Genomic DNA, 72089 nt, shown 5'->3' on the forward strand with positions numbered 1-72089 from the left:
CCCATGGATGCTGTATTCTTGACTTTAGAGAGTGTGTTTTGTACCTGTGTGGCTGTTATTACTGGAATTTGGCAATCTTCCGGTATTGAGATGGGCCATTTAGGGGGTGAGAGGGGGGTGAAGTTGGCAGTGAATCGATCTGCCAGGATATTGGCAATATCCTTCAGATCAGTATATTTAATGCCATTCTGTTTTAGCTCAGAGCAGATCTGAGCATTGCCATTTAGATTCTTGACATAGTTATAGAATGCTTTGTGGTTGTCTTTGGAATCTTTGGCAATTTTATTTTCGTAACTAGCTTTGGAGGATTTTATGAGGCATCTCAGTTTCTTACTGAGGCTAGTAAGGGAGTTTTTTGCATCCTGGGATTTTCCTCTTTTCTGCAAAAGTTTCTTCCTTTTGTTATAAAGTTTGTTTATGGCAGGGGACCACCAGATTGGCTTCCTTTTTTTGGATGAGAGCATTTTGGTTCTATTTGGGATGGCACGATTCATGCATGAGTGGATGTGCTCGTACAGTGCCTTAGTGCAGCTATTAAAGCATATGATAAGGTAGCACTGTATTTGCCTGTGACACAAAAGGGAATTGTATGTTTCTACAAGAACGACACAATACAAGTGGGTTGGAGTAAGTGTAATGTGACTGTACAATATAAATGTTATACAAAAGCAAACGATCTGGGTGGATCTTGTAGTACAGATTATAACTCATTTCTTAAATCCATGCATAAGACTCTTGATCAAGTGCAACTTAATCCTGTACTTTTTAAACAGTTATCTGTAATAGATAGGAAAATGTTTCATACAGGGCAGTCATTTCGTAACAAAGTAACTACTAAAGTAGAGGATTGTTATTTTGTGTGTGGTAAAAAAGCATATAAATGGTTACCTGAGAACTGGTCCGGCAGTTGTTTTTTGGGGTACCTGGTCCCGGCCATACGACACACTGCAGTCTTGCCTCAGGGAAATATTTGAAATACCCGAGATGTGACCAAGAAGACTGTTAAAAAGCTTGAGAATCCAATGGGACAGATCGAGGCGGGCTGGAAAGACCATCATACTGTGGGTACCAAACTTACGCACATGGACTTGAGTGACGCTGTCATATCGTGGGCAGGTATATTACCTGCATGTGGCGCAGTTAAATCAGTTTGGGAGCTGCGAAAACTGTCTAAACTTCTTGAAGTGATGAGTAATGCAACTTTCTCTGCTCTTGAACTGATAACTGATGAACTGAATGCTATGAGAACTGTAGTGCTCCAGAACCAAATGGCTCTTGACTTCACCCTAGAGGCGAGGGGTGGAACGTGTACTTTAATCAAAGAAGAATGCTGTGCGTTTATACCAGATCATCAGCACGAAATTAATGACCACCTTGAGATGATTCAGCAAGTGTCGGCCATGACCAAACCAGGCCCAAACCCTCTGACAGACTTTTTCCAGAATTTGTTTGGGGGGGTGGGGTTCCATCCTTATTAACATCTTGATTGCCATTGGTGTGGGATTACTCCTGATAGGAGTTTGTATTTGTTGTGGAATCCCCTGCATGAAAAAATGAATCAAAGAGTTTATAGATATATCAGTTTCTGAGACTATGTATCAGAATACTGAATCTGAAGAGCTGCTAGAAAGTGAAACACTTTCATGAAGTTTAAACTGAATGACTTTCTTAACTGCAAATCCTGAATGGAAGAGGTTAGGAAAAGAAGCAAATTGTTTATTCTTTTTGAAAATAGAATTAAAAAGTATTAACTGGGGGGGGAAATGTCAGAAAAATATGTATTAATGTGAGTATGCTTAATGCTAATTAGAAGCTAAATGAGTTAACACGTTTTTCATTCTATTTTATATGCACTGTTTTATATATAAATTGAGTTTCATATGAGACTGAAAAGATGCTTTTTGAAACTGCAGTGTGGTTTCTGAAACTTGCAAGATGCCCTCTGACCTAGTAATTGCTAGCACAGCAATATTCATGTTTATGCCTTTTGGAAATGTACTCGAGAAGCAGGTGCTTATCTGCTAGGTCAGGAGAGAATGAATGAACAATGCTATATCCTGTAAATGTAATGATTCTAAACAATCAGCTCTGTTCGAAGTATGAGAACATGTGCAGCTGCAGTAGCTTAGAGATAATGTAGACAAAGGATTATTAGAGAAATGAACTGCTAGCTTTGTGCTTGAATTAACCATAATACCTTGAATGGTAACATTGCATGTATCTAACCGGTGGTAACCAAGGCCACATTGTTTTCCTTAGGAAGTTTCTCACAAAAATTGATAAATCAGCAGAAATTCATGAGACTAATTGTTAATAAGTGATGATGAAAAGACTTGTGATTTGTTACGTCAGCTTGGTAGGCAATGTCTTATTAGAAAGTGTATAAAAATGAAAGTATTTCCTGTTTCTAGTTAGACAAACTCTGTAATAGCACGTTTTTGTCTGCCTGCTGCAAGATTAAAGTGCCTTAACCTGAAACTACCATGTTTTGATAATTTTTAAAGTATATTTTTCCTTTGACAGATAATGACTGAAAATATTAAGGGTCAGTAGTCCCACAAAACACACACCTTAAAAACTCAAAATTGCTACTTACTGGCATAGAACCCATGCTATAGGGAACATAATATAAAAAAAGTTGTATTTACTAGTGGTTTGACCAAAAGTTATTACATTTTGATAATCTGAACTGATAAGTAGTGAATATTGATGGATCAGAATCAGTAAGTGTAGTGTAACATCATGAATGAAAATGTCTAAATCTTAACAGCCGACATCATGATCTTTGGAACACTTCAAAACATTCCAGAGAATACCAGTTTTGTTGTTACAGACACAAACAGACAAAGCCTTCCATTTGTGGCTGAATAAAGATACCTAGGTCTCACTCTTACACACAAACATTATTATAAACAAAGCACTCTCAAGGCTAAATTTGTGCTATAAAGTATCCCACATATATACCACCCTCACACCATGTTATAGCAAGGAACAGCTCCAGATGCAAAACAGCAATAGAAATATAACCAAAACTGACTCTGTTGGGTGTAAATTTTACTAATGGTCAAGCACTTTCATGCAGAACAATTAAGGACTTCATCGGAATAAAAGATTAACAATCATCCACACCTTTTATTCCAAAAATTAGTCACATAATCAGTGTTATATGACAATGAAAAAAACATATTTTAAACTTGTATTTTAAATTATATATCAAACACTTATATTAACAGTTATATAAACATATAACGATATATATATATATATATATATATATATATATATATATATATAACGATATATATATATATATATATATATATATATATATATATATATATATATATATATATACATATATATATATATATATATATATATATATATATATATATATATATATATCAACAAAGAATGGGCCCTCAGTTTAGAAGAAAATTATCTAAGGCTACATGAAGTAAAAAAAAGTTAGAAGTTTAACAAAACAAATGAACAAAGCAATTAGGACTGCCTATAGAGATTCATGCTATAGTATATAACAGAAGTAAACAGGATATATTACTGTGCAGCTAAATTAATAACAGATAAAGTCTTACCAGAAAAACACAGGGTAAGGAAGGGGAGAAACTGAATGCCATAATGAATGTATCAAACAGAGAAAATTATGAAGCAATTAAGACAAATTATAAAGCAATTAAGACAAGAGGTGTCACTGTTAGAAGAGTATAGATGAGGGAACAGATCAACAAAAAATATTTAGAAAGCTTGACGTGATAAAATCAATGTGCAGTAGCAGAACAGATCAGGATCTATCATGTACTATAGCAAATAATAAACAAAAAATATCAGCACGGGCAGAAAAAAACGTAGAAGACATGTAGATTACTATACAAAACTAGTACAAAATAAGCAGTTTATCGATAACCCAAAAAAGTGTTATAAAGAATTGGGAAACAAGGCAAAAGGAATTGAAAACCACTGAAAAAAAGAAGAAATACATTTATTGTGGAGAAATATCGATGAAGATCCTATGGAACATAACAAAGATGCTAAATGGATAGAAGATGTAAAAGAAAGAAAAAGTTCAATGGTACAGGATATGAAATGGGATGAGGTAACAGCCAGAGAGATTAAAACAAAGTTAAGAAACTCTCCTAATTGAAGTTGTATCACCACAAACCCAGTTGGAAGCAAACTCCATTTGAAAAACTCTGTTTAATGAAAAAAGCAGTCCACATTAACGTATAGCACACACAATACACGTTTTCGTCATCAACTTCATCAGATGGCTAACCCCACACTACCCGTTTAAGTACAACTTCATCCCTTCAGACATCCAATGGGAAAACAGAAGCAATTAAAAGTTACCAAATGCTCTTCTAAAAAATAAATATGTATGTGTGTATAAGACACTAAAATACATCAATTACACTGAAACATTACATTTCCCCTAAATATGCTACACATCGCATAAATATTAAAAACATTTAAAACCATTATTAAATTTAATTCAGAACGTAAAATGTTAAAAAGACCTAGAGCTCCCTGTTGTGTCAAAAGTGTGTATGTGTAAATATAATAAATAATAAACACACATGGTTAAAAAACTTTTACAGTTTGGCAGATCTTAATTTTAGTACTAGCGCTAAAGATATCATATCGTTTAGACCCGGAGGTCTATTAGCTTCCAAAATTAGCTGCCAGTACAATTCTCTGTACTCAACCAAGGTCGCCCACATCCCACCCCTCGGATCCAAGGGAACTACCTCAAGTACAAAAAACTGAAATCCTTTTGTTTTACACGTCAAACTATGTTTATACAATGCATTGTTTTCACATTTGTTTCTAACATCGTAAAGGTGTTCGTAAATTCTCTGTTTTAATTTTCTCTCAGATTTACCTACATAAAAGGACTCACATTCATTACAGGTAACTAAATATATAATCCCCTTGGAATCACAATTAACATAGGTATGTAACAATAATTTCCTTCTCCTAGCTTCCAAATAAAAGGAATCACCTATTTTAAGGTAAGCACAATAATTACACCTCCCACATTTATACAATCCTTTCTTCACCCTAGTGGACTTACCTTCCTTGAATTTATTAGAGCCCCTTTCTAAAAATTTTTTTATGGTACTCCCCTTATGGTAGGTATATGTTAAAGGTTCATCGAATATATATTTTAAATCCGAGACCCTAGAAAAATTATCCCATTCCCTGTCTATTATCCTTCTCACAACACTAGACTGACCATCACAGGTAGTGACAAACCCTGAGTTAAACTCGTTGCTTACCCCGGTACTCAGTTTACCATCTTTTCCTTTTTCAGGGGAAATTTTCCCCAAAATAGGGGCAAATCTACCCTTCCTTTCTTCCCATACTTCTTTCAATATTTTATCAAACAACTCACCAGGGTATCCTCTATTTAAAAATAACTCTTTCAGTTTCAACACTTCACCTGTAAAGGTTTCATCATCTGAGGTCATCCTACACATTCTAACAAGTTGCCCTTTTATTACCCCCTTCTTCTGATGTAGTGGGTGGGCACTAGCAAAATGCAGGTAAGAATTTGAGAAGATTTCCTTTCTATGAATTCTGGATACAAAATTTCCATTTTTCTTCTCTAAAAATTTCTATTTCTTTAAAATGTTAACATTGTTCAAGACTAACACTTTTACCTTCACATCAACAAACTTTGCTAGAGGTGCTGTTATTGACCCATTTTCAGACACTATAGCACATAAGGGAGGGTCGTTGATATCCTTGTGTACCTTAGGGATCCCAAAAATAGCAGGAACCTTAGGTTTCTCAACATTTAAATAGTGGTACCACTATTAACAATGTTAACATTTTAAAGGATTCCTGGGATTTTTTGAAGAAATTAAAACCTAATTTGTATGATGATGAACTAGCTTTTGGGACTTTAGATGTAGTTGACTTGTTTACCAGTATACCACATGATGTAGGTATGGAGTGGTTTGAGGAGATGTTGACTGTATACAAGGAAATTTCCCAAAACGAGTTTAGGACAATTTTGGTACTAATGGAGCTGGTGTTAAAAAATAACTTTATCTTTTTTCAAGGAGAATATTTCAAACAAGAAAAAGGAGTGGCCATGGGGGCACATTGTGCCCCTACTTATGCTAATATAGTTATGGCCTATTGGGAGAATGAATACTTGTTAAAGCCCCCTTTTAAATGTTATTGGACACTATATGGAAGGTTTTTAGATGACCTATGTTTTTTATGAAGAGGGAACTTAAACAACTTTGATGAATTTGTGGAATACCTTAAAGGTACAACTGAGTTTTTTGACTTTACTTATAAATTCAATGAACATGAGTTAACTTATTTAGATGTAAATATAGAGAAGAAAAATGGAAATGTTGTATCCAGGATTCATAGAAAGGAAACCTTCTCAAATTCTTACCTGCATTTTGCTAGTGCCCACCCACTACATCAGAAAAAGGGGGTAATGAAAGGGCAACTTGTTAGAATGTGTAGGATGACTTCAGATGATGAAACCTTTACAGGTGAAGTGTTGAAACTGAAAGAGTTATTTTTAAATAGAGGATACCCTGGTGAGTTGTTTGATAAAATGTTGAAAGAAGTATGGGAAGAAAGGAAGGGTAGATTTGCCCCTATTTTGGGGAAAATTTCCCCTGAAAAAGGAAAAGATGGTAAACTGAGTACCGGGGTAAGCAACAAATTTAACTCAGGGTTTGTCACTACCTATGATGGTCAGTCTAGTGTTTTGAGAAGGATAATAGACAGGGAATGGGATAACTTTTCTAAGGTCTCGGATTTAAAATATATATTCGATGAACCTTTAACATATACCTACCGTAAGGGGAGTACCATAAAAAAAATTTTTAGAAAGGGGCTCTAATAAGTTCAAGGAAGGTAAGTCCACTAGGGTGAAGAAAGGGTTGTATAAATGTGGGAGGTGTAATTATTGTGCTTACCTTAAAATAGGTGATTCCTTTTATTTGGAAGCTAGGAGAAGGAAATTATTGTTACATACCTATGTTAATTGTGATTCCAAGGGGATTATATATTTAGTTACCTGTAATGAATGTGAATCCTTTTATGTAGGTAAATCTGAGAGAAAATTAAAACAGAGAATTTACGAACACTGTTACGATGTTAGAAACAAATGTGAAAACAATGCATTGTATAAACATAGTTTGACGTGTAAAACAAAAGGATTTCAGTTTTTTGTACTTGAGGTGGTTCCCTTGGATCCGAGGGGTGGGATGTGGGAGACCTTGGTTGAGTACAGAGAATTGTACTGGCAGCTAATTTTGGAAGCTAATAGACCTCCGGGTCTAAATGATATGATATCTTTAGCGCCAGTACTAAAATTAAGATCTGCCAAACTGTAAAAGTTTTTTAACCATGTGTGTTTATTATTTATTATATTTACACATACACACTTTTGACACAAGAGGGAGCTCTAGGTCTTTTTAACATTTTACGTTTTGAATTAAATTTAATAATGGTTTTAAATGTTTTTAATATTTATGCGATGTGTAGAATATTTAGGGGAAATGTAATGTTTCAGTGTAATTGATGTATTTTAGTGTCTTATACACACTTACATATTTATTTTTTAGAAGAGCATTTGGTAACTTTTAATTGCTTCTGTTTTCCTATTGGATGTCTGAAGGGATGAAGTTGTACTTAAACGGGTAGTGTGGGGTGTTTTAGCCATCTGATGAAGTTGATGACGAAAACGTGTATTGTGTGTGCTATACGTTAATGTGGACTGCTTTTTTCATTAAACAGAGTTTTTCAAACGGAGTTTGCTTCCAACTGGGTTTGTGGTGATACAACTTTGTTTACTGGCTTCTCTAGTATCATCAACCCATTTTTTGGTTACCAAACTCTCCTAATTGGAAAACCCCAGGCCCAGATGCAGCACCTAACTTCTGACTAAAGTAATTAATATCTTTACATGAAGATTTAGTTATGAATAAGAACTATTTATATGCACACCCTAAACAGGCACCAGCCTGGTTAACAACAGGAAAAACAATACTCATACTTAAGAGCAAACCTATAAGCTATCTTAAAAACTATAGACCGATAATGTGCCTTCCAATGATGTATAAAATACACACTGGAATTGATGCTGTCAGTTTATAGTCATTTAGAGGAATACTCAGTCATGGCAATAGAACAAAAGGGTAATAAAAGAAAGTCATGTGGAACAAAGGATCATTTGTTGTTAAATAAAGTCATAATGGAGAACTGTAAAAGGAGAAGAATCTAAGTATGGCATAGATAGACTATAAAACAAGTATGTGACAGTATCCCACATTCATGGATAAAAGAGTGCTTAAAAATGTATAAGGTACACCCTACACTGATCAATTACATTACAGCGACCATGAAACAGTGACAAACTACTTTGCAGTTAAGCCATGATAAAGGACAAATTATTATTCCAGGGAAAAAAATTCAAAGAGGAATAATCCAGGGTGACTCTCTGTCACCACTGCTGTTTTGTATTGCCCTTAATCCATTAAGTTGTCTACTTAACAGATTAGGTCATGGCTACAATTTGGCTTCCAGAAAACTACAAAGTGTAAAGACTTGTCATCTTCTTTTTGTAGAAGATTTAAAAATGTATAGTTCATCAGATGAGGAACTGAAAGCACAGCTGCAAGTGGTCTAAACTTTTTCAGATTATATAAGAATGTCATTTGGTCTTGATAAATGTGCAAAGACAGCCTTTAAAGCAGGAAAGCTGTAACACCAAGAAAACATTAGTTTGGTTTACAAATATGATATTAAAGAACTTGAGCAGGAGGGAATGTACAAATATTTGGGAACTGATGAAAGATAAACAATAAAACATGAACAAATGCAAATAAAACTTAGTAAGGAATATTTTAGAAAACTTAATACTGAAAACAGCATTGATATCTAGAAACAAAGTCCAAGCTATAAACCAATTTGCTCTTCCTGTCCTAACTTATAGTTTTGGAGTGACTGACTGACCCCAAAAGGTGTTGGATAGGTTAGACAAGAAATCAGGTAGGATGCTTCATGCTCATCAAATGATTTATAAAAATAATTGCATGCCAAGATTATATATTCCTTGTTCTGAAGGAGGTATGGCCCTCCTTGAAATTGATTACATGCATAGATCTGCAATCGTGGGACTGCATACATATCTGCTGACCTCACAAGACCCAAACATAATGAAAGTTTTGAAATACAAGGCGAACAGGTCTAAGATGACTTCCCTGCTTAGTTTAGCAAAAGCATATAGGTGGCAAGCTGGAATGGAAATCAAATCAGAAGTAGATAAAAATCAGGAAGCAACTGAATGTGCCAAAAAACAAATGAAAAAATATAAGGTGAAGGATCAGATGAGAAGGCAAGAAATGTGGAAAATGTATACATATAGTTGCAGGTATAGAAAACTCTTGGAACAACCTTATGTTGATCAGGATTGAATACAGGAATGGTTAAGGACAGGTGAATTTAAAACAAAAGATGAAAGGTTAATATTGACGGCCCAAGAGTGTGGACTATGTATACGTCAGTTTACAAATTCTATTGATTATGTGGGAGAAACAGACAAATGTAGGTTTTGTAAAACAGAACTGGAAACAGTCACACATCATGTTGCTGGTTGTGATACGCTAATGGCAAAATGACTGTATACTGAAAGGCATAATAATGTGGCAAGACTGTTGCACTGGGGATTGTGCAAACATTATAATAGTGAAGTAACTGAAAAAACACTGGAAACATGATCCACAAAGCATCATAGAAAATGATGAAGTTTATATCACAAGGAATCATCCATTACCAACAGTTCAATAAATAGATGCCAGAAAAAACAGATATAGTAGTTCATCAAAAGAAGACAAAAGGAGCATTGATCACTGAAATTGCTACACCCAGTGGCTACAATTTCTTATGGACAGAGAGACACAAAGTCCTGAAATACCAGGATTTGCAGCAGAAATGAGGGCAATGTGGAATAAGGATGCCCAGACAGTTACAGTACCAGTAATTGTAACGGGCCTTATGAAAAAATAATTTACAGTCATACTTGGATATGTTACCGATACATGTAACTCCATACAAATTGTAGAAGGAATCATTAGTGGACACATTGTGGGTGCTGCAAAGAGCACTTCTGGCTAACATCAAAGATTGAAATAATACTAATTTCATGGTCTTTAATCATACTTTGACTTAGGAATGGGGTCCATTCTCGTCATGGTGTTAGAAACTCAAAAGACTTGAGAAATTAAAAATGTGACACTTTTTTATAGAGCAAACAACCCTGACTTTAATTTTATTTATTTATTACCTTTTGTTGACCAGGAATGTCCAACTGGGCCAGAGGCCCATTTTTAGCAGAGGCTCGGGGAGAAAAGCTCCACAGAAAATACAATACAAGTAGATTTTAGATACAGAGCAATTTTACAAATCAAATACAAACATCACAAAAATAGTATGGATTTTTACAATATCAAAAACATCATATATCAAGAAGAAACATTACACAAGAATTGTGTGTTTACTGGTATAGATCCCAGAGGAAGATCTACCTTGATGAACAAACACAACAGGATGTTGGGAACTAAAAACCTGCTAATAGAGCAGCTCTGTAGTGAATAAACAAGAAGCTGAAGTAAAGCATTATTTACAAGTTGAGAGAGCTAATGGCAAAGGTGGTAGAGGGAGTAGATCTAAGTTACAAAAGAAGCAGGAGGAGAGCATGTTCTGAGAGTAGCTAACGAGAGAGGAGTGTGTTTAAGCATGGGAGTGGCAGGAGCATAGCCAATGGTTGCTAAGGTGGTGTTTTAGTAGTGTTTTGAATTGATCATGTGAGGGTATGTTCCTTAGGGTTTCTGAGAGGGAGTTCCAGAGTTTGGCTATGTTGTGGGAATAGAGGGAGTTGCTGTGTTGGTTGTGGGAGTTGGACACCTTAAGTAAGAGTTTGTTGGAGGATCTCAGAGTTCGATAGTTGGAGTGTGGTTGAACTAAGGAGGATAAGGCAGGGCAGTTATTGGGATTGTAGAATAGTTTATGGGTTAAGGCTAGATGATTGAGAGACAGCAGGTTAGGTAGCTCTAGCCAGTTTAATACTGAGAGTGATGAGCAGTGGTGGGATGTGAGTGGGAGGTTGGTGGCAAAATTTAGAAATTTAATGCTAACAAGTTTCCAGTTTATTGAGGTCAGATTTCCGGAGGTTTGTGAAAACAATGGAACCATAGAGAAGAGTACTTAGGAGATGTGTGTGTGCAGTGACAAGCCTGGCATTGGGTGTTAGGAATGGCTTGGCTCTTTACAGGCTACCTAATTTGATGTGGACTTTTTTGATGGTTTGGGCAATATGTATGTCAAATTTGAGGTATTCATCTATGGTAATACCTTAGAGTTTTGTGTGGTTAGTGGGGGCAATTTTGGTACCAGTAGCAGAGGTGACGGATAGGGGAATTTGTGAAGTTTTGGATTTCTTATCCCTTTGGTTTTGTTGGGATTTGAAATGAGTTGGTGTTGTGAGAGGTAGGATTTGATGTCCTGAAAAGCAGATTGGATTCTAATTTGGAGATCTAGGGTGGAGGGAGCAAACAGATAAGGGTAGAGTCATCAACGTACTGAACTATGGAGGCATGCTGGGTTGCTTTGCAGAGGTTATTGGTGAATATGATAAAGAGGAGTGGACCAAGAATGGAACATTGGGGGACTCCGACAGAGGTGGGGAGGAGAGGGGAGAATGAGGAGTCCCATACTGTGGCCTGTTGACGGTTAGAATGATAACTGTGGAACCAGGTTAATGCGGGTGGGCTAAAGCTATAGGTAGATATTTTGTTAAGAAGGAGCTGGTGGGAGACACTGTCAAAGGCTTTAGACATGTCTAGAAATATAGAAGCAACCTATTGTCCTTTGTTCAAGTGTTGGTGGATAGAGTCAGTAAAGGCAAGGAGAGCTGTACTAGTACTGTGCTTTGGCCAGAAACCATGCTGAGAATTGGAAAGTAGGTTGTTGAGAAGGAAGTAGTTTAAGAGTTGGCTGTGGATGCATTTCTCTAGGATTTTTACGAGGGGGGGAGAGGATTGCTATGGGGCGGAAGTTTGTTATTTCTTTGGATGGGCCACCTTTATGGAGTGGAATAATATGAAATATTTTCCAAATGCGAGGGACATACTGTTCATTGATAGAGCAGTTGATGAGTATTGAGATGGGATAAGCAATTGCAGGGGCTACCAGCTTCAGTAATTCATTAGGGAGTTTGTCAGCAGCTGTGTGCCTTGGTTTGAGCTTGGATTAATGAGTTTTTATGTAGTTAGTTTGTATAGTTGAGAAGAAGAGGGGATTGTGACTGACTATAGTACTAGGGATGGTAAGTGACTGAGCTGGTTGGTTGTCCAGAAGGGAGGTTACTGCTCTGATGTATTTGGGTGTTAAATTGGGTAGCTATGGGGACAGTATTATTAGAAGAGTTTGGGAAGGGGGTGAAGTTTGACCTGGGTTTAAGAATTGGTTGATACAACGCCAGAAATTTTTTGGGTTGTTTTGTTTTTTTGCTGACAGGATAGAAAGTATGCTTATTTGTCACTTTTTAATTGTAGTTTTGTTAAGGTTCTTAGCTGTTGATAGTTGGTTAGGTTTGATTTTTCCCTAGTTGTATGATATTTTGACCAGGCATTGTCTCTGCTTCGCATTAGTAATTTGGTACTTTTGGACAACCATGGGAGAGGCTTGGTCCTAACATGAATTTTTATGGTAGAGGCCAGCTTATTGAGAGTAGTAAGGAAGGTTTCATTGAAGTACTGAACTGCATCATCTAATTGTAGGTATTTAAGAGGGGCACAGTTACACTGCTGTAGTAGTAGGTGGAAAGTAGTGAGGGAGAAATATTTTTTGGTAGTAATGTGTTTGTAAATAATGTTACTTTCTGGGTAAACATGTTTTTTTTTATAAAGAAATGTTGGGTAGTGGTCACTGAGGGTGTCTGGTAGGCATCTGGCTAAGTGACCTTGATTGGGTCTGTTGGTTAGGATCCAGTCTAAAGTAGAGTGCTTGCTAGAGTGTTTATCGATACGAGTTGGGCAGTTTATGGTCTGGGTGAAGGAGAAGAGATTAATAAAGTTGGATGGGTTGTTAGTAGTACAGGAGAACCAATCTAAGTTGAAGTCACCCAGAATAAAGGTTTCTTGGGTGAATTCAGTGGATGCCCAGGAGAGTAGGTGTTTGATACTAGGGAGGTTGTTGACAGGAGGGAGGTAGGTGGCTATAATAACTATTCCTTTATTGGGGCTGATTTCAAGGTGGGTGAGTAATAATTCTGAGTTAGGAATAGTGGGAGGTGAGTAGTTCAGTTGGGTTATTTTGAGTGTATTTTTAAACATTACTGCAACACCCCTGCCACGTTTGTTGAGCCTATACATTTATATAATCTTGTAGCCTGGTGTTAGAGTTTCTGTATCCTTAATGTGGGGCTTTAGCCAGGCTTCAGTTAACACTACTATATCTGGAGAGTAGTGGGATAGTGTAGCATGTAGGTTGTTGGTCTTGTTTAGGATGCTACGGAAGTTGAGATTCAAAAGGAGTAGGTTTGAGTTGGGGGATTTTTGGAAAGGAGTTAGGGGATGTGAGTGAGAATAGGATGGAGAGATTGTGGAGTATGTGGAAGTTAGTGTGTGCTGTGGTTCACAGCTTATGGGACCTGGGTTGGGGAGGGTGTCAGATAGCAGTTTTATGTGAGTGATGGAGTGAAGTAGATGGAAATTAAGTTTGTTTATAGTTGTGAGGTATGTTGGGAATGAGGCTTTGTCTTGGTGGTTGTCTAGGAGTTTGAAGGGTGAGAGAAGTGAGGTTAAGTGAGTGAAGAGGTGAGGGCCTATGTTACTGATGGTTAATGGTAAGGTTTCTGTCAAAGCCAGCTACCTATCCATCAAGCTACACAAGTTAATGAAGTTAATGTTGAATTGGAAGAATTTGCCAAAAATTCCAGCATGGGAAGTAGTGGTAGTGGCCTAGACAAGGTCCAGGTGGGCAGCCTGGAGTGTATGCCAACTGTCTGTGGCCTCTTAAACCCTTTCCAGGAACTCAATCAGGTCATGCAGACATGATTTGGCTCTTATAAAGCCAAACTGTTTAGCATCCAGGGATATCAGATTAATCAAATGTCAATGACCTGTAATTCTATGGGTCAGTAGAGGATAACCTTTATGTAAGGGTACCACAACACCTGTTTAACATACCTTGAGGATATAACTTCTAGAGAGCATCAAGTTGAAGAGCTGATATGAGGGGTTTGTGAGATGGAACTTAATGCTTCTCAACAGATAATGCACATTTTTTCTGTTGGGGAGTGGGGATTTCAGATGTGTGCCATCAGCTATGGCTGAAGGGAAAAGCTATATTACCTGCAACACTACATAAGCTTTTTCTTAGGCATAGTTATGCTGTTATTGTGTTATTGCAATTAGTTTTACTACTTAGTTCTTTTTTTTTTTTTTTGTGGCAAAGTACTTGCCCACAAGACAGAAATTCAGTTACCCATAGACATAAATCCCCCTCCATGGATCACGATGCACATGAGGACTACTTGACCAGACTGGAGTCAGTCCAAATACTGCCAAACACATGGTCATGGGGGATTTCAATTATCCCACCATCAACTGGGAAACCTACTCTAGCCCTAACTCACTAGTGCAAATGTTCATTAACTTTGTTAATTCAAATGCCCTGAAACAAATTGTTCAAACCCCAAAAAGAGACAAACATACTATATCTGGTCTTCACTAACATGACAGACAGGTGCACCATCGCAACTGATGAAAACTTTACTTCCTTATCCCCTCCAGACCTATCACACACTTGCCCTCAACCCCCCCCCCCCCACACACACTTTACATATCTGAAGAGCAAGTCAGTGTTAAACTCTTAGCCTAGAGGGTTTCTCTGTATTTATAAGTGTTAGTCACATATCTTTGAATTTATTACTTCTCAATATCTGAGTTGTTTGGCTTCTGCTACATACCTACAATCAACTGCATTACTAACTGAGTTAAGTACAAACTTGCAGGGTTAAAGATTGTACTGCATTTTATTTTATTTTTCTGTGTATTTAATTGTTTCATTGGTCTGTGTCTCTATAGTTATTTATTTTTCTATTCAATTGTTTCATAAAATACTGTGGTCTCTCTCTGTCTCTGCAGGTAGTTTCCCGCCCACCGTCCCTGTTCTTGTTTTGGAATTAATCTTGGTGGCTTTGGAATTGCCTGCCCCTCCTGTAAATTTGCATTTGAACACTCCTCCTGGGTATATCTCATTTGCTCACTCAACCAAGTACAGTGAGATCATATTTTGACTTCAGACACTCCTACCAGTCCCATCTGTTCAGCTCTATCCCAGTCTAATGTCACTAGCTCATTCTACCTAATACAGACAGAACATTTGTGAAGGGCAAGCCACTTAGGTCCTTAATTTTGAATTATCTTCTGTTTCTTCTTTTACCCTTTCTACTTTCCAAAAAAATGAAAAAAAAAATCTAAGCTTGTCTCCTGCCTTTCCTGTAACTAGTTTAGTCTAGATACAGATTTGCTTTAACCAGGACTGTTTATAAGCTTCTGAACCCCCAAAGCCTTTCTGTGTTGGAGGGAAGCCTTCTAGCTTATCAGTGGTTGTGGTCAGCACTAGGTAGCCCATCTACCACAAGAGTGGTTTCTGGCCCAGAAATTTTAGTTTATTGGCCGTTTGGGCAGTTTTTCTATCTCTTTCAACTTTCTGGTTTAAAAGTCTGCATCTGCACTTGTTTCCCACCTTTCCTGTAACAAGTCTAGTACAGATACAGATTTGCTGTATCCAGGACTGTTTGTCAGCTTCTGAGCCCCTCAAGCCTTTCTGTGTCGGAGGGAAGCCTTTTAGCTTATCAGTGGGAGTGGTAAGCACTAGGTAGCCTATCTACCACAAGAGTGGTTTCTGACCCAGAAATTGTAATTTATTGGCCGTTTGGCAGTTTTTCCATCTCTTTCAACTTTCTGGCTTAAAAGCCTGCGTTTGCGCTTGTTTCCCACCTTTCCTGTAACTAGTCTAATCCAGATACAGATTTGCTGTGTCCAGGACTGTTTGTAAGCTTCTGAGCTCCCCAACCCTTTCTGCATTGGAGGGAAGCCTTCTAGCTTATCAGTGGGAGTGGTAAACACTAGGTAGCCTATCTACCACAAGAGTTGATTCTGGCCCAGAAATTGTAGTTTATTGGCCGTTTGGCAATTTTTCCATCACTTTCAACTTTCTGGCTTAAAAGCCCATGTTTGCGCTCCTTTCCCACCTTTCCTGTAACTAGTCTAGTCCAAATACAGATTTGCTGTATCCAGGACTGCTTGTAAGCTTCTGAGCCACCAAGCTTTCTATGTTGGAGGGAAACATTGTACCATATCAGTGGGAGTGGTAAGTACTAGGTAGCCTGTCTACCACAAGTTCCAGGTATAGATTCTTAGTTTTAGCACTTGAATTTACTTATTCATGCTCAGCACTTGTTCAGAAGTTGTTGTTAGCACTACATAAGCTACAAATTACTACAGCACCCAACCTTCCTCTTTACCTAGAGGAAAACAGTTTTTGTACTTACTTTCCTCACTTGCTTAGAGAAAAACAGCTCTTATACTCACTTTCCTCACTTGTCTAGAGGAAAGTAGTTTTTTATTCAGGCATGTCCAGGGGTCAGCTACCAGTGTTCTCTCCTGTCTATCTGATGAATCTGGGCATCTTGAGGCAATGTAGCAATTGCCTCATGTACACAAACAACCCTCTCCTCCTACCACTCAACACCACAACCTGTGAGAGATGCACTTATCTAGCCAAACTGGAGGTAAAGCTCTCTCCAACCAAGACTGAACCTGACAGTCAAGAGGAGAAGGTAAACACTTGCACCACACCACACTCATCACATAGTCCCACTAAACCTACACCACCAAAATCCACACATAGAAACACAAAAACATTCACAGAGGCTCTCAATAATAATCTGCTCAAGCAACAGAGACCTCCAAAGCAGAAACACAAGCAACATCCACCCCCCCAACACAACCCAAATGACACATAGCCCACAGACTCAGTGCGCCAATAAACCACAACCCATAAGGCAAACCAATGTACCCAACACACTAGTCATATGTGACTATAGTCAGGCACACTGATGTCCCACTCACCAGGCTAAACAAGGAGAAGGTTACTGTCAGTTGCCTGTCGGGTGCCAGGATCTGCCACATAACCCGTGCATTCAGGTCACTCCAGAACAAGTACAAATATGATTCTGTCATTGTCCATGTTGGTGTGAATGACCTGAGACGTACCTCCCTGGACTATGTGAAAAGAGACATGGAAGAGCTCTCCGATCTTGTAGCCCAGGCATGTATGACCCTAGCCCTGAGTAGCATCCTGCCATCGCCCAGAATGATACCGCAGTACAAGGACAAAATGATTGACTTCAACAATTGGCTAAACTTCTGGTGTCATTCTAAGGGGATCCAGTATCTGTCTGCCTGGGACAACATGGTCAACAGACCATGATGATTTGCCAGAGATGGCCTGCACCTGTCACCCCTGGGATTCAGGATACTGGCTAAGGCTCTTGCCACCCCTATAGTGCCTTTTTAGGCAAGGTTCAAATGACAAATTCACCACTGTAACAGGAACAGGCAAGCAAAAACTGAGGGTAATGCTACTCAATGCTAGAAGTCTAAATCTCAAAATGCACTCACTTGAGGCACTTCCTAAAATGGAGAACATCAATATCTGTGCAGTGACTGAGACCTGGTTCAAGCACCTTTGCATTTCCAGGCTATAACTCATGCCACACTTTTTGGCCAACTAACCTGGACCAGAACAACAAAGGTGGAGGTGTGTCCATATTCATTAAGGATATCCACACCTCCAGACTAGTTGCGTAGCATAATGCATCCAAGGTTATCCAAGTGCAACTAACTCTGGGCAAAACTGCAATCCAAATTGTAGCTTGCAACAGATCCCCCACCATGCCCCAGGATTCCCACTCATCTTTCTTGATATAATGGAAAATATTAGGGTTCAACCAGACACCCTAATAATGGGCGACTTCAACTACCCCAACATTAACTGGGAAAACTACTCATGTACCAACTCGTTCACTCAACGCTTTCTGGAATTCATAAATTCCAGTGCCCTGGATCAACTTATCCACATCCCCACCAGGATCAACAATATCCTAGACCTAGTCATTACCAACATGAGTCACCGGTGTTCCACACCTGAAATCAACTCCTCATTGGTCAGATCCGACCATAAGCTAATCACCCCAGATATCTGCATACTGTCCCCACCCACCATTAAGGAAACCATGGTAAAAAATTTCTCCAAAGCCAACTTCATGCTTCTTAAGACAGAAGTGGCAAACTTCATGACACCCATGCAGATGGACAATACAGTTATGACTGCTGAATCCTGCACAAATGCACTCTATAAGCACTTACATGAGTGCATGGATCGTGCTATCCCAAACAGAACCAAGACGCTATCCTCCAAAAATAGGAAGCCAATCTGGTGGTCCCCTACCATAAATAAACTCTACAACAGAAGGAAGAAACTAATGTAAAAACAGAACAGACAGTAGGCCATACTACAAAAGTGAAGTCAAAAAGTGTACAACCCTTAAAATTATGTTTTAGCTATTCTAGGAATATAAAATATTATACGGATATGATTAACAAACATTGCAATATTCTAACTTCTGACAAACAAGTAAGTAAGTTGATAGGGATGCATCCACAATTCACTTTTAAGAATAAGAAATCATTAAAAAGACAACTTTGCACCCCTAGAGATCAAATTATGCAAAATGATAATGTGGGGACTAAGCCGTGTACTAAATGTCAATTTTATAGATTTATAGACACAAGTACAGTAAGATCTGCCAGTTGTACTGCCTTGTACTTTATTATTAGTCATAATTTATATACGCACACACAAATTATTCATTATACTTTTTTGACAGGGATATGTATATTAATTCCATCTGTTGTAGTACTAGCTAAATTATATAACTAGTATAGTACAAATAGTTACACATTTTGCGTGCATTAAGCATTTAGGTAGTAATCGTTTTTTATATTTATTTTTATTTTCCATTTTTGTATGTTTTGGAGTAGCAGATGTATTGTTCTATTTTTAAAGCTTGTTGGCCTTTAGACTAGTTATGAGGACTCAAATATGCTTTTGTACTGCTAGCAACTTTGTCAATTTGATACATATCTTTTTATGATAAACGTTAAATATTAGATGTTTTATATTTTGTATATATTTTATATTATTTACATATATACACACCTATATATAGTATGTATCATTAATTAGTATTATAATTATTATATATATATATATATATATATATATATATATATATATATATATAGATATATATGTATATTTTTATATGTCTTTAAGAATTTAATTTGATCATGTGACTTTTGGTATAAATGCAGGTGCAAGTGTGATATTTGTTACACCTAAATAAGCCTAATGGTGAAAGCGCTTGTGTTTTGCTACAATAAAACGATTTGGAGAAGCCTGGAGCCTTACCTCTGTTCTGTTTTTACATTTGAATTTAGTCTACTCTTTTTACTGAGGTACCTGGTAGCTGTTGGGACTGTTTTGTGCCTTATTCAGAAGGAAGAAACTGTTACAAAAGAGTAAAATCCCATGAGTGGAGGAGCTCCCTGGTCAGCCTCAATAAGAAGGTGAGATCCCTTATAAGATCCTCCAAAGCTAGCTATGAAAACAAAATCGCCACTGATTCTAAGGGCAACCACAAAGCATTCTAAAGCTATGTCAAGAATCTCAGTGGCAACACCCAGATCTGCTCTGAGTTACAGCACAACATCACGAAAATTACAGAACCAACTGATATTGCCAACATCCTGTCAGATAGGTTCAGTACTAACTTTGTCCCCCTATCACCCCCTAAAGGGCCCATATTTATACAAGAAGAATGCAGAGTCCCTGTAATCACATCTATGCAGGTAAAAGCTGCACTCTCTAAGACCAAAAACACAGCATCCATGGGACCGGACAACATCCCAGGCTGCGTTTTACATGAACTTCAGAATTAACTGGCTCCCCACCTAAGCATCATGTTCAATCATAGTCTCATGTCCGGCTCTGTGCCCACTGAATGGTGCACAGCAACAGTTATCCCACTCCACAAAGGAGGAGCCATCACTGATCCTGGGAGCTATTGCCCTATTAGCCTGACGAGCCTGTCTGCAAGGCCATGGAACATATCATCATGGAACTCATAAACAAAGACATTGGCAACCTCCAAACTCTGGACCCCACCCAGTTTGAGTTTGTGAAAGGCAGATCATGCCTTCTGAACCTGATTGACTTCTTTGAGGCAGTCACCAAAGCCATAGACGAGGGTACAGTGGTTCACACAGCTTATCTTGCCCTCGCCAAGGCTTTTGACACCATCCCCCATTCTGGAATTATAGCTAAACTCACTAAACTAGGTATAAATCCCTACGTCACAAGATGGGCTGCCAACTGGCTCACTGACAGAACCTACACTGTAAAAGTTGTAGACTCCTAATCTGACTTCAAACCAGTGACAAGTGGAGTACCACAGGGTTCAGTCCCAGGACCTCTACTGCTTGGTATCTACTTTTCTGAAGTACAGGCTAACACAGAAGGCCTCTGGCTAATGAAGTTCACAGATGACTGCAAACTAGGAGCCATAGTCGAGTCCCCAAATGATGTGGACATCCTACAGAAGGGCCTCACTGAGACAGATGCCTGGTGTCAGAGGCATGGCCTGAAGCTCAATGCCAAAAAGTACATTGTCATCCCCTTTGGTAAAAATTCAGTACCCATGAACTACCACATAAGTGGCAGTCTACTTAATGCCAAATGTGTGATAAAAGACCTTGGGACCCAGGTGGACAGTAATCTCTCCTTTGATAATCACATCGCCACAGTAGTCAGGAAGTCCTTCTATGTGGCACATCTCATCACAAAAGGGTTCTCATCCAGGAAAAAAGAGGTCATTGTTCCCCTCTACTCGGCACTCATTAGACCCATTATAGAGTACAACGCCCCTTTTGGAATTTACCTCACAAGACATCTGAAGCAGCTGGAAAGGCCATAGAAACACTTCACAAAGATGATTACTGGCCTCAAACAGATGCCCTACACTGACCGTCTCAAAAAACTCCAGCTTTACTCTGTAGCATATTGCCTACTCCAAGTAGATCTCTGCCTAACATATAAAGCTATGTTAAACCCAGAACTGTTGGACATGCTACACTTTAGGAAATCCCAGTCCCTCTGAGCTACATGCTCTAGGGACCTAAACCTTGTCAGCACAATAAACATGACATGCTGGAGGGATAGATTCTTGTCCCAGACACTTCCTATACTCTGGAACAAGCTACCCATCTATGTCAAGCAAAGTTCCTCATTAGCACTCTTCAAGAAAGATCTTGATGAGTGGATGGAAAATAGGAAATACACCCCGAGGATCACTTCTGTGGATCTGCTCTACAGGGACACAGGAAATTAACTTTGGCGTAAGTCAGGGAACCTTGTTGGCTAGGCTTACTTAGGCCCTTGGGCTGATAGCCTAGTACCTACATATGAACCTATGAACCTATACAATTTATACTGAAGATAGTGCCCGCAACCCTCCTGGAAATGGGTAGTCATTACTAAATAGAATCCTGGGTATTGACTAGAGTATCTATGGTATTACATTGGGATGAAACAACTAGGCTTGAAATGACCTCGAGGTTGATAGCCTACTAACCTCCTATGATCCTAAACTGCTATTCTTGTCCACATATATACTCTGTTTATGTGCATCATTGACATTTGCAGGACACTTAGTACATGTATTGGCTGGATAAGTTCATGGGTATATCCCAGGCATGCAATCCAGAAGACCAGTGAGAAGTCCAGCCAGCTAATCCTGAGAAAAGTCAAATGAGTTCCAGAAAATGATATATAAGACAGATATTTCCATGTATGTGGAACAGCACCAGCAAGTTACAAGGCAATCAAACATGGCAGAAGTCCCAGTACAACAAATGGTATTGTTGTAAAGTGCAATATTTGTCTTACAGCTAAAACCCAGTATATTGCATGATCACTGAGATGCATTTTGTTTTTGAAAATACAATATTATGTATTTCCTTTTGATAGAGAGAGGCAGGGGGTATAACAATGTAGTCATGGCCTCCTGTACTGCTTTTTTTATTTATCCAGAGAGCTTGTCTCAACTCAGATGGCCACCAGCAGAATTTATCTTACTGTCAAGACAAGCAGTGACTACTTTAGGTCACTGATGATTGCTACCAGCTCAGCTACTGAACCCTTGAACAGAATCAATTCTGAATTCCCATTCCCAGCCTCCTTGGGTATATGGGAGCTCTTCTAAAGGTGGAAGTTGAACTTATCCCATACAACTGCACCAGTTAAACATTGTCAGTACACCTTCTCTTCATGTTGTGGTTTCCTGGATCTGTCCAGCAATCACTCCTGCCAAGTGGACCAAACCAGCAGTAAATGGAGATTAAATCCACGACAAATTCACAACAAACCAAATGACCAGGTCACCAACTTTTAATAACAATTACACTCAGTATACACTCTAGAGCCTCAGCTCAAGGTACAGCAATGGGTACTCCATTTGCCCCAATGTATGGCAACCTATTTATGGGCCTGTTTGAAATGGAATATTTTTGTAAACATGAATTGTTTTGTAAATTGGTTGTAAGGTACTACAGATTTATAGATGACTTGATTTGTCTTTGTCGAGGAGTTTCTGAATATGTTCAACATTTTATAGAAGATTTTATAGAAGATATATAAAAAAAATAGGTTTGCCATTAAGTTCGATGGCCTACAATGTGAAACTAGTGTAGTTCTTTTAGATATTTTTCTACATGGTAATTGTTATGGGCATATAAAAACTAGAGTGAATAGGAAGTTTGATGAAGTCAATCATTTTTTTGAATGCAAGTAGTTGCCATCCACCCTATACAATTAAAGCACTTCCTTATGTGGAATTTGTATGTATTTCTCGCTTATGCAATGACATAGGTGTTTTGAGGGAAGAATGGGCTGAAACTACAAATATGTTTTTAGAAAGGGTTACAACAAAGATTTAATAGAAGCAGTGGAGCATGCTCAATGTAAGATGGATAAGAAATTTGAGGTAGTGGGCACTAAATTATAAAAGTCATGGAAATGAGAACAATAACAAATATTTATAGTTACTAGCTACGATATTCTGAGTGAGGAAGTTAAAAAGGTTATACTATATTATTGGGACTTTTTATCGAAATATAAGGACTTGCAGAAAGTAATAGAAAAAGTCCCAATGTTCTCTTATAAGAGAGGATGCAGCATAAAGGACATTGTAGTTCATAGTAGATTTGAACAACCTGTGTACATTTTAGTAAAGCAACCTGCCAATATGGGTACTTTTCCTTGCAATAAATGTATTAGTTGTGATTATATTGTACAATCATTTGATAAAATAAATGGAGTTCCATTTAAACCCATTGACAGATATTATTGCCAGACAGAAAGTATAATTTATGGTTTAAAATGTGGTTGTGGTTTATTTTACATTGGTGAGACTAAGAGGGCTTTTAAGCTTTGGTTGCAAGAGCACTTAAGATATATCAAGAATGGTAAACTTGAAAGCCACTTAGCAAGACATTTTAAATATCATCATGGATGTAGCCCTTATAGCCTTGAGGGGACAATTTTAGAAAAGATAAATGTTGAATTAATTAATTTTAATATAAAACAGAAATTGTTATACAAAGAGACTTTGCTTATTTTAAAATTTTCAACATTGTCCCATGGAGGGCTTAATGTTGAGTGTAATTGGCAGTATCTTGTTTGAGGTAATTGTTTTGTTTAATTGTATAGTTGGGGAGGGACTTTTTGTATATAATAAGGTTGTTTTTTCTAAAGTTTTTACTCCTGGAAGGCTTTTTGAGCCGAGGCGCTAGAGTGTATACTGAGTGTAATTGTTATTAAAAGCTGGTGACCTGGTCATTTGGTTTGTTGTGGATTTGTCATGGATTTATTCATTTGTTCTTGCCTATTTTGTTGTTACATATAAGTAGATGGAGATTACCTGACAGCTGTGTACCTCTCCTGAGGTGACCACTGATAGTATATGGTTTCACTTCTAATGGCATGAAGTGACATGAAGCTAGTCACCAGCCTTTGTACCAACGTGCTCTACCAAGTACACTTATGAGCATCCTTATGATATAACATTTTTTTTGTATTAGCTGTTTGTACCCATCACAGTCTACTAGGCATGTCGACCTCTTCATGCTAATATGTTCATGTGATTCTTGAAGTTTTACTCAAGCTATAGAAGCAGTAAGTATAAAATTATAATACACTATAGCATCTGTCTTTATGACAGAATAATGCTCTAAATAGCTTTTATGTGTCACTATTTTAACAGGCAAGAGTTTTCCTTTGTATAACTTGACAATCTATTGTGGTGATCCAGTTATAACCTCCATTCTACCAGGGAGCCAGATTCTAAATCGGTTAACCTTTCCTCCCCATCCTCATTATAGTGTAGCTTGCAGGTTATGGAGCATGAAATCACCTAACAGGAAGACACTGGGACTGCAGACCAACACTAAATACATAATCACTACACATTTTAACTACAGTAGTAAATCCATTTGTAGAAAACATGATTCAGAATATCAGTTAAGATGAACTGTTGTATTGCTCATTTTATTATTTGCTGTCTGCTACTGATGGTGACCACCATATTTCTCAACTGTCCAGATTTTCACAGAATATTTAGATTTTTGCCTTATATTTTGCTGTCTGTCATAAAAAATTTGGTTTTCTGGCAAATCCCTGAGGATTGAGGTCACTACATAACGGCAGACATTCTAGTTTAGAATTTAGAACCTTCAGAAAATGCATTCTAACACAAATCCTGTTATTCCAGCAACTTCCTAAGTTTATAAGAAGAATGTTTAAAATGTGTCTGTATTTGTGGGTCTTTGACCCTTCCAAATATTTAGGCTTTGACTAGATTTCTTGCACTAAGAGTCATAACTGACTATAGACCCCGATCTTTGCAATGTGAGGACATCGAGGAATTCCTAAATAAGCTGAATGTCTACTTCAGCAGATTTGAGGAAGGAAACAGAACAACAGCAAAGAAAATGCCCATCGGCCATAATGAGAAGATGCTCATGCTCAACCCAGCTGATGTCTAAAGGGCACTGTGCAGAGTTAACCCAAGAAATCAGCTGGGTCTGACAACATCCTAGAGCGTGTGCTCAGGGACTGCACAGTGCAATTAACAAATGTCCTCACGGATATTTTCAATAACTCTCTGAGTCAGCAAATAGTTCCGAGATGCTTCAAGGATACAACAGTCATTCCATTACCAAAGAAGTCTCCACCATCTTGCCTAAATGACTACCGCCCTGTAGTCCTCATCTCCATAGTGATGAAGTGTTTTGAAAGGCTGGTCAAGGATGCCATAACATCTGGGCTGCCTGCTGATCTTGACCCTCTGTAGTTTGCTTACCGAACAAACTACTCTATGGCAGATGCCATCTCTCTAGCACTCCATCTATTGATGTAACACCTTGAGAATAAAAACACCTATGAGAGGGTATTCATTAACATCAACTCTGCTTTTGACACAGTCATCCATCTTCATCTGGTAATGAAGCTACTCCAGCTAGGTGTCAACACTCCACTTTGTAACTGGGTTCTTGACTTTCTCACAGACAGACCTCAGATAGTGTGTGCAGGAAATAACTCCTCAGATAGCATCACTCAACACTGGAGTTCCACAAGAATGTTTACTAAGTCCCTTGCTGTTCATCCTGTTAACACATGATTGTACAGTCAGGTACAATACAAATCACATCATCAAGTTTGCTGATGACACAACAGTGGTGGGCCTCATCAGTAATGATGATGAAACAGCGTAAACAGATGAGGTGGAGCAACTGATTACCTGGTGTGGAAATAATAACTTAGTACTAAATGTGAACAAGACAAAGAGTTATTTTATCTGATGAAGTCCTTTTTGGAGGGATGAAAGCACTTATGAATATATATTAGCTGTTGTTTTTTACTTCTAATAAGAGTTGAACTGCTTTGTCGATTGTTTTATACACCTCACCATAACTTTGTGGAGCGTTAGAGTGCTTTGTGATTTTTTTTTCAGTGTGGATTCATTGCTGCCATTTTTTTTGGTAACAAGACAAACGAGATAATTGTGGACTACAGGAAAAATCGCAAGGAACATTCTCTCCTCACCATCCATGGGGAAACAGTGGAAAGAGTGAGAAGCACAAAGTTTCTGGGAGTGCAGATCGATGAGGACTTGTCTTGGAACACAAATATAAATGCCATAGTCAAGAAAGTGCACCAGAGATTGCACTTATTAAGAAGGCTGAGGAGAGCGAATCTCCCATTGACAGTTTTCACTACCTTCGACAGAGGTACTATAGAAAACATCCTGATGAACAACCACGTAGTATGGTATGAAAGCTGCTCTACCTCTGAGCGCAAATTCCTCCAGAGAGTGGTGAAAACAGTCGAGATCATTAAGACCACCTTACCACCTATCCATAATTTGTACTAATCCAGATGTCTCAGCAGGACCAGAGGAATAATTAGAGACTGCACTAACCCTGCTTACAGACTATTCCTGCATCTATCATCTGGAAAGTGCTTCCGAAGCATACGTTGCAAAACTACAAGATACAGGAACAGCTTCTTCCCTAACGACTACACTCCATGATGTTCACCTGGGTCAGTGGAAACTGTCTCAATTTGTGCAAGAACCTGGTTACCAGTCTCACCTAATACTTAGTGCAATATTCACCATGACTGTAACTTATAGGCCATCTAGGGCAGTAGCAATGCAGTAAAATATCTCTTCCTTCAGTGCAATGCATGTTGTGAATTTGTAAATTAACCATAGTGCAATACTCTAAGGTCTATAGTGCAAAACTCCAATGTTCACAGTGCAATACTCAAATGTCTCTTTCTATGTAAGGATCAATGCAATGTCTTAACCAAGTACCTGTGCAATACTAAAGTCTCATGCAAGTAAGTGTTCACATTGAAAAGTGTTAAAGTGTGTTTCTAATTATGTGCAATATTAGTCTGTCTACCTGCATGCCCGTGAAGTAATAGCTAGGTGTTATATGTGTAAATGTCTGTAAAAATAGTCTGTATGTTGTCTGCACATTGAGTCCAGAGACATGGAATTTTGTTCAGTTTTTGCACTTTTGTGATTTATGAATGATAATAATGTTTACTTTGACTTTGATAAGTACGGTCATAGCTGGCCTTAGGCATAGGCCAACTAGGCGGCCCACTAGGGCACGGCTGTAGCAGGGGTGCTTTTCCACTATTTATTTGAGTAAGTAGACCAGGATGGGGGCACTGGGTAGTGTGATGGGGGGGGGGCACCATGGAGCCCTTTTGCCTAGGGCACCAGCTGACCTAAGGCCGCTCCTGGGTATGGTGACAACTGACCATATAGTCACCTGCATGGATCACAGGGATATATGCTTGTTTGTAAATTATCTGATGAAGCTGCCTTTTACCCTGAAAATGTAGTGCTAACATCTAGTGTTATTTCAAAATCCTGATGTTATTTGTCAGCTCAGTCTTCACAAAAACATAGTTCTTACAATTTATGCCATTAACCACATTTTAACTAACATTGTGTACTTACATGTTAAGTAAAATATATATACAAATAGTGGCAGCATTTTCACAAAATGCTACAATATGTGGTAAAGTAAGCCATAATAAGAAAGTTTTAAGTGATTTACTTCAAACTTAGTTTCATCATTGTTGGTTACAAGTTAGAGTTCAATAGTTACTGGAAACCTTTTCAGTAGCAAAGAGAATTCTACAAATGGTGTGAAATGAAATCACAATATGTCCATTCATTTTGATGAGGTAGCAGAAACAGAGTTCTTTCTGTATGACTGAGAGATGCCCTTATTATCAGTGCTTCACCCGGAAAGGATTACAATTTCAACTTCCTAAAGGATTTTGGTCTCATTTGACAACTTGCAGTCAGAGGGAAATGTTGGGAGAGAGTTTAGTGTGATATTGCTTAATTCTTTTTGTCCTATATTTAGAACAAAGCTGGTTGAGTTTTGTGAAAGGAAGAATTATGAATTTACACCCCTTTTTGGAATGTATTAGTAATAATGACCAAGTTTTGTTGCACAGTTATGGGTAGGTCTTTGAGGAATCATTTCAAAAATGGATCATCACCTTTGTAGAGGAATGCTGCAACATCACAGTGTAATACAATTGAACCAGACAGCTGCTGAATATTACAGGTATGTACAACTTTTATTACTTCTGAGAGATTTTCCTTGAACTGTGATGAATTACTGGTTTTCAGCTGTTGTGTTGTGCATGCACATTGAGGAAGAAGTAAGTACAAAGTGTACTTTTGTTGCATTTTCCTTAAAGGGTGTAATGTTCTGTACTATTTGAATTTACTGGTGTACTCCAAGTTTTCTGTTTTAACTGTGGTTTTGGTGGACAATTACTTCTATGTATGGGTAGGATATTCCAACCTTTGGGCTTACTTGCACAGATTGAGTATCTACTTATTTGAGTGAGTGCATGTGTACATGTGTGTGGCTTGAGGTTACTTGTTTATGGGTAGTGGGCAGGAAAATGTATGCTCGTTGCTGCAGCTTCCTTAGATGATTAATAGCATATAAACTACACAGTGAGACACTTAAAAGACCTCCTGGCAAAATGCAAAATCACTACTGTATATTGGTAACCATTAGCCTAGTTAGGTAAATGTAACATAGTGATTGATGAGAACACTTAGGCTCTCAGGATTTCTCCAATACTTTGTTTACTTAATAAAAGACAAGATGGAGTCAGAGGCAATCAGCCTAAGCAACAGAAGACTTTCATTTCCCCAAGAATTTCTTGTTTCTAGTACCACAATGAGAATGGACCCCATTCCTAAGTCAAAGTATGATTATAGTGCATGAAGTTAGTATTGTTTCAATTTTTGATGTTAGCCAAAAGTGCTCATTGCAACACCCACAATCTGCCCAGAACTGAATGCTTTTGTAATTCATATGGAGTTATTTGTATTGGTAGCACATAATCTTTTTCAACGTCTTCTATCTGGAAATTCTGGGCTTCTTGCATAATAGTAGCAATACATAATTTCTTCTATATCCTCAATAGTCCACTCTGTCATCATTATGGCTCTTTTCGACCTGTATTTTTTGTGTCTTTTGAGGACTACTACTTCTCTGTATAACTGGGGGGGGGGGGGCATCCTCCCCCAGAGCCTGTCTTAACCCCATTGCAGGAATGTTTCCACGTCTTGAGGATTCTACGCTGCCATGTTTCCACTCCTGGCACCAATGCATCTATCAGGACGGGACGCTTTTTTATCCTGGGATTTGTGCACCCACCTGTCTTTTTTATTTTTTAACCTACATCTGTCCATGATATATGCTATACAAAACTATAGTCTATATATCAGCGTCATCTTGGTGAGATTTTGTGAAAATAGGGTCCACTATATGAAGATACTCACCAAGACTTGAGAATGAATTCAGTTCCTGCAAAACTACTCTCATTTTCTTGCTAATTTTATCATCTGTCCATTCAGACCTCAAAGAGAAGCAGGATTTTTCTTAAGTTTATACAGTTTGTATATAAAGCTTCAAATGAATGCCATTATTCATGCATTAATGCACATAAACACTTTGGGTACATCTTGCAATGATGCAAACAATTATAATTTTGTTACCTTGTTCTTTATTATTAAGCCAGTTCACAGCCATTTCCCCAGTGTTGTTTTCTTCCTGTTATTCCTTACTGTAACATTGTTTGTAGACTCTGTGTGTATTGATGTGTGGGGGGCAAACATTTGGATGTGTAGTTAAGTACTGCGTCTGAGATGTCATCTGTCATATATTTTTGCCTATCTTCTGGCAAATATGCTGTCTGCTATTATAAGGCACCACGATTGCTAATCAGTGTTATCATGAGCACATGATGCTCTATTTGTAAGCAGCAATATTATGTTGTTGGGCCTCACCAGTTGATTTGCATATGCATTTGAGAAAAGTTGCAGATAACAGATATGTGTACTGGTTATTGGACAAGGACAGATAAGTATGCTTTTGTGTAACCTTGGAGGGATGTGTTACAAGGTGGTTTGCCCATTTTTCATCTGACAATAGACATTGAACATGACTGTCATAATTTGTCTTGTGTTAAAGTACTTTGATTATTTCATTTTTACTTGACTCAATGGTATCCTTTTTTACTATTTTAACTTTCTTGAGTTATTAGAAAAAATGTTCTTGGCCTTCTACGTTTTCCTCAACAATATGCATATAAACTGCTTTTAAGAATACCTTACTTGTGATTTCTAATGCAGATTGTGTTCCATATTTCTTCCATATTCAGAGTTATACATTTCCTTTTCTTAATTAGCAGTACAGTATGGGGATGGTAACTGCAAACTGTCTGTACACATGGATAAAATAAATTACATTTCTCCTGGCAAAATCTTTTCTTCAGATATTCTATTCTGCTCACTTTTTATATTGCTTTGTTATTGTGTTTACTTGTTTATTTTTATATTAACAGACAAGTTTTACCCCAAGTCAATTTTATTTGCCATTGTTTATCAAATTACAGTTCAATATGAATGTCTTGGAATTTTACTTTGCAGATAACATTATGTTACATTTTCAAAGAAGTTTTATAGGAATACTTTCAGCTTTCATTTTTTTCTTTTTATTTGTTGTTTTTTTCTTCCCTGCTGCCTGCCAACCATCAGCCCTCCTCAGCACTGGCCAATTGTCCACTCATTTCTTTACCCCAGGGTGACAGACAGCAAAGAGGGGGTGTTATTTAGCCATCTTGTGTCTGTAAGGTAAATACCTTAACCGTTATGTCAACCTCCTATTTAATGAATATGTCTCACTACCATTTGCTTATTTGCCAGAACAGGTTTAAATCTCTGGTCCTGGTGTTTGCTGAATGGCTTGATTTGTGGGGATATAAGAGGTCTTTTAGTACCATATCACTAATAGCTTGATAATCTAGGCATATATCACCCCTATAAAGCCTACAGGACACTGAATACAGGGATAGAGCCTCCAGCCTTTCCTGGTAGCTCAGTTGACATAAAAATTTAAAACATTATGGACCATTAGTCAAGGGATAACTGCTGCTCACCATAATCCCCACTGTTTATAATATTTAGTAATATTTAGTTATATTTCGTGCTGATTATTAAGAAATGAACCACCACTTGCTCCTATAAGGCTGCAGTGCTATATGTATGCATGTGTAACTTAAAGTTACTCCCCGGTGATATATTATAAAAGATAATTAAATATTAGTAAAAATATAGTAAATGGTTGGGGTTAAGCACCCCTTACATGGTACATTAACTTAAACTACATACAAATGTCATTTTGTACAGTAAATGAAATGAAATGTATCTTTCTTTGCTCAATTATTTATTTAAATTTGTTTATCAGAGTAGTGCACTGATTGAAAATCAATTTCAAGCTCAGCCTATGTGAAATGCAAAACATTTCTCAAAACAAAATGACAGAAATGGAAGCAGTAAGAGAGTAAAACCCTAGAAATACGAATAACAGAACTCACAGCACGGGTAGAAACTCCACAAAGACTCCTACTCACAATAAAAAGCAAAACCAAATGAAGTAGTTCAAATAAGATTTAATTAAGTGCTTTCATTTTTAAGTGAAACTTCATCAGAATCACAAAAAACACAGTCAATGCAATTAAGTACAATATATCATCAATCACATGATACAGTACAATAAAAACAACATAAACAAGTTCACCTTACTAATATTGTACCTATATATATATATATATATATATATATATATATATATATATGTGTATATATATATATATATATATATATATATATACTGCGGTAGTGGTGCTGTGGTAGCGTTGTCGCCTCACAGTAAGACATTGTCCTGTTCGATTCTCAGCTAAAGCGTCTTCTGTGTGGAGACATGCGTGAATGGGCGTACCTTCGTTGAAGGTTGTGTGTCAGAGCTGGCAACTCGGTATGTAAAAATCTACTGCCAATCATTAGCAGACCGGAGTTCTGCTGTGGCAACCCCTAACAGGGAAAAGCCAAAAGATACAACACAACATATATATATATATATATATATATATATATATATATATATATATATATATATATATACCTGGGCTTACATGGTGCTGTTTTTTTGATTTAACAGGAAATTTCACAAACTTCCAAAGAGAGCTCCTCTGCACCTCCCCTAGGATTAGATCGTGAAATTTCTAACCCAAAAAATAAAAAATAATGTTCTGGAAATTCAGTAGTAATATGTTTAGCCAAAGCATTGTTATGATCTTTTCTGTCAATGCTATAAAGATGTTCCCGTATCCTATTTTTAAACTCATGTTTTGTTTTTCCAATGTAAAAAGACTTACATTGCTGACAAAGGGCTGTGTAAACAATAACCTTTGAATAACAACTGCAATAAAAATTAGGACTAATAATGATGTTTCCCACTGTTATAACTTCAGTATTCAAAATATAGTTACAAATACCACAACAACCACACTTTGAAGCCTCCCCCTCATTTATTATTGTTACATTGTTGACTACTTATATTACTCTCCATCAACGCCTTGAGGCAAAAACCTCTCCAAACCGCAAACCTAGGGGAAATCCTTATTCTTTTTTATCCAACTCATCCAAATGGTTAAAAATACCCCAGTTTCTTTTAATAATATTCATGATCCCATCCTAATCTGAACTAAAAGTTGTGATAAATGATGTCGTCCAATTCTTAAGAGGAGCATTACTATTCATATGACTATTATAAGAACAGTTCCCCAAAAATGCAACGTAAAAACCACATTCCCTCTTTGTAACAACCTTATTCATAATTTCATTAAGAAATTTGTCTGGATAACCTTGTCTTAAAAACATAACCTTAAATTTATCCCATTCACTTAAAAGCTGGAAAGTTCAGATACCATCCTAGCAGCCTTAACCAGTTGCCCTTTAACCACAGCTTTTTTCTGGTGCAATGGATGGCTGCTGGTAAAGTGCAACATACAATTCGAGTATATACGTTTTCTGAAAATTGAAGAAATGAATCTATTGTTTATTCTATCCTTAGTCATTTCAGTGTTGAGGTAGTACAAAATGATGGCTTATTTTGAACTGTTTATGGAGCAACCAGGTATATTATCAGCATCCTTGGATGATATATTTTTCATTTTGGAGAGTACCTTTAGCAAGTGGTGTTTGGTTAAGGTGGGGGAGTTGATAGTCTGTGGGATATGTGGGATTTATGCAGTTATTTTAGGTATGAAATTAGCACTGACTTTATTCCTAGTATGTCAGCTATTGCTAGTGTATCCAAGTAGGTAGAGCCATTTTTAATAAGTTCAGAGCCATGTTGGGTGTTATTCCTAACTTTCATAATGTCAATGAAGAACAATATGCAGAAGATTTATATGTTTGAAGTCTCTGAACTTTGTGATGTTTACTTCTAACTGTTGGGAGATTTTCAAGGGAATTGTTATCATTTTTTGATTGGATTAACTGGAGGAGGAAGTACCATAGGGAAACTGACATTGATATCATGTTGGTAGGAATGAAGGGAAGTATATTATGTCCTCCAGTGGGTTCTTTGAAATTTTGTTTCAGAGAATTTTGGTCTGTGTTCATGCAATTAAGGAATTTGTGGGTGTAATCTACACTTGAGGTATATGTATTCCAGTTTATAGCCATGTAGATAAAGTCTCCTAGAATAATGGAATTCATGATGATTTGGAGTTTTTCCAGTATATTTACTGAAAAACATTTTAAGAATAATAATTTTACAGTCTTTAAACATACAGTTTAAATAATTATACCAGATAATACATATGATTAAAACATTAGTTAACAATAGCTACAAGTTATATGACAATTTAATAGTTAGAGAAATTTTAGCCAATTTACCGAGAAATTAAAGTTAAGTTAGTATAATACAAACAGGAACTGCAAGAAGTGACAAAAAATATGCTTATGGTATATATAGATAGAAAGCCAGGAGAAAAACTGATAGAAGTAAGGAGGTGAATGAAGAAGGAAGAGTAAGGAGATGTTAGGTATGAATAGGTATTTGTCTACATTTAGGGATATAGTTTAACCTGGTGCTGATCAAGAAAAGAGACAGCTTTTAGCTAGGAAGTTCTTTATCACCCTGGGGAGATGTAGGTCTGGGAACTTGCAGATGTTACAGTCCCACATGCACTGGCTATTTTAGACATTAGTGGCCATTGCTTCACCTCAGTCTGTACCACAGCTGTCTCTGTAGAAAGAGAAGAGAAAGAGAAAAACAGCAGATTAACACACACATGTGGAAAACTGATAAATTAAAATATGGCAATACAGACAGCTATAGGCTGACTGCACTTAGACCATCACCTGGAGAGCCTGCCATGTTTCCTTAGACAAGCTGCTTCTTTCAGTTCTTCTTCCTCTGTCACAGTAAAACACAACGTAATCATCATCACTGTACGTGCCTGAAAACAGAAGTCATTCATAGTGACAGGTGATACTCTGAATATACAGTGCTAAACCATGCACAGAATGCTTTGCAGTAAGATTACTCTCTCTCTCCCCTTGTCCTCATCCTGTTACTGGGCAAGCAGGTCCAGGTATCACATTCACAAGTTATTATACCTGTGCCTGCATTGATCACCAGAGTGAACAATGCCAGTCCAGGTAAGCTGCTACAAGGGCTTAGTTATACAGAGAGAGTAATCATACTCAAGTCTTATCCTGACACCTGCGACTCCACCCTAATGAAGTAAAAAATAAACTAATTCTAAAAGATTTCAAATCAGCATTAAACTGAAGATCCTTGCAGCTGCCTTAGCGATTCTGGCTAATAAAATACTTAGTTGCAAACTCCAGGTGCCCTAGGTCTTCCACCTTTGCCCCGACCTTAGCCTCAGTTGTCAATTCAAAACCCCATCCCCTAGCCATCCGTCACATGTCCTAGTTCAACATGCAAACCTTCTTCTCATTGTAGACATGTCTGTAATCTTTTCATATAAAAATAACTCAGTATTCATGCTTCCTGTTGTATTTGAGGTCTTGGTTCTGCAATATGAAAGACAACAATGTTAGGCATATTTTAACAAGCTATTTTTCAGTTATCTTTCATAAGCATTGGGCTTCCATCTTCTTAATTTCTTGATGTCCTCCCATGATGCCTTTGCCCATTCTGCATGAGAAGCTGCAGCTATTCTAAATGAGTGTGGAATCTAACAGCATGGGGTACATCTTTGGAATCCATGCTGCATCACTACACTGTTTTCTTCAATGCAATCCTCACCTGAAGCTGGGTAAGCAGGATGCCCTTCTCATGGTAGAAAACTGCTCCTTCCAAAGTACCAATTTATTATGAAATTGTGTGAGTGGACTTCTGTGCTGGAGGAATAGTGTTTGGTAATGTATGTGTTGTACTATATTCCATTCTGTGGTCTGGGGGTGGAGCCACCCATTGGTTCTTCACCTATTGATCAGTCATAGGTTGTTCCTATTTATCATTAGAATGTACTTATTCTGACCAACTAAATGTTCCATACAGGCTTTTAAACAGACTATGAAAAACAAATATCTTGTATTACTGATGACATGCCTTTGGGGGTTTGTCTCATATGGCATGTGCTATGACTCTATGGCTTTGTGCAGCCAGCTGATAGCTTGCTAGGTGTAATGCTGCCTTCGATTAGCTTTAACCTGCCTCCACATTAGCAGGATGTGTGGCCTCTATTGTTGTACTGATCCAAGCCATATCACTGGCCAACCTTGCACTTTTCTAGTGTCTCTAAACTGCTGTAGTACCCTTTTGTAAACCACCTCATTAGCTGAACTGAGGGTGTTTATTAGTTGATATTCTCATATGGCCACCAATACTGTGAATTAATTTGTACCTACACTGGTACTGATGCCGTTTGCAGTGCCAATCTCTTGAATTTAGCCCACTGTAAAAATAACAGTGGAAAATGTCCCATTATTCTATGCCATATCCTTTATTTTCTGATTGCTCCCTGCCTGAACTATACATATGTTGTCTGACCTAAGTTGGGAGTACCTTGTTTGCCTTCTGTTTCTATCTCCAAGAAGAACTTACTCTTAGCCATCTGGTGCTGAGCTTGCCTCCTCTGAAGAATCCCCAAATTCTATACCCCTTACTGTATTTGTCTATTGGTATATGGCAACAGTTATCCTGAAAAAAAAAAGTTCAGAGTGTGGCAACACACAGGCAAGATTATTGTCTCTACAAATTTAGATAATTAAAGGCAAGAGAAGTCTGTTATTTGAGCCACGCTATTAACAGTCTTGTCAACTGGCATATAAGAAATGGAAAAGATTATTACTTGTTAAACTATCAATAAAGGGCCAGTCACATGGATGCTGTTAGGAGCAGTTATACTGTCACTTTAGTCAAAATATCTCCTGTATGCCAGTGTACGAGTGTGTGCATGCACGTATGTATACATCTGCCGACACACATCTGGATATGTGTGCATCTGCATACATGCACACAAACACACAGAAATGCAGAGACAGATTTATATAGACTCTCATATATATTTTGTGTATAGATAGACATACAAATATTTGTGGACCTGTAAGCACATAAAGATGTACAGCAAATAAATTATAAACCAGTGCAATATATATCATAAACACATAGTGACACACACATTTGCTTAAGTTACGTATTTCCATCTTGATAAGGGGTAAGAGACCTGGTCACCACAACCATCTCAGCCGCAACAGAGGCCCCTTAGTGCAAATGATAAAATTCCAATAGTAACAGTGAAGTACACCACTATAACTGTGCACTGCATACATAGTTTTATTAAAATACATGCATTATCACATATCCAGCATATACAAATTTGATACATTCAAGAATGCCTTGAATTTCAAGCCTGTCATTAAGACATATTAAGGCTGTGGTTTTACAACCACATAGAATATAAACACAGACTATATACTGCACACATACATATGCACATACATAGGAAAGCGTGGGGAATTATATTGACTATATTTTCTTCAATTTTCAAAAAGCAATCAGTATAACTACTGCAGTCAGATGTCTGGGAAAGGAATGAAAGCTCCAAATATTTTACCACAGTTTAGGGAAGAAAAAAAGAAAATAAATTCAACTGGATGGAATCAGTATTATATAAACAGTTACTGTGTGATTCCTGAAGGGGATCAGCTAGTGGGAAAATACTTTTAGTACAGTAATAAGATAACAAAAGGACAAACTGTAAACTCTTAGCACTTCCTCTAACAACACTCGCCACCCCCAATGACGTTTGTGAAATCTGACCTGCAGTATGCTAACAAGCTTCTCTGAAAACCCTGCCTCTGTGTGATCATGTGACTTACACAGCACTAACATTTTAACAAAGTCCTCGAGCAAGAACCTGATTTTAGAAATCCTATAGTTCCCCTATAATGGTTCTGTAGTCACTTGAGAAGCAAATAATTCTGTGATGGCTATCTCCCTTTTTCTGAATGATGGGATTGAATACCTATGCACTTGATTTACATAAGTATCCCACAGAGGTTTTCCTGCTCAGTGTGGCTTCCATGTCCTTGGTGTAGCTCACTGCCAGAAGAATCAGACCACTGTGCAATTCTCATTCCCTGAGAATTGAAAACATTCAAAAGTTGGTAAGAAGGAGATCCTCCCTGTTTGTACAAATTTTAAATAGGAGCAGTACTTTCTGGTTGCATGAGAACTTGGCCTTGTTGAAGGACTTTTAGGAAAGCCTTTACCATCAGCTAGACTATTCACATTTTATTTATATCTACAATGGTCTTACAGGCACTGGCAATGAGGTACCTAAGCACAGTTTGAGGTATCTATAGCAAAATATTGAGAAGAAAATGGAACAGGCATGGGCTTCAATGATAAAAATTTAGTGGGTCTGTTGACCATTCAAGATCTAGTGCTATGTTTTTATTAAAAGAATCTGATTGAAAGGCTTTTGTGGCTGATCCCAAATGATTCTGAGTAGCATTATGATTTTTTTTTTTAATTTCCATTCTTGCATATTAAACTGTATGTCTATAAGATACAACACACCTCAGAATCATGCAATGTTTCTTTGCATCTTCCACTTGTCTTTGCCAGACCTGTATGAAAAATCCCATATATCCATAGCACTCACCTGCGTTGTGTAGTGTCTACTGCCTCGCCAAGCAACATCTTCTAAAGAAGAGTCTTATGAGATCTACAAGGAATGTCTTCTAAGTAAAAGTAGCATGAGAGCTACACCAGATCACCTGGGAATTGTTAGGTCTGAAATAACTCTAGAACCAAAGCCCTACTGGCAAACAACTGTCAGCAGATAGTAAACCAGTAACTAGTTGTCCATATATAAAAGTGTTATTCCTTTGGTGTAATATTTGTGTCATTTTTTTAATATTACTGATGCAGTGCTGGTGGGATAAAGGAGAGGTCTGTGAGGAGGAAATGGTAGTGATCTACTCTGAATATGGGATGGCTGGAACTACGATACATAAAGATGTCTTGCATGTCAACTATTTTTATTTTTGACTTAGAATATGAAGAATAAGGCAGGAGATATAGTTTATCTGAATTTTCCTGCCTTGACAAGTTTTTTTAAATCTATACAGTGTACAGTGGGTCAGGATGAAACCTGTTATCTATTTATTTATTTTTTTTTGGGGGGGGGGTATGAAATTTGTGATGAAATGACTGCTTATGTTACTTTCTTTTGCAACAAACTGTGAATCTGATCCCAGATTGCAGAAAGACAGAATGAGGGATGTAGTGACATGTAAAGTTTGAAAGAAATTGAACTCTGAGGTACAAACTAGAAAACCTCCAGAAAGGCAGCAAACAAACAGGCAAGGGGCAGCCACAAGGAAGATACCAACGTCACTATAAGGCACTCAAGAGCAAAAAATTCCAAAGGCAAACTGCACGAAAGAAGAATTTATTAACGCCTCATACACATCCACGTTTTAGTCGCCCATGCAACTTCCTCAGATATAATTCTAACAAACATATCCTGGTTTTATATACACAATACATAATTAGATAATTACATAATTGAATGAGAACCCATTCAATATAATGAAATTTTAAAGCTATAAAACTGCCAAGACATAATATAAAATGTAAACATGAGATTGACTTTTAAAATATATATGGTATCTATTGATCTTAATAAAAGTTGTACCATAAATTGTATTTAAAAACAATATTATCCACAATTTTCCAAGATATCATTCCATCACATATTGCATAAATAAAAATATTAAACATAAATAAAAAGAAAGAAGAACACTAAAAAATATATTTTAAACATTTTACAAAAATGCAATATTAATCCAATGCAGTTTTTTATACCTTCCACAGTGTGTGTGCAAAATATAGGATGTATTACATACACCAATTCCTACATGCCCCCATATACTCAGCTACAGTAATTCTGTTCTGAGTTTTAGATAGGGCATAATAGAAGTAAGATCATTGAGGCCCGGGGCCTTATTTGAAGCTAGCAAAATCTGCCAGCATGTCTCTCTGTGGGATAGCCTAGCTTTCCAATGTCCTCCCCTAGAACATTTGGGGACTGATTCCAACACATAAAACATAAAAAAGGCCGATATGCACACCAATGTGTGCTTATAAAGGGCATTGGTAGTACTTTGTTTTTGAATTTCGTAATAGTGTTCATAAATGCGTCTCTTTAACTGTCTTTCGGTCTTGCCTACATAAAATGCTTGGCAAGACCTACAGACAGCTAAATAAACTATACCTGTGGAATTGCAATTATAATATCTCTGTGCATAAATCTTCCTGTTCCTACTTTCCAGGTATAGATTTTCCTGGTTGATAACATATTTACACTGTTTACAGTGTCCACAATGAAATGTACCCTTTCTAAGTTGGTTTGAAGTACTTGCATTAGAATTTTGTTCTAAAATATTTTTAATGTTGAATCCCCTTTTATAAACAGTTTTGCATGTCAGGTCCTTAAGATTATTCAGATCTGTAAAATCCTTAAATGTATCCAATTCCTTCTGAATAATATACCTGATATGTCCTGCATCCTCACTAAAGGCAGTAACAAATGCCAAGTTTGAACCTGTAATATTAAAAGGGGAAGGGGTACTTTCAACACATGTATCAATAGGTCCTTTTCCTAAAATGGGAAAAAATCTAGTGCCCCTAGCTGAACTAACCTCTTCCCAGACCGATTTTATCAAGGAAATAGGATATCCTCTGTCTACGAATAGCAAACTCAGTTTTTCACCTTCGATACAAAAATTATGGTCATCCGATGTCATACGTGAGACTCTAACAAATTGTCCCTTGACAATAGACCTTTTTTGAAATTTAGGGTGTGAGCTGGAATAGTGCAGATAGCTATTTGAGAATGAGGGCTTTCTGTATATACAGGAACTAAAGCAATTAGCTTGTTTGTAGAGAGTGACGTCTAAATAATTAACTTGGTCAACTGAAATTTGATGTGTAAATTTCAAAAATTCAGTAGTTGAATGTAAATAAGTGACAAATTCCTCTACACAATGCCTTGGTCCTGTCCAGAAAATACAAATGTCATCCAGAAACCGGGTATAATGGATCCAATACTTAGAGAATTCACTTTGTAATACATATTTGTTTTCCCATACCGACAAAATAATGTCAGCATAGGTCGGAGCACAATTGGCCCCCATAGAAACACCCAATGTCTGTTGGAAATATTCCCCACCAAAATACACATAGTTATAACTAAGGACCAATTCCAATAAGTGCATAACCAACACTACATCATTGTTGGTTACACCCTGACATGCCCATAGGGCCTCTTCCATCCAGGCCAACCCTGTTGTGTGCGGGATAACTGAAAAAAGATCCACCACATCTATGGTCACAAACAGTAGGTTAGGCCTGTGGAGTTCACAAGTAATCCCCCGCAAAAATTCCCATGAATCTTTGAGCAGATGCTGTTGCTTACCCCATAACTGCTTTAACTTCCAGTCCAAGAAATTAGATAAGTTATGGGTTTTGGACCCCTGGGCTGCCACTATTGGTCTCAGGGGAGGGTCCATGGCATTTTTGTAAATTTTAGGCACCCCAAAGATAGTAGGGACTTTGGGGTGTGAATTGTTCAAAAAGGTATAAAGATCTGGTTCGATGACTTCCTGATCCAAGAGATCCTTGATAACTAAATCAATCTTTTTGTATGACATATGTACCTCATTTAAGGAAACAATAGAATATTTAGTGGTGTCATTTAATAAATCATGCATCTTTGCCTCATACATCATCTGTTCCATAATGACCGTACCGCCCCCTTTGTCGGGCTCCATTACCCGGACAGATGAATCAAGGCTAAGCTCAGCTAGAAGAGTACTCTCTGCCTGAGTAAGATTGGAGTAGTTGTGAAACCTCCCTACTCTACTCCGTATCATATGGACAATCCTATTTTCCAAATTGCTGATTTGCGGATGCAATGGAGGATTATAGGTACTAGATTTTCTTAACATAAGACAAGGACCCATATGAGTGGATCCAAACAAATGCTGAAGATTAAGCTTGCGTATGAAAAGTTTAACATCAAGTATAGTGTTAACCATATTGTAACTTTTACTAGGTACAAACTTAAAACCCTTTGTAAACAAGGAAAACCAAATATTAGTGATGACTGCATCACTGAAGTTGTAAATATGATATCCATTAAGCGTATGTTTAGAATAGTTTCCAAGAGGAATAACCTCTATGGTACCATTCTTTACCATTCCTGGTTTTGGTCCCTTCTCCACCCCCTGTTTTTGGCCCCCCCCAACTGGCCGGGGAGAACGAGGTCCTGAGTAGTGTTGTTGTGCCTGCTGTTTGTAAGCCTGCTGGCGAAGGCGTTCTGATCTCCTGGGTAAAAAATCAGGGTCAGAATAAGTCTCATCTTCAAAAGGATGTAATGGTGGGGGAGAAGAATACTCCTGTCCAGGAGACTGCATATCATGTAAATTAGAAGTATCCCTAAAACCCTGCTGAAATGAAGTACCACCCCTAGAATTGGGTGGGTTGGGATACTGTCTACCTTCCTGGTATTCCTTGATATCCCTATTAAGCTTCCTATATTTACGGTTTAACACTATATTGCATTGTTGATCTACTTGTTTCCTTAATTCATAATATTTTCGTTTTTCAACATCTATAGTAAACATTAAATCAGAAGTAACAGTTTCATTCAGTTTAAAAATTTCCTGTTGCAAAGTTTTAATTTCAATATCATTTCTTTTAATGATGGCTCTGACAATCCCAAAACCACATTCATCGAATATCTTAACCAATTCAGAGTGAAATTCACTCCCACAGATGACATTATTCGGATATTTATGTACCCGCAAACCTTTAGGTACAATCTGTTTTTTAAGACATTAATTTAAATATAAATTATCTAATTCCAAAGCCTTGACAAGTTTTCTTAAATCTATACAGTGTACAGTGGGTCAGGATGAAACCTGTTATCTATTTATTTATTTTTTTGGGGGGGGTATGAAATTTGTGATGAAATGACTGCTTATGTTACTTTCTTTTGCAACAAACTGTGAATCTGATCCCAGATTGCAGAAAGACAGAATGAGGGATGTAGTGACATGTAAAGTTTGAAAGAAATTGAACTCTGAGGTACAAACTAGAAAATCCAGCTGTGTGACTCATTCTCTTATTTGGTTATTAATTAATTAATTTTGATCATTGTATAAAATGACTCATCCTAGCTCCTTTTTGCCACAACACAGGTCAGGTGCAGCTGAAACCGTACATCAAACAAAGCTACTGAAAGTAATACTTTCTGTCCTGTAATACACTGACAAGGGAAATCACGTGAATAGTAACACTGAACACTAATTGAGATAAATCAGCACCAGGGGTTCTCAGGATAAAAAGCTAATTATATGAGGGTATAGAAAGATCACAAGAAATGAATCAGCAATAATGATGCCATATTTTCCATTTATCTGGGGGGCATATATTTAATTCCTCAATACTAAAAAAATGAGGTTTAATGGAACTTTACATATGACTCAGAGAACAGTCATTATCCATAGCACTTATTATTTTATATCTTTTTACTTGCCAAACTGTCAGTCTGTCATATTCAGTGTTCTCTACTTAGGATATGTTTTAATTCTGTTTATACAGATGCTCTCCAAAGTAATAGCAGAATGATTGTAATAATCAGATATAATACACAACAACAATTGGCTTAATTTCTGGAATTTCAGTTCATAAAAATTGAATTTCATCTTAATGATAGTAAAAACTGTCAAATTACTAGTAGTAACTGAGAGACTAGTTGTAAAAGAGTTCACTAATATATCTAAAATACCTTAATATCTTTTTTTTCTGAAATAACATATGACTCCGGGGAGTATTCCAGAATGTAGTGTCACATTGGAAAAGGCTTTCTCAGTATCTTTTTTGGGTAGTCTAGGTAACTGAAAGATGAATAGCTCTCAGTCTCTGACCTGAGAGCATAAGATGAAGACAGAAGTGACTTGAATTAATAGACAAAGAGCGGTATTCTTTGAGATTATCATGACTTAAAGTGACAGTAACACATTAACAGAACTCCAAACAGTACTGCTTAATGAGACACAGTGATACACCAAGTAATAGTGAAGAGTAAATAATTTGTACATTTTACTGGTATGCATTGGACGTTCTTCTGTGTTACACATATCAGCAAGATAAGCATGTATTCAGCTTCTGGAAGTCAGAGGCTTCTTTCATAAACAAAAGTTGGTTGCATCGACTGCTACACTTAGTTGGGCTTGCATTATTACCAGCTATTGAGTTGGAAGGTTATTTTAAATTTAAAATCAGGTTCAGACACATTTCAAGATATTTAAACTTGGCAAACTAAATTATTGGCTCCATTCTAAGTTAAGAATACAACATAAGATCATGTTCAAACATTTCAGTAGTCATAAAGATGAAATGAATTGAAAATAAGTGGAAACATTTATTTATTTATTTAATTGATTGTGTTTAACATCTGTTGACCAGGAAAGTCCAACTAGGACAGAGCACATTTTCAGTGGAGGCCCAGGGAGAAACGCTCCAGATTTATGTCTTTGGAAAAAAATAAAAGTACCTATTCAGCACATTGTTGTTTATATGTGGATAAATTTATTCAAGAAATAATGTACTACATACATACTGAAAACTAAGCAAGAAAGATAAAACTAATAAAAACAAATGCAGATCATATGCTGGTAATGATTAAAAGTACAGAAAGCATGAAAGAAGTTCTGAACGAGAAAAAAAGGAACATCGCAGAGAATTAGACCTATCAGTCAGTTCTGAGGAAAATGAGGTAGAGATATAGTAAAGAAATCAAAGATATAAAAGAAATACAAAATATGTTCAGACTCCAGGAATAATATTTTTAAAAGAAGGAACATACAGAAAAATGCAAAAAATATTTTAAGGGGAAACAAAATTCTGAGGAATGGCCTAAATTTATTATGTATGCACATTTTCTTATCAGCAAAGGCAAACTGTCAAACTGTATATATTTTTTCAAAACATGTGAACCTAGCATTTTAGCTAGATTTTCAAAGTCATTCTGGGATGAAGGCATAGACCAATAAAAAAGAGAGAAATTTTATGCAAAAGAATTATGCTATAATGCATACAAAACTACAGTATAAAATATGATCAGCAGAAAACAAAGGGAATTTACAAAAAATATCACACTAAACATGAGGAACAAACAAAGTGATAAAGTAAAATAAAAGCATGCTGAGTAAAAATTTTCAGGAAATATCAATGAAATGTTAAAGTGATCCACAAGGTAACACATGTCTCAAATTACTTTGTGCCATGTGTTATATGGCACTTCACCTCACAGAAAATTCTGCTTATCAGAAACTCCCATTAGACAATTAGTGTAGCATCTGCTAACATCTAAAAACTGAATGGAAGCTGAACAGAGATGGGTCATGTTCACTTTGTGATGCACATTTACCTCCTGTATCATCCACAGTGACAGTTGTTGCCAGTGTTTCCGCCTGATCTTCCATCTGTCTGGGAAGAGGGATATAATTTAAATAGCATTGGAGTATTTTTTGGACATGATGACTTAATTTTACAAAGCTGTACAGTCTTGAACAATAACCAAACAAAATCAATAATCTATACCAGGATAGCTTATTATAGAGGTGGCTGTCTTTCAACTTAAAAACACTTCTCCCAACCTGCTGTGGCAGGGTCTAATTGGCAAAGTCCTCACTGCCCAAAGGGAGTTGTCAAAGTAAAGATGACTAGTAACAAAATTCTTAACTTTTATTTTTCTATCTAAGTATTAAATATTCCTTTGGCTTTTCTAAGCTTCATAGGTTCATAGCTGTGTACTAGGCTAATAGCTCTGGAGCCTTTACAAGCCTAGCCCACAGAAGTGCCCTGTCATTGTGCTGCCTGACATTAGTTCCTAGTGCCTCTATCAAGTAGAGCCACTGGAGTGATCCCCGGGGTGAACTTTCTATTTCCCATCCACTCATCTAGATTTCTCTTGAAGAGGGTCAGTGAGGTTCTCTGCTGACATGTATTGGAAGTCTATTCCAGAGCATGGGCAGTATCTGGGTTATGAACCTGTCCGTCCAGCATGTTCTGTTGATTGTGGTAATGAGGTTGAGGTCTCTGGAGCATGTGGTGTGGAGGGATTGGAATTTCTTTAGATACAGCATTTCTAACAGAGCTGAGTCAGACATGGCTTTGTAAGTCAAGCAGAGATTGCCTCTTAGTAAATGATATGAGACAGAGAATAGCTGGAGTTTTTGTTGAGTCTGTCCCTGTAGGATATGTGTTTAAGGCCTAGAATCCTCTTCGTTAGGTACTTTTGTGGTCTCTCCAGCTGTTGCAGGTGTCTAGTGAGGTACATGCCAAATGGGGCATTATACTCTTTGATTGGTCTAATGAGGGAAGAGTAGAGAGAAATGATGACCTCTTTCTTCCTGGATGCAAAACCCTTGGTAATGAGATGTGCCAAATAGAAGGACTTTCTGACCACAGTGGCAATGTGGTGGTTGAAGGAGAGGTTGCTGTCAACCTGTGTCCCCAGACCTCTTATAACACCTTCAGTGTTCAGTGGGCTCCCATCGATGTGGTAGTTAGTGGGAACTGAGTTTTTCCCAAAGGGGATGATGAGCATTTTTTGGCATTAAGATTAAGGCCATGGTTTCAACACCAGTCATTGGCCTCAGTGAGACCTTTCTGTAGTATGTCTGCATCACTTGGTGAGTTAATAATGGCTGCCAGCTTGCAGTCGTCTGCAAACTTGGTCAGCCAGATTCCCTCCATGTTGGCCTGGACTTCTGAGAAGTAGATGCCAAACAGGAGAGGACCCAGGACTGATCCCCGTGGGACACCACTCATGACTGGTCGGCAGTCTGACTTGAAGTCCGCTACTTTCACACTGTGAGTTCTATCTGTGAGCCAATTTGCAACCCACCTAACAATATAGGTGTTGATGTCTTGTTTGGTAAGTTTATTAATATAAAATGAAGAAATGGTATCAAAGGCCTTGGCCAGATCGAGGTAGGCTGTATGAACTGCCTTACTTTCATTCACAGCTCTTGTGACTGACTCAAAGAAGTCAACCAGGTTGTGCAGGCATGAACTACCTTTCACAAAATCAAATTGCATGGGATCTAGACTTTGGAGATTCCCTATATCCTTGTTAATTAGGTCCATGATGATGCACTCCATAGCCTTACATATCAGACTCATCAGGCTAATGGGGCAATAATTTCCATGGTCTATAGTGACTCCTCTCTTATGGAGAGGGATGACTGTAGCAGTGCACCATTCAGTAGGGCAAAGTCTGAGGTGAGGCTGTGATTGAACAGGGCACATGGATGTGGTGCCAGTTCACTTTGTAATTCATGTAGAACACAGCCAGGGATATTGCCGGGTCCCATGGAAGCTGTATTCTTGACCTTGGACAATGCAGCTTTAACGTACGCTGCAGTAATGCTGGGTGCCTGTCATTCTTCCTGTACTGAGATTGGTCCTTTGGGGAAGGAGAGGGGTAAAGTTGGCACTGAATCAGTCTGTATGTTGGCAATTTATGTTGGCTCAGTATAGGAGGTAGCATTGTGCAGTAACTCAGAGCAAATCTGGGTATTGCCATGGAGATTCTTGATATAACTATTGAAGGCTTTGTGGTTGTTTTTAGTGTCTGCTGCAATTCTGCCTTCATAGCTGGCTTTGGAGGTTTTGATGAGGGATCTCAACTTTTTGTTGAGGCTAATAAGAGAATTTTCCCAGTCTTGGGACTTCACTTTTTTCTGCAACAGTTTCTCTAATGTTGTAGAGTTTATTAATGGCAGGGGACCACCAGATTGGCTTCCTTTTTTTTGGAGGAGAGCATCTTGGTTTTGTTGGGTATGGCTAGTTCCATGCATTTATGTAGTGTTCGTACAGTGCATTGGTGTATAATTCGGCAGTCATGCAGCTATTTTCCATTGGAGATAGAAGATAATGAGATAATTCAAGGTTCAGAAGCTAAAGGGGCGGGTCTTTACTAAGTTCTCACTAAAAAGAGTAGAATGAGCTGATGTAATGTGACTGGGGGAGTGTCCAGTATCAACTTTATACCAGAGGCAGGCAACTCAAAGCCAAAAAAAAACAGTCGCACAGATTACAGAGATATGTAGTAAAACAAAAGTGCAGAAGACAATTGAAAATAAACACTTATCTGTTTCCAATATTACAGCAGGGCAAAAGGCAGAATGCCAGGCTGTCTGCAGATTTGAATATCTTGAGCAAACAAGTATTTCTGGTTTTAAAACACTGGCTATTAAAGGCAGAGAAACAGAAACCAGCCCAATTATCCAATCAAAAATAACAGTTTTGCAGGAATGCTTTTAGCTAGATTAAATCAGACTGATTTACTTCCTGCCACAAAGAAAACAGCTAGGCCTCTCTGGACAAAAGATTTCATTACAAGCTGAAAGGGTCAAAAACAGTAACAGATATTCAGCTCTATCAGACAGCGAAAAGGAGACTAAAAACAGTTGCACCGATTGCAAAAAGAGTTGCACAGATTACAGAGATATGTAGTAAATCAAAAGTGCAGAATTGAAAAAAAAACACATTTTTTTACAATAAGGAATGTTTTTCTCCTCAAGATAAATGTTCTAATGTTTGCTGGTAGTCTGTCACTTTTTCATCTAGGAAAAAAAAAATTGACATTCTTCTTTTTCTGAAGTATCCTAAAATGTTGTTATATCTCTAGTTGTAAATGCATTTTTGTTTGGTTACATTCTAACACCAAACCCTTCAATATTTGCTTTAAAATGTTTATAGAGGGGGTTAGTGATCCAAACCCTGAAAATCCCCCCTTTTAAACATGATTGTAAGAGAATACCAATGCTTCATATTAGATAAGATGTCATCATACCCTATTTCCACAGCTATAGTAACACGGTCAGAAAAGAGTCAAAAGACCTGCATCAAACACTGGGCACCTATATGTATGACCTCACAACTAGAAGCTTTATCAAGTTTTGACCAGTTCACATGCATAACTGAATAGTATAGATCTGTGAAAAATAACCTCACACCCACCAAACCAAACATTTTATAAACACGTGCAAAATGTGTTTTTCTGCTGGAATCAAGAAAACTCGACTCGGATCTGCCTGTAAATCCTTTGAATCAACTACCCTGTTTCAATCACTCATAATCAGTATTGTACCTCCTCAAAACACCATCAGTTTACGTATGGTTCTAAGCACCTGTAATTCAGTCATAGGAAGGATACATACCAAAAGCACTGTTAGATTGCTTCCAAGACAATTATCTTTAACAGCCACAGATCTTCATTCTAAATCAATTCTTTGAGCTTCCAGACAAAAAGGGAAATGCTCAAATGATCAAAATATCACTCCATTTACCTTGTCTGTCATATTTAGAAAAAAACTTTGAGCATTTTCAAATGTGTTTTTATCTAAATAGGTCTCTTGGAGTAATAGTAGTAGTGAGTGTACATTTTTTAATAAATGTGCAGATCATCTCCATCATGACTGGATTAATCAGCCATTGATTTTCCATGAAAATAACATCATTTTGCATGTTAAAATTTGTGACAGTGTAATATGTCTGTTAATTATAGAGGAAGACTAAGGCTGAATCATAAACACAAAGGGTGTTTACTCACAATTAAATAGAAAAACAAGTCGGTAAAAACCTATAAGGCCAAAAAGCCCCATCATCAATAACCAGTTAAAGGCTAATCAAAGTAGATGCCAAAGATGGAACTTGTCAAGCTCCATTTTATTCACAGCAAAGGCTGCAAAATGCTCTTTTAATGGACAAGCTGGATTAACTCAATGCAAATTTTATGCTAATGATTTTCAGCAATAGGATGTTAGGGATAAGCACAGGCTCCCCTCCTTTTTATTCTAAGATACAAGAAATATTCACTATACATAATAAGACTCTTGCTTTTTCATTGCAAGCTGCTTTAAAGAAAAAGTGTAATAAAAAAGACTGGTGATTACAGAGCTTATACTCTAAAAATTGTGCACTCTTGATGGTCTCATTTATTTACTGTTCCATTGATTAGGCCGTGCAGGGAAATAGCAGTTCATTTACTGCAGGAACAAGAAATCAGCTAATTTACTTTACCTTTAGCAGGGAAATAAAAAAAAAGTCTGCTATCAGTTGTACGGCAGGTGAAAATATCATCAATCAGTCTCTCAGTAAAGCATCACATATCTCAATTCACTAAATCTAAATGAAACTCATTTAAAGCTGTTATACAATACAAAAAAGTTACCTGGATGAAAACAATATTTATTAATTTGTCTCATAATATTTATTTATTTATTTATTCCAGTTTGATGACTGGGGAGGTCCACTGGGCCAGTGGAGACCCGGAGAGAAAAGCTCCACAATACAAAGTTTAATTACATGATTAATTACAAACAACAGGTAGCATTCTAAAGAGAAAAAGAGAAAAACAATATTTACAATTTAGTTCACTGGGCTTAGGGAACCTACTTTCAGTGGAGGCTCGGGGAGAAAAAGCTACACAATACAAAGTTTAATTACATGAATACTTTCAGTGGAGGCTCGGGGAGAAAAGCTCCACAATACAAAGTTTAATTACGTTATTAATTACAAAGGAAGTTAGGGTTGCAAGCAACAGGTAGCATTCAAAGGAGTGAGAAAAAAAAATAAACAGTTTAGTTCAGGAGTAAAAACAGGCATATAGTATTGTGGCTAGAGTTTGCTGTTTGGTAACATATATAATCAACAATTTAAAGTGAGGTTGGGAAGGTAAGAAGGTTAGCCTGGAGTAAAGGGAGAGGAGAGCTTGAGAGGAATGGGTGGAAGAGTACAGTTGCATTTCCTGTTTAGATAGAGGTAAGAATTAAGTTGAGTTTTGAAGTTATTAAGGTTGTCACAGGTCCTGAGTGTGGAGGGCAGAGCATTCAATTTTTTTAGCTAGGGAATAAGATAGAAGAAGCTGCCCAGCAGGGCACTTGGGTTTATGGATGGTGATCAAGTTTTGGTGGGTAGATCTAAGGGGTCTGAGGGGGTTATAAGGTTATAGAATATTGGATAGTGCAGGGCAGTTAGTAGGCTGGAACAATAATTTGTGGGCTGTGTTGATATGGTGAAGGTTAAGTAGATTGGAGAGTTCAAGCCAGTTTAGTGAGTGTAGGGAGGTGCAGTGATGAGAGGAGGATTTGGCATTCGTGGCGAATCTGGCTATTTTATTATAACATACTTCCAATTTGGAGGTGAGTGTGGAAGATAAATTAGTGAGCAGAGGAGCGCCATACAGTAGGGAGGGAAGTAGATAGGTTGTGGCAAGAGTTGGTCTGGTGGAAGGAGAGAGGAAGTGATTGTTTCTGTAAAGTAGGCCTAGTTTTATGTGGGTTTTCTTGATATTTAGCTGGATGTGATTGTTAAATTTTAGGTGTTCATCAATGGTTACACCAAGAAGTTTGGCAGAGGGTACAACCTTGATAATGGAGTTGTTAAGGCTGGTGATTTGGAGTAAGTTTTTGTCAATAGGGAAGGAATTTGAGGGAGAGAATAGAAGGATCTTAGTTTTGTTGGCATTTAGTGAGAGGTGATTTTGAAGCATCCAATTTTCGGTGGTAGAGAAGGCAGTTTGAGTTAGAAATTGGAGATCTTTTAGGTTCGAGGCATAACAGATCAAAGTGGAATCATCTATGTATTGCACAATTTTGGTATTAAGTATGGCTTTGTGGAAGTTGTTAATAAAAATATTGAATAGCAATGAGCCAAGAGTTGAACCTTGGGGTACTCCAGTGGGGGTTGGGAGGAAAGTGGAGGTGGCCTGGCCCCATTTCACGGCTTGGGATCTATCAGAAAGGAAGCTGAAGAACCAGGAAAGAGTTTTATGGGAGAAGTTGAGGTTAGACAAATTATTTAGTAGGTGGCTATGGGAGATGGTATCGAAGGCTTTAGATTAGTCTAGCAGAACAGGGGATACCATATTACCACAGTCACGAGCTAAATTAACAGAATGTAAGAAGGAGACAAGGGCAGACTTGGTACTGTGTCCTGGATGGAAGCCGTGTTGGGTAGAGGAGAGTAGTTGGTGTTTGGTAAGGAATGGCAGGAGCTGCAGGTGGATACATTTTTCAAGAATTTTGGAGATTTGGGAGAGGATGGCTATGGGGTGAAAATCGGAGGTGTTACAATTTTTGCCATCCTTGTGAAGTGGAAGAATAAATGCAGAATGCCAAAGTTTGGGTACATAGGATTCAAGTAATGATCTATTGATCAGGATGCTGATAGGAAGAGCAATACTGTCAGAGGCTATTTTTAGGAAGGATGAAGGAATGCTGTCAGGGGCATTGGAGCAAGGTTTTAGTTTAGCGAGACATTTCTTTATTAGGTTGGTGGAGATGGGTTTGAGTTCAAAAGTGGGGTGGGAGGAGGGAGAGGAGGATTGAGCAGTAGGAGGTGGAGGGTTATTGTTGGTAAAGGTCTTGGTTAGCTCAGCAATAGAAGAGGTAAAGAAGGTATTGAACATTATGGCAATTTCAAGGTCAGATTTGCTGGTGTCAGGACAAGGGTTGTTTTTTGTACCAGGCCTAAGGAGGGAATTAATAGAGTTCCAGAACTGTTTGGGGTTTTTTGTGTGATTTGCTTGTAGTTTGATGTAGTAAGACTTTTTGTCTTTAATAACTTGTTTTTTGGCTTGGTTTCTCAGCTGTTTATATTTAAGTAAGATTTCTGGCTGTTTATGATGGAGGTAAGCTTTCCAGGTTTTATCTCTTTATAGCATAATTTTTTTGATGTCTTTGGTGAGCCATGGGGTGGTTTTTGTTTTAACTCTTTTTGTTCTTATTGGTGCTAGGGAGTTAAGGACAGTTATGAATGTAGAATCGAAGTAGTCAATGGCTGCATCTAAAGGAAAAGTTTTTAAGGGGTTCCAGTTAGTTAGCTTAAGGGAGTCATAGAAAGTAGTAGGGTTAAAGTTAGAGAGGTTACGGGTTTGAATGAAGTGGTGGGAGTGTGGGGAAATGGGTGTAGCCCGATGGATGAAGGCAGGGAGGTGGTCTCCTAATGGGTCAGGAATGACACCAGATTTTATGACTTTGTACGGATGGGATACTAGCATCCAGTCTAGTATGGAGTCTGGGGAGTTGTTTTTGTTAGGTCTAGAAATAGAGTTCGTAAATTGAGTAAAGTTAAATAGATTGATTGATATGGTGGGATTATGGTGAATAATTTTGTTCCACTCTATATTTACATCTCCCATGATGTAGGTTTCTAGTTTAATGTTGGAGGAGGTCCAGGAGAGGATGTCTTCCAGGATATTAGTGTTATTACCAGGAGGAATATAGAGGGAAATGATACAGATGCTCTTATGGTTGTTGAGTTTTAGTAGGCCAGTTACAAGTTCAGCATTATTGAAAGAAGGAATGGGGTTAGGATATGGAGTGATGGACAAGTGGTTGGAGTAGATTAGGGCTACACCACCACCTCTTCGATTTTGGCGGTCAGAACGGAGAGATAGAAATCCAGGGGAAGGAATTCAGAGTCGCTTATGTGAGGTTTTAGCCAGGTTTCAGAGATGGCTACAATGTCAGGTGAGTTGTGATTGAGCCAGGCGTGAAAGTGGGTTAATTTATTATTCACGCTTTGGGCACTGATGGTGAGGAATTTGAGGTATTTATTGGTGGATTTGTTGTTGCTGTTAGGGTGGTTTGTAGGAAAGTAGTTTGGTCCTGGATTGGGGTGAATGTCACTGGCTATGCAAAGGTGCATGAGAAGGGGACTACATTTATATGGTTTACACTTAGATAAAGGTGGCTGGTAGAGAATAGGTTTAGGTTTGCAGTATTTAGTGGAGCTTGAGAAAAGTTTTACTTTTAAGAGAATGATAGGGTGGGAGGGAACTAAGGAGGCTGAGATGTGGAAATGGGATGAGAGGGAGGGGTGGGGAGGTAGTGGTGATGGGTGTAGATAGATGTTGGTGTAGGAGGTGGCATGGTGAAGAGGTAGTAGAAGAAGGATGAGGATGGGGGTTGAGGTGAGGATGTGAGGAGGAAGAATGAGCATGTTAGATGAAGCCTGTCAGAAGTGATAAATGGGAGGGTAATATGAAATAAGGTGGGAGTGGTAGTGAGAGTTAGGTTGGTTGGGGGGTGGAGGAACAGTGTTTGAGGATTGGCTGATGAAGAGGGAGGGGTTTTAGGAGGAGAATAAATGGGGGAGTACTGGGGGCAGGTGGGAATTGGGGGCAAGGTAGGGGAGCGGAATGAGCCCACAGGGCGAAAGTCGCGGGATAGAGCTGCAGAGCGAGAGAGACCGGCTAAAAAAGTATCAGCCGCTATTGTTCACAGTAAATGTAAGTAGGTTATTTGGTAGAAGACTATGAGGAAAAGCATTACTTTTATGTAGGAACAAAGAAAAAAAACAAATATAGGGGAGCTTTGTTCCTTAGTTTAAGGTAAGGGAGGGGGGTTAATATCAGGGATTAGAGAGCGTGGTTTGGGATTTGGGAGGCTTTGTTAAGTTACAGGCAAATAAAGGTAATGTTGGACATAGGGGTTTAAAAGTGATACAAGCTATAGGCTGAATGAGTGCTGCCACCTAGTGGAAAAAGAAGGATAGCAGTCAGGAAAAAAAAGAATAAAATAGGAAAGGCTCTTTTAGAGAAATCTCTTATAGATTATACTACCTAGATTTCAGAGACTAGAAACCAGTGACATACAGGTGGGAGGGGGGTAGTAGTGGTCTGCGGTAGGCTGCTGATTCACACACACGGAAGGACAAGCTAACAACTAGGTAGTCTAAGATAAATGAGTCTAGTGCAAGGCTACATACATTTAAATGGAAATAGTTATGGGAGTCCGCACTGAAGTTCTTTTTCTTGAATGGCCCAGACTACCAGGCAGGAATGTCCAGGAAAAAAAACGACAGAGGTTTTACAGGAGGAAGTTCTTATATTCCAGAGGCTGGGAGGGACCTTCAGGAGTGGAGTACGGGAGGTGAGCGAAGCAGCACTACCGTGTAACCAGCTCAGGAAAGGAAGTTACCGAGCAACAAATTGTTAATAATTTATTTTCTCTTTACACTGTTTACTTTATGCAAGTTAACTCCACACAAAAAAAAATTATATCTATAGGAAATTGTCTCCCTTCAGTATATGTTTAAAAGATCCAGAGTTCCCCTACATCTGAAATGAGCAATCACAATTAAGCTTCCTGTGTAGATGAAAAAATAAAATACAGAATCAGATATTTCTTGTCATTTTGCTAAGTTTGTGAGTAACTTACATTGTCCATAAATAGGGAAAAACAAAACCCAGTTATGGCACCAGATAAAATTACTAAAGAATGAAGACTGTTGTTTATTAAAATTTGTCTGTAAGTGCTTTGGTCCATATTTTTCCACTTATGCCTACACTAGGTAGGAGTAAGTTTCTCTACTGTAAATGCAGTGTTTTGTCTTACCGCCAGCCTTGATTTATACAATATAAATGGATAATCAGTCAGTTTTCTGAAAAGTGTTGGTTCATCATCTGGTCTAATTTCTGATCTTTTGCCTGGGATATAACAGAGTAATTTACTAACATGTACTTTGCCAGCACTCTGGGTTTCCTCTGCATCCACAAGTTTTAATATCAGAGGGGAAAGAATCCTCTGAGTATCATTGGAAAAGGTAACTGAGACTTTAGGTCCTTCAAACTGTTAATCTTGATTTGTAGGCAAGAAGAAATACTGCATTTCTTGGTGTCAGCTGAATAATCCTGCTTGATAAATACTTGAATACCATTTACTAAAAAGCTTCTTGTCTGGTTTCCACAAGACTGCTGATATGTTTTATTTTATTGCATATGACTGGAACCAAAGCAAATGGGGTTGCAAAATTTTAGGATTCCTTGTTTTAGAGCAAACCCAATGAGATTACTATAATTTTTGGCATAGTGGTTAAGGTCTTTGTCTCCTGTGAGCAAGGTACAAGGTTTGATCCTGACCTCCAGCCAATGTCTGTGTGGAGTTTGTATGTTAGCTCTTTATCTCTGATAGGATACTTCCACTAACCAAAAAACATGATAGGTATTTCTACCCCTAACTCACACATGAATGGAATTGTGGGCAGCAATAGCATAGACTCTAGATGGTGCCTATGAGGGGAAGAGTTGTATGAACCAACCACCTTGATCATCAAATGAGGTGTACAGTATTCTCTAGAGAGGAGAACACAGATCACAAAAAGCATTCTGTGTTAGGACTAGCCACTCAATGGTGTAAAAATTGTCTCTAGGTGATTCAGTCAGATTAACAAATGTTACCAAAACTGAGTATGTATTTGCAGATGAATAGTGAGGTGAGGACTCCAACCTATTTTGACCTATGTCAGGGACCCATTATGAAAGTGGGAGGGGGTCTATGTGCTCCTTTTGGGCAATGTGTTGCTGCAATAAGGCCCAGCAGCCCTGGGTCAATAAGCTACTAGATGGCTGGTGTCCAGTTGCCCAGCTTGGGTAACAAAGAGCCTAAGAGAGGAGTTGCAATAACAACAAACTAGGCATCAGGGCACTGTACCAGGTTCTGGAAAGTGACTGAGCATAGAGCACAAATAAACTCTATCTCATTGCAAGGCAAAGACAGAAAGATGAAGAAGGCAGTCATCTGAAACCCGTTATAGGGGTTGTCAGCAACAACTTGCTCACAAGTCTACAGGCATCAAAGGCAGATGAAAAGAGTAATTCCAGCAACTTCTCTATGATGAAAACTCCACAGAAGGTGTTCTGTCCCAGACACAACCTATTATGAAATAAAAAAGAGGAGACCACCCTCAAAGAAGTAAGAACAGCACTAAGGAAAATGAAGTCAGAGAATAAAGCAGACTCAAATGAGGTCATGGTTGATATGATCTAGCTGTTAGGTGAGTTAGGTGAGAGAGGTATGGCTCCAGATGGTTCTCATAGCAGCATCTAGAGAAATGGGACCAGTACATAGCTAACACTTATCAGAAAACTGATTGTTAATCCATTTATATTGTGTAAATCAAGGATATTCCTAAGACAAATAAACATTCTAATGCCAGTGTACAAGAACAAAGGAGATATCCACAGCTGTGGTCAGTACAGAGGTGTCAAACTCCTGTCACACTCCATGAATGTGCTGGAGAGGGTGACTGATAAATGAATATGCAGAGTAGTAGAAAGTAAGATGGGAGATGAGCAGTTTGGATTCAGATCAGGATGCAGCATACCAACCTGATGTTTGCAGTGAGAGAGATAGTTCAGAACAAGTTAGAACAAGGAGAGAATTCAACTGGACACTTTCAGACTTTTAGGAAAGCATATGTCAAAGTGCCATGTAAGCTGATTCAAAAAGTCCTGTGATGGTTTGAAATCCTGGAAACATTGAAAGAAATAGTGCAGACTATGTACAAGGACATAATGAAGCACAAACAGGATTTGGACTCACAGATAAGTTCCCATTGGGAGTGGGTGTGTATCAGGGTTCAGCTCTGAGCACACTGCTGTTCATATTGGTAATGGTCAGAAGGGACAGCTCAACATAGCTGCTGTACGCAGATGATGTAGCATTACAGGCAGACTCTAAGCAAAAACTTCAGCAAAGGATAGGGGAATGAAATGTAAAACTGAAGGCACACGGGATGAAACGGAGTACAGATAAGACAGCTGTAATGACAGCAAATGAAGGAAATTAGAAGAAACTGAAAACTGAGATTCAAGGAAAAACAGTCAAACAAGTTAAGAGCTTCAATTATTTGGGAGGAGTGGTTGAGGTGAATGGAAGGGTGAATGAGGAGGTGAAAGCTAGACTCCAAGAGACTGCAGCCAGCTGCCACTGACCCTCAGGAGAAGTGGATGACAGAAGTATGCCAAAGAAGCTGAAAAGTAAGGAGCACTAAATATTGGCTACGAATGCAGATCAGCTGAGGAAGCTAGACATGATGGAGTTGAGGTGCCTAATATGGGTGGTAGGATTCACTCTATTCTCTGTGGCACAGATGAAGAAATGAGGATATACTCTACCTAGATAGCTGACCTTTCCCTCAGATTCAAGTTTTCTTTATTCTTTTTTCTGTAGAGTATCCTAATGTTCTATTTTTTGTAATTATATATATATATATATATATATATATATATATATTAAAGCTGTTCACCCTTAATAGATCCCATGTGTTCCAGCTGAAACTCATTCACACTTGCCTGTCCCATACTTTGGGGCAACATAATCAAGACAGCTGCATTTTTTGAGGGTGGCATTTTTCGCTTGCATATGAAGGATTTGATAACACAAGAGCAGTGAGCCTTAAAACAATGCTGTTAACTATGCAGTGCTATATCAAATGCAGATTTGTTAATACTGCCTTTCTTTTTATTCCCTGTATCTGTCCACTGTTGTAATTAATTGTAATTTATTCCTGGAAATGAGATTTTTCTTCCCAAGCCTCCATTAAAAATGAATTATTGTTGATTGGGTTGGAATTTCCTGGTCAACAAACTAAAATAAATCAGTTCTTTAAGCTATTTATGGTGTAATCACTGGTGGTGCTTACAGCTTGAAAGGGATGGAACTTAATCTGTGGGATCTTTATAGATTCTACCACTCAAATGAAAATTGCTTCATTGCAGTGGGAAATAAAAACAGCATCATACCTTCAGTGGTAGATGAAACTACTTTTAGTGTAGCAATTACCTCTGTGTTAGGAGGTTTACAACTCCTATGAAACTTTTTTTTCTTTTCTTTTTTATTTCTTTGCTGTTTATGTTCTAGCTCTATGGGGTATTTTGATGTATTATCCCCTGAGCTTTAAAGTATAGAGATTGACTGCTCAACTGAAATCATTTGTACTTTTGTCTGAACATACAGACCTTTTGAGTTTTTAATTTCTCATTTCCAGTAGTAGCCTTGAACTGTTTGAAAAGTTCAGACTACATGAAGGGATGGACATCTTTAGAAGTAAGTCAAATGACATCCTATTTTAACAATTTTTATGATAAAGGTAAAAGATCAAATTAAAATGCTCAGACAACAGTGGTTTCTAATATAAATATACTTTGATAATGTCCATTGTAGTTATTAGAAGAAACCAGAAAATAAATCTAAGCAAAAATATTGGAAAATAGTTATTATGTTTATCATTCTAAATTCAAATAAAACGTTTGTCCAGCTTTGATCTATAAGCCTAAATTAGTTGTAAGAAAAGCTAGCAACACTCTACTAGGTAGGTTGTGTATAGTACTGGGTAATTTTATACTGATTCTGGATGCAGAGTAGTTGAGAATATTCACTTGTTATGATTAGTTGCTACACTACTTACTCATTAAAATCCTGGAGCAATGATAGTTATCAAGCTAAACTTTATCACAAATCCAGACAGTTACAATCAAAGTTAAAGGCAAATTCTTGTAAACAGTCAGTTGAAGGTGAATAGCTAAGCTTTTATTATACAATTACTACTCGTTGCCATTTAAAAAGGGGCATGCTGATTTGACAGTCCAACCAGCGTGTCTGTTGTAAGTCGAGTATATACCGATAGAAAAAAGGTCTGGCCACTGAAGTACCACTGTGTGGCCAGACTTTCTATTGGTGTATGCTGGGGACAGCAAAATATGAGAAAAATCAGATATGTTTTCCAAAACTAAAGAAACAGAACATACCTGATTTTCCATGTATTTCTACATTGTCCCTCATAAATCCTGATTTTTTAAACATTAAAATAAATCAATCAATGAATACATAAGTAAATAGCAGTGGAGATTCTCTTTTCTCTGTTGTTTCTCCTGCACTGCACTGATATACCATGCAAGCATGGGAACATTAAGTCCTACACACATGCTCAATATATCAGCCTACAGAAGGCAACGTGAGAGAAGACTGAAGTGCCATTATGTAAGGATATTATTTAAGAAAGGTAAGCGATTTCCTTCTTAATAATGTCATTGTACAAAAGTAATAATCCACTTCTGTTTCTGCATACATTAGGATTTACCTACTTACAATTGTGGATTACTGCTTAATTAAACTACTGTAAGCAAATCTGGGCTCATAGTATAGAACACTAACCAAACTAACCTTCTTAGATAAAACACCTGTGAAATATTTTGATTTTTGTAACCAAAGTAATTAACTAAGATTGCAGTCATTTATGGAAGGCTTCTCGTGATTTGATGGGTGTAATCAGTAATGTATTATAAAATAAAACAAATTGAGACAGAAAAAACAGCAACAACAAAGATCCAAGGCTGGTGTTCAGAAACCTTTATATTGTACAGAATTATTCAACAAATAGAACAGTATGAAAGCAGTAATAACAAAGATCTAAGGGTGCTGTTCAGAAACATTTATATTACACAGAATTATTCAATATAACAGATTGATACACAGGAAGGAAAAATTCAGATATACATGTAGTGCAATCACACAATAGGAAACGTAACACTTTAGTCACTGAATGCAAATTCCCTTCTGCTAATGACCCACTGTGTATGCAAATGTTGACAATCAAATAGTAACAACAAACATGTTCAGGGAGCACTTCTGGTTATAAAACTGAAAATTGCAAACTAAAACCAAAAAGGAAGTCACAGAATCAAAACTATTTTTTTACACTGAGCATTTTCATCTTTACACTAGTGCAAACACAAATCAACAATACCCCCACTAATCTAATCACACAAAGTTAAGAACCAATGAAATGTAAAAACAATTTAAGATAAATCTCTCCTATAGGATTTCAATTTAAGATAGCATTTTATAGATAAAGTGTCATTAAGCCCATGGGAAACTCATGAAATTTAATACCTATCTCTTGTCAGAAAGTGTATATAGTTTTTATGGCATTACTTATTCAGTAATATATTTTTCATACATAAAAAACCTCAGTAAACATTGAAGTGAAAGAATAAACCACTGGAAACATGGCACACTTGTTCTAACACAAGTTATTAAAGGTAGAGATGATATATTTCCACCTTTTTTAAGGGATGATTTTCAGCCAAAAAAATGTGAACTCTTAGGCAGATATGACTCTAGTTCTCTCTATAGGTATGGCAGTTGATAATGTGACTGTGCAGAAAATAATTTTAAAAATTATACAAAGAAACACTGATTTATTTATTTAGAGTGCTTGGTGAAGGTCCAGTTTTTGTATTCAGGAACTCTAACAATTTAAAGTTTTTGCTTAAAAATGACATTGGTAGAGATACTAAATATTTTTCTGTCGCAGGTACTTTTAGTTGTTTTCATTGTCAACAATGCCATTTTATTGCTAATAGAAGCATATTTCAATTTGATCCCTTGAATTTTACTTATTTCAGTAAACATAGGTATGATTGTTGTACTGACAACATAGTTTATGGGGCATTGTGTTGCTCGTGTAATTGTTTTTATATAGGGAAGAATATCAGACAACTCAGGCTTAGAATTTGTGAACATCATAAAGCTATTGTAATAAAGATCTCACGGATGCCTTGGCCAAATATAATCTTCACTGTGAGAATTAAAAAAAAAAATTAGTTTTTTGTGTTAGAACACACATACAATTTGGGGTTTATTACGGGATGCAATGATTTTTTGGAGACCAGGGAGCTGTTTTGGCAGATAAAACTTAGAGCTGATAAGTTCCCTAGTCTGAATGAAAACATTAATTTTAAATGTTTATTAACATTTATTTTTTTCCAAGATGGTGGTCAGCTGAATTGCACCCTCTCCACAGAGCTCTTTTTGCAAATTCATTAATCTATCCTATTTATATAACTCTCGGCTGATAAAATCTGTAAGAGGAATTGTGGACCAGTTAAAAGCTGTAGTTCTTTCCTTTGACTACACAAAAATTCTCTTAAATACCAGTTATAAAGAGTTTTATCCTGTATCAGCTATCTACTACATCTTACACGTGGAATTTAGAGGCCTGGTAGAGTCAACTCTCACATTATAAATTCAAAATCGGAGTAAAATCCCTAAAGAAATAGAAGGTATGGATACCCAAACATCTAAAACTAAACTGTCTGCAACAGCATCTCCTGAAAAGGAAATAGTTACCAAAAGACAAAAAAACTGTTAAACAACAACAAGACCAAGCTAAAGACAGCACTAAGTAGAAAACCGAAAACACCATTCACATGGAGGATCTGAAAAATGCTCTTCTTCCGCTACAAAATACAATAGAAAACTTCTCAGAGCAACTAAAGCATTTTAGAGGTACAATCAACAAAATGGCAGAGAGAATTGACTTGGTGGAAGAAAGATCAAAATCGAATGAAATGGAAATTGTGCATTTGAAATCTGAACTTCTGGCTAAAGACAAATTAATCTCTGACATTCAAGCAAAACTACTGGATCTGGAAGCGAGAAGTAGAAGAAACAACCTGATTAGTAGAGGTCTGCCTGAAAAAGTGGATCAAAATCAGCTAATTCACACTCTTAAGCAGTTATTTAGATCACTACTACAGTCAGATGAAACACATTCTGAATGCATACTTGAAAGAGCACCTCGCGTGCTGTATAAAAATCAAGACTCCACAACACTGAGACACATTTATGTTAAATTTCTTAATTTCCAAGATGTCCAAACCATTCTATCTTCATACAAAAAGCAAAAACACATCAAGTGGAATACATATAATATTTTTATTTCACAAAATTTCCCACAAGAAATAAAAGAAAAAAGACGTAAACTATCTCCCTTCTATGCAGACTTTATCAAGTGGAACATCAAATTCCAGATGTGATTCCCAAACAACCTGTCTTTTTATCATAATGAAATTAAATATACAATGTTCTCACCTAAAGAAGCTACTCTAATCTTTACCAAGTGTTTTGGTAATGCCCCGTGCGAATAAAACCAGGAAATACTACCAAATCAAGCATGTAACTAAATCTTTTTGCTATTTTACCTCACCCGAGTCTTCAAATCGCATTCCGACTTCAAATAATAGCATGCAGCCTAGCTCATTACTTTTCATTTGGGTAATTCACTTTATTTAAGCTTAATATAAAAGGCTGTATATTTTCCTAGTATGTGGTACTCTTTGTGCAAAGATAAGTTGTACAGGGGACCTCAATGTGGTGACACCACCTTTTTGGTCTTCTAACTTCCCACCAATTTCCTGCTCATCCCTTCTTCGCAATTATTATCAGCGCTGTTCCAGTAGGTGGCTGAATGTCTTTTTCTTCGAATTTTATCCAAATATCTGTGGTAAGAAATGGAGAAGTTGTCAATGATCCAGTTCTCACCGGAGTGTTATTGTCAGGTAATCATACTTCCTTCTGACCTATTCAGTGAAAATAAATTCAGCGAGAGGCATTCATGATACAACAAGGCTTCATCTTTAAATACTGGTTTAGCTAACTATGGCAATTTCTGAAAAATCTTATCTGTGTTCCAGTTATCACGGAAGAGCTGTTGTCATGTAATCCGCTATCTAAAGCATTAATTTTGTATATGTATGTTTTTGATGCACAAATTTCAGACTGATCAAAAATATAGTCATACATGCCTAAGGAATATCCTGCATTAAGGAAATGATTTACGCAGAGCTGGTTCTGTGATACATTCAAGAATGCTTCTTTCCCCACAGATTTAACTGACTTAGAAAATGTTTTCCTTCTAAAAATAAAATGTTTCGTTAGAATATAAACATAGCTACTTCACAGATGTGAGATCATTTTCTTTCAGCCATTATCTCAGTCAATTGTTAGAATGATAATTTCTATTCTATGTTAGTTATTTGTTTCTGTCATTAGTAAACCAGTAACTAAATGGGCAGCCTTCATTTAAGAATTAAATTCAAGGGGATTAAGCAGCACTTGTGTAATTTTTCAAAAGGGTTGTTCCACAACTCAGTTGTATATACTATTTTGATCTTTCACCTAGTAAATAATATATTTCCTTATATAACTTTATAAGGTTGATAAAGTTTAGCTTTTGTATGAATGTCAATAGTGATCTGAAATGTTTTAAGATATACATATATCTGTTAAAGATGTTACAGTCTCATGTGTTATATTGTTTAAGATTCAATCTGTTGTTATAAAGGAATGGGATAGATAATGCCTTAAGACAGTTTCTACCTTATATTGTACACAAGGTGGTAATCAGTTAAACCTACTTATGCTATGTTCCGTGGTTAACTATCTCTCACACTATTAGTTAAGCTTGAGTACATTTCATTGGTTTAATCTTTTAACCATCCCTACATACAACACCACCTTCACTGATACACTTTTTGAAACTGGAGTATACTTTAAAGAAAGAGCTGGGTGGATAGACTTAGTGGGGTACTAAGCAATGTCATTTGGAATTGTCTCAAAGTTGTATATATGGTGTAAATATTACTGTGATGTTTTGGGGAATTTTTCAACTTTTCTATTAATTTTAATTATACGTTCTTCAGTTTTATCTCTCCCAAATAAAGGAGTTAGGTGGGTAGGCACAAGGTTAGGTTTGGGAGAGATTAGTGCTGCTTTATCATCTAAATTTACACTCAGTCCCATTGTTTTGTTGAACTTTGAATCACACAACTTTTTTCCCTACCTTAACATTCATTCATCCAACATTTTTAGATCCATAATTTAGTATAAAAATGAGTAATAGTTGTAAAACAATCTCCTGGAATGTTAGAGGTCTCCAAGACAAAAATAAAAGAAATCTCCAAATGCTCCTCCTACTAAAATCAGAAGCAGACAGCTCATTCATTCAAGAAACACATTTGTCTGAGGATGACTGGACCAAAGAAAAAAAGTAGGAAGTGGATAAAAGACATTATATCAGTGGGTAACAGCTCTAACTCTAGAGGGGTGGCAATCATTATCAAAAACTCATTTAAACCAATTATAATAGGCAGAGGGTCAGATAATGAAGGTAGATGGTACTACTTCACATGTTTAATCCCCACAATCATTAGTCCTATTCTGTTCTTAAACACATATGGTTCTTGTTCAGGACAACAGCAATTTATCTTCATTATTTATAACCCATTATTAAAATTTAGTAACCGTCATTTGATTATAGGGGGAGAGTGGAATGTTATAATTAATCCTAATATTGATCGGACTAACAAAGTTAAAAATTATAATATACAAGATTCCATTAACTTGCTGGACCTAATCTCAGACTTTAATCTGGTTGGCCCTATATCTTTTGGCGAAACCACTCAGAATCTCAATAACTGCACATATTTCTCAAAATGTCATAACTCTTGGTCAAGATTAGACTTTTTCCTAATTTCTGAAATACTAATCAACTGGCAAACAAAATTTACGGTTGAGCCAAGATTCTTTTCAGATCACTCTAAGATCACATTGTTGATAAATTTTGATCAAACCTCATCTTCACATAGTATGGGTTTTAAATGGTCCCTTAACAATAATATTTTACTCAACCAAGTAGTGAAAGATGAAATTCTATCTGCCTTACGAGAGTGTTCAGATGATCCTAGAAACTCATGTATCCCATATTCTTAGAGGCATATTCATTCTGAAATCTACATTCTAAATTAGAGATTTCGACAATAAACTTCAAGAAAACCATTCTTTAGAGCTGGAAAATGCTATGATTAGTAATCAAAAGGAACTATTTAACCTACATCAGTACAACTACTATCTGCAAGAATTAAGGTTTGTTGCTAAATTTCCTGAATGGACTCCAGCCCCTTCTAAAGCTTTAACTAGACTGATTGAAAATAAAAAAATCTATCCCAGAATAACCCTCATTAGACACAAAGGAAAACTATTCAAATCAGACTCCCAGATAATCAGTCTATTCCGTCAGATATACTCAAACGTATATTCTAGTAATGATCATCAAACCCCATCTTCAATAATCCCAATAATCCTAATATTGATCGGACTAACAAAGTTAAAAATTATAATATACAAGATTCCATTAACTTGCTGGACCTAATCTCAGACTTTAATCTGGTTGGCCCTATATCTTTTGGCGAAACCACTCAGAATCTCAATAACTGCACATATTTCTCAAAATGTCATAACTCTTGGTCAAGATTAGACTTTTTCCTAATTTCTGAAATACTAATCAACTGGCAAACAAAATTTACGGTTGAGCCAAGATTCTTTTCAGATCACTCTAAGATCACATTGTTGATAAATTTTGATCAAACCTCATCTTCACATAGTATGGGTTTTAAATGGTCCCTTAACAATAATATTTTACTCAACCAAGTAGTGAAAGATGAAATTCTATCTGCCTTACGAGAGTGTTCAGATGATCCTAGAAACTCATGTATCCCATATTCTTAGAGGCATATTCATTCTGAAATCTACATTCTAAATTAGAGATTTCGACAATAAACTTCAAGAAAACCATTCTTTAGAGCTGGAAAATGCTATGATTAGTAATCAAAAGGAACTATTTAACCTACATCAGTACATCTACTATCTGCAAGAATTAAGGTTTGTTGCTAAATTTCCTGAATGGACTCCAGCCCCTTCTAAAGCTTTAACTAGACTGAGTGAAAATAAAAAAATCTATCCCAGAATAACCCTCATTAGACACAAAGGAAAACTATTCAAATCAGACTCCCAGATAATCAGTCTATTCCGTCAGATATACTCAAACGTATATTCTAGTAATGATCATCAAACCCCATCTTCAGAGATTGAAAATTATATTAAATCCATTAATTTTCCAAAACTAAATGAAGACCAGAAACTATTTTTATCAGCCCCCTTGACCCAATCAGAAATAATTAAGATTATTGATAACCTAAAATCAGGGAAAGCTCCAGGCATTGACGGCTATACCCCAGAATTTTATAAATCATTTAAAGATGCATTAGCTCTCATTTTACTAAAACTATTTAACTATATTCTTAGTAACATGATCTTGGATCTTTATATTAATCACTGCACAACAATTTTAATCCCCAAAAATAATCTGGACAAATCAAACATCAACAACTACAGGCCAATCTCTTTAATGACTATAGATATTAAAATCCTATCATCTATGTTAGCTGAAAGGCTTAAAAAAGCAATCCCCTCCCTTATTTCAAATGACCAAGCCGGCTTCATGCCAAATAGGCACACATGGGACAATACTCTAACATTAGAGACCATGATCAACATGACTAAAAAAGATGAAAACCCAAGATATGCAATGATCCTCAATGCTTGTAAAGCATTTGACAGGATGAACTGGAAATTTCTATTTGTAGTCCTAGGACATTATGACATTCCTATAAATTTCATTAATACTATTAAAATCTTATATAATAGTGCCTTCACATGCCTTTATATTAATAAGAAGTATTCATCACCAATAAAAATTTCTAATGGAACTCATCAGGGTTGCCCCCTCTCTCCTCTTCTTTTCAACCTATATATAGAACCATTATTTCTACTTCTCCGTCAGAAAACCTTTCACTCAATACTTAAAATATTACATACCAATATAACCCTGGCTGCATTCACTGATGACTTGAACCTTTATTTTGAAAACCCCATATCAGATACAAAAAAGATAATTGTAACCCTTAATACTTATGCATACATTTCGGATTATAAGATCATCCAAGATAAAGCTTGTATTTTTCCAATTAACCCTTGTGCTCATAAAGAAAACTTTTTTATAGACTCTCCATTTCACACAGTATATTCCTTCAAGTATCTAGGAATTAAGTATGATCATGCTACACCTTATATACTGCATTTCAATTTAACGAAAGTTTGGTCAACTATAACCCAATATATGTCCAGATGGCAACAGATGAAACTCCCTATGCTTTCTAAAACATCCATTATCAAGATGAATATCCTCCCAATGATTTTATACTTCTTTCACGCATCTTTTTCTACCATTTCCAATATTTTTTTCTCAAAATTCATAAGGCATTTGCAAAATGTATTTGGTACCCAAAGGCTGTCAGAATATCTTATCTAAGACTTACTCTACCAAAAGATAAAGGGGGCCTTGGCATGCCAGACCAACATATTTACTACAGAATTCTACATGCTAACAGACTAATTAAAATTGTGAATCACAATCCAGCTACTCAGCTCCGCCCTCCCCCCCCCCCAGATTATTATGTGGTTTAATCATGTTTTAGATAATAACCTTAACCCTAAAGCTCTTCCCTTTATGGACCCAGTATCCATTAAGAAATCAAAATTGCACCATTCCTTAAAGGAAAAAATAATTTTTTTTCAAGAACTAGTTAACTCTGTTAATTTGAAAAATGCATTCCTTTTAGTACAGCCTATTCATTTAAACCCTAATCTTATGTTGAATATAAACATGATTAACTTAGCTAATTGCCCTCATATCAGGGACTTTACTATATGGGATATTCACAAGTTTAGAGATTTATCACCCACAAAACTACCTGATACATTAAATTTGTCCAAAAAATACATTATAATTTTACGACAACTAAAAGAACTTTTTGCATCTCTGCCTTATGCTTACAATATTAATGAAATGAACATTAATCAGGTGTCTGAATTATTTGATGTTTTATCAACCAACAAGAACATGCTAGCCCTAACATACAAGCTTATTAGTGCTATGCTTCAAAAGATAAGATGTTATTTGCAGATTATTGGAACCAGCAAGGTTCTAGCTTATCAGAAGAGCATAAATTATCTGCTATTAATTGTACTTGATCTTTTTCTCCTTTAAAAAAAAAAACTTATCTACACCCAATTTATGATCAGTAATAATCTATATTTCATGCCTGTTCGCTTAAACAAATTTAACCCAAATATCTCAACTGCTTGCCCTTGCTGTTCGTACCCTCAAGCGGACATTATGCATATTTTATGGTTCTGTAGATACACCCACTCTATTTGGTGCTCCCTCAAGGTGAAACTAGACAAAATGGGATACCATAAATCAACTCTCTCATGGGAGATGGCACTCCTGCATATCCCAGTTAATAATTTATTGAAATTTAAATCACACATCCTAATAACGGCATGTTCTTTAGTCAAATTATACATCACCAAGCACTGGCTAGATCGCACCAAAATGTCATGGAATGGCAGCAGGAACATGGTGATCAAATACATAACTTCACAAAAACTTTTAATATCAAGTCCAAAGAAACTTGTTTACTATCAGAAATTCTGGAACTCCCTCTTTGAACTTTTGGCAGATAGTTGAAGTCATTTCTATTTGTTTTTGCTCAGATAGGGAATATCTCTAACCAAGAAAGACAAATAATTAAAACATGGATATGATGGCACACTCAGTATTATCTAGCTATGCTACAGCTGATATATGTAATCCTTCAAAACAATTCAAACTTTTTATGGGGCTCTTCTATATATGAGTTTGCCTAAAGCAGCACTTTGTACATATTGCAGATAAGACTGGTTGTGTTTCGAATTCATTTTTAGTGTGAGTTTTATGTTATCTTCTGTACAAACACTCATGTAAATCTACACTTGTGTGTGGTATGTTTTTTTTTCACTTGTCTGTGTTATGAAAAGCAAATGTAATAAAATTTCAATTTGAGAAAAAAAGATATAGATTATTTTAACATTTATCGTTCATACTTAAACGCACATTGTCAGTGTTATAGTTTTATGTGTTTTTTTCTATTTTTTTCTTTTTCTTTTTATAGTTAATAGAATCATTTTTACATGTTTGTATACATCATGTGACCTCAGTCAGCTGACATGTATTTCAGCAGTTATTGGACAGACTGTTTTTGGCAGTCTTATTATTGTATTTAAATTTGCGATGAAACTTGTTGAGACTATTCTAATGAAGTTCTGTTTACTGAATTTCCTGTTTGCACTTAATTTTAAAATTGTTTTTTCTCAAAACTTGCATATTTCCTGTCTTTGACCTAACACTCTTCTGTGGGGTCATTTACTGCACTGTTATAACTTGATATTACTTGTGAACCTCTGCTATCTCTGAAAAAACAAAAAAAAAAATCTTGCTTTTTTCCCACTTTTCTGAGATTTAAAAAAGTTCAGTTACAGGCTTACTGTTCCTGAACTGTTTGTAAGTTTCTGTGAGGCCATTTTTGCTTGGGCTAAGGGAAAGTCTCTCTGTTGATCAGCGGCAGTGAAAAACATTGAGCAGCTCCCCTGCCCCCGTGGGAGTGGTTACTGACTTGAAACTGTAGTTTTATTGACCAGTAGGGGTCATTTCCAAAACTCCTTCATCTTCCTCTCTTAAAACCTAGTTGCCTCGTGGGTTTGGCATCTTTTCAGGCTTGATGGCTGTTGGTGAAGCACCCACCAAGAGGAGAAAATGCTGAGAGAAGAAGGGAGCCACTTTTGAGATTTTAAGTATTTTTCTCTGTTTATTTGCTAAGTTTTTCTGCATAGTTGCCTAGTTTGAGCATTTTCTGGCTTGTTAAACTTGATTTCTGCATTAGTAGCTGTATTTAAAGCACAACCAAAAGCTGTTTACTGAATTTCCTGTTTGCACTTAATTTTAAAATCGTTTTTTCTCAAAACTTGCATATTTTCTGTCTTTGACCTAGCACTCTTGTGTGGGGTCATTTACTGCACTGTTATAACTTGATATTACTTGTGAACCTCTGCTATCTCTGAAAAAACAAAAACAAAAATAAAATCTTGCTTTTTTCCCACTTTTCTGAGATTTAAAAAAGTTCAGTTACAGGCTTGCTGTTCCTGAACTGTTTGTAAGTTTCTGTGAGGCCATTTTTGCTTGGGCTAAAGGAAAGTCTCTCTGTTGATCAGTGGCAGTGAAAAACATTGAGCAGCTCCCCTGCCCCCGTGGGAGTGGTTACTGACTTGAAACTGTAGTTTTATTGACCAGTAGGGGTCATTTCCAAAACTCCTTCATCTTCCTCTCTTAAAACCTAGTTGCCTCGTGGGTTTGGTGTCTTTTCAGGCATGTTGGCTGTTGGTGAAGCACCCACCAAGAGGAGAAAATGCTGAGAGAAGAAGGGAACCACTTTTGAGATTTTAAGTATTTTTTCTCTGTTTATTTGCTAAGTTTTTCTGCATAGTTGCCTAGTTTGAGCATTTTCTGGCTTGTTAAACTTGATTTCTGCATTAGTAGCTGTATTTAGAGCACAACCAAAAGCTGTTTACTGAATTTCCTGTTTGCACTTAATTTTAAAATTGTTTTTCTCAAAACTTGCATATTTTCTGTCTTTGACCTAGCACTCTTGTGTGGGGTCATTTACTGCACTGTTATAACTTGATATTACTTGTGAACCTCTGCTATCTCTGAAAAAATAAAAACAAAAAAAAAATCTTGCTTTTTTCCCACTTTTCTGAGATTTAAAAAAGTTCAGTTACAGGCTTGCTGTTCCTGAACTGTTTGTAAGTTTCTGTGAGGCCATTTTTGCTTGGGCTAAGGGAAAGTCTCTCTGTTGATCAGTGGCAGTGAAAAACATTGAGCAGCTCCCCTGCCCCCCATGGGAGTGGTTACTGACTTGAAACTGTAGTTTTATTGGCCGTATTGGGTCAATTCCTGGCTCTTTCCAGCCCCTGCTATCAAGCACACTTTAGCGTGCTTTAGCGCAATTTAGCACGGAGTTGCCACTAGAGCAGCATCGGGCAGTGCCGGTTTAACAAGGTTAAACTTTTTCTGGCTCCATAAAGTCTGTTCTTCATTTTTTCCCTTAGAACTGCTCTACTAGTAATCTAAACAGTATATCCCTTAACTAAAAAGCGCAGCACTTGTTCCTAAAAAGCTTTTTTTTTTTTTTTCTCCAAAAAAAAAAAAAAAGCTCAGCACTTGTCTTAAAAGCATCTTCTTTTCAGGCTTAGCACTTCTGTATTATACAAAGTCCCTCACTAGCGAACCCCCCCCCCCCAGGAATACCCACTTCCTTACTAAGTCCTCTCTCATTCAGTTACACCCCAAACTTCTTAATTTCTCTAGCATGTCGAAGGGCCAGATGCTGGCGTCCTCTCCTGTCCAGTTGGTGAATCTGGGAATATTGAGGCAATGTTACAATTGCCTCATGTAACACAGACAACCCTCTCCTCCTCCCACATAACACAAATACTTGCGAGAGATGCAGCTATTTAGCCAAACTGGAGGCTGAGCTCTCTCAACTGAGGACTGGCAAGACCAGACAGGAGAAGGCAGCTACACACACCACAAAACCAGTCTCACATAAAGCTATCACAACAATGAATCAAACACATAAACACACAAAGACATACTCAGAGGCTCTGAGCAAAAATTTACCTAAACAGCAGAGGCCTCCAAAGCAGACACCCAAGCAACCGCCACCTCATGACACACCACAGGCAACACATAAAACACAAAATCAGTGTGCAAAGCAGTCACAGCCCTTAAGGCCAAATACAACACCAAACATACTTGTCATAGGTGACTCCATAGTCAGACACACTGATGTCCCACTCACCAGGCTGAACAAGGAGAGGGTCACAGTAAGCTGCCTATCGGGCG

The sequence above is a fragment of the Protopterus annectens genome, chromosome 1.part0 (assembly GCF_019279795.1).
Source record: "Protopterus annectens isolate FY-2018-M chromosome 1.part0, PAN1.0, whole genome shotgun sequence".
Classification (NCBI taxonomy): domain Eukaryota; kingdom Metazoa; phylum Chordata; order Ceratodontiformes; family Protopteridae; genus Protopterus; species Protopterus annectens.